The sequence below is a fragment of the Malaclemys terrapin genome, chromosome 14 (genome assembly GCF_027887155.1).
Source record: "Malaclemys terrapin pileata isolate rMalTer1 chromosome 14, rMalTer1.hap1, whole genome shotgun sequence".
NCBI classification, from domain to species: Eukaryota; Metazoa; Chordata; order Testudines; family Emydidae; genus Malaclemys; species Malaclemys terrapin.
This window is the reverse complement of record NC_071518.1, coordinates 24328050-24400138: the sequence shown is the minus strand read 5'-3', so window position 1 is coordinate 24400138 and position 72089 is coordinate 24328050. Positions and strand designations below refer to the sequence as shown.

At 41.8% G+C, this 72089-nt stretch overlaps 1 protein-coding gene across 1 annotated transcript; it reads left to right on the top strand.

Annotated features, from left to right (window-relative positions):
• Positions 1-18414: 18414 nt before the first annotated feature.
• On the top strand, positions 18415-51168 carry SHCBP1 (SHC binding and spindle associated 1). The gene is made up of 13 exons (XM_054049000.1): positions 18415-18566; positions 21061-21234; positions 21981-22096; positions 25763-25971; positions 27292-27384; positions 30379-30612; positions 31930-32098; positions 34128-34248; positions 42168-42299; positions 45860-45978; positions 46748-46834; positions 47208-47349; positions 48739-51168. Exons 1-13 carry the CDS (start codon positions 18428-18430, stop codon positions 49059-49061), a joined length of 2058 nt encoding a protein of 685 aa, XP_053904975.1. The 5' UTR covers positions 18415-18427; the 3' UTR covers positions 49062-51168.
• The last annotated feature ends 20921 nt before the right edge of the window (positions 51169-72089 follow it).

The window sequence follows — 72089 nt, the reverse complement described above, 5'->3', positions numbered from 1 at the left end:
ACTATGAGCCAGGGTGTGATTCCCAGTTTGTGTACACATACTTGTACTAGTGTGATGAGAGTAGTGTGAATATAAACAGTAGTGTAGCCATGGTAGCACACGCAGCAACAGTGGTGACACGGCTTAGCAGCACTGAGTACAAACCCACTGAACCACGTGGGTACTTACTCAGCACAGCTAAGCCATGCTGCCACTGCCTGTCTTGCCCGGCTACACTTATTTATGCTAATGCTACTCTCATTGAGCTAGTGTGAGTATGCATACGTGAGCTGGGAATCATACTCAGAGCTTGTAGTGCAGATGTAGCCTAAATTAAACAGTTCCAATATTTTCAGTTTGCTACGGTACAAAGTCTTTCCAGACCTCAGATCATTTTCACCACCTATCTCTGAATCCCTTTCTGCTATATCTTTTATTGAAACAGAGTGACCAGACTCAAACACAGTTTTCCAGGTCAGAGTGTCTCATCATTTTGTATAATGACCAAATAACATGTTTGATGGTATTTTTATCCCATTTCTTACATACCCTAACATTGTTTGCCTTTGTGCCTGCAGCTGTGCACTGAGGTTTTTATTGAGCTGTGCACAGTGGCATTCAGGTCATTTTTCTGAGTGGCTACAGTTCATTTAGAAATCAAACCAGCAATGCATAGGAATAGATCATTTTTTTCCCCCTTCCAGTGTGCATTTCCTCACATTTGTCAACAATGCATTTAATCTGCCACTGTGCTTGCCATTCACCTAGGGCCTGATCAAAGTTCATTGAATTCAGGGGCAAGATTCTGATTGACCTAGAGCAGGGGTAGGCAACGTTCGGCACGCACATCCCTCGGCCCGTGCCGCTTCCTGCCACCCCCATTGGACCGGGACGGCGAACCGCGGCGAGTGGGGGCCGCGATCGGCCGAACCTGCCGCGTCAGCAGGTAAATAAACTGGACCGGCCCACTAGGGTGCTTACCCTGGCAAGCCGCGTGCCAAACGTTGCCGACCCCTGACCTAGAGCCTGATCATGCACTCACTTTTTATGGTTGTTAATGACCAAAAATGGTGCAACATGGTGAAGAATAAAGCTCCAATCCTCTTTGCTTTAAAGCATTTTTTTCTCACCCCCACCTAAGGAAGTGTAACCCTCCACTAAGGAAGGTTGGTTCAGTGGTTTGGTCACTAGTTTGGTCTTGAAGAGCTGGGTTTGATTCTCTGCTTTGCAATGGATTTCCTGTGTGACCTTGGGCAAGTCACTTACCTCTCTGTGCCTCAGTCCCCATCTGTATAATGGGGATAACAGCACTGCCCTACCTCACTGGGTTGTTGTGAGGCTAAATACATTAATGTTTGGGGGCAGGGCACTGAAATACTATAGTGATGGAAGCCATATAAGTATCTTAGATAGTGTTGGGATTAGCTTGTTCTTGTTTCCATTGTGCTTGTTGACTATAAAGCTGTGAAAAGCCAAGTTTTCAACATAATGAAAAATGCACAGACTTTTAGGAAAACGTGTCTTATGTTTGACTTTAACAAATTTGGCATCATCCCATTTTCCCCCCTGGTTTGGCAGCAGGGAAGATTTTTCATACACGTCTAGCTGCAATGATTGCTTTGTTGATGGCTATTTTGATGAACTATAATTGTAATACGTATGATGAATGTAGTTTTTGTTTTGTTTTGTTTTTTTTTAGTATTCAGAAATAAAGTTAGCGAAGAGGAGACAATTTATTAGCAATTATCTCTCTTGAAGGATAATCTGTGGCTACTTTGTCAACAAGCCAATATTGATGATCTGGAAATAAGAGATTCATGTGTGCTTCTGCTTTTCTGCTCCCTGACTGTACAGAAATAGAAACAATATCTAAGCAAGCACATAGTGTTCTGCATTGCTACAAAATAATGAGCTGTGCCACATAAAAGCTTACAAACAACATGAAGAGTATAGATATTTTAAAAGCTAGACGAGATAAGATTGCATTTGACTAAAATGAAAAACTGTATCTTGCAGGCACTAATATCTAGTGCAAAAAAGGAATAGGAAATGTTACAAAGACACTTGATTTTAGAATTAAAGATATTTTTGAAATTACTGAAGAATAAGTTTTTGGATGGTGAGTTTTTCAGCTACTTTGGTATAAAGGGCCTGGAATAAATTTTTAAAAGCTATGTAGTCATGCAATGACAGATATTTCTGGGTATTAGCAGCTTCCTTGAGGAAGCTTTAAAAGTACAAAGTGAATGAGAAGTACAAGAATGTCCTAGAAATCCAGTGACTGAATAGATTGTCTATTTGCTTTTATAAAATATATAGTAATTTAAACAATGAAGATGAGGAAAACAGTTCATACAGTTGGGGCCCTAGGTGAATGGCAAGTACAGTGGCAAATGAAATACATTGATCTAGAAGGTTAGTAAGTTTAATCTGAATTTTGTATCAATTAATAGATTTTTAAAGTATGTCTACACAGCCAAATAAAAAATAAAGACCCTATGGCAGCAAGGCTCAGAGCCTGAATCAACTGACTCAGGTTCATAGGGCTTAAGCTACAGGGCTAAAAATCGCATTGTAGACGTTCGGGCTCAGGCTGGAGCCCAGGCTCTGATACCCATGGAAAGTCGGAGAGCCTGGGCTCCAACGCTAGTGGAAAAGTCAATACTGCTATTTTTAGTCCCATAGTGAGTCTCTCTCAAGCCCAAGTCAGTTGACCCAGGCTCTGAGACTCGCTGCTGAGTTTTTTTGTTTTTTTTTTCAGTGTAGACGTACCCTAGGTCAATCTAAACCGACCTCCTGAATAATGCTGGCCACAGAATGTAATATAGTTACTCCTGTGCTGAGCCCAATAAATTATGTTTCACTAAAGCATAACTTCCAGATAGGAATTCAGTTTTCATGTGAAGACTTCAATAGATGAAAAATCCACCATTTCTCTTGGTAGTTTGTTGTAATGGTTAATTGCCCTCACTGTTAAAAATGTGTATCTTATTTCTAGTTTGAATGTGTGTGCGTGTGCGTTTTCAAGTATCAGAGTAACAGCCGTGTTAGTCTGTATCCGCAAAAAGAAGAACAGGAGTACTTGTGGCACCTTAGAGACTAACAAATTTATTAGAGCATAAGCTTTTCATGAAGTGGGCTGTAGTCCACGAAAGCTTATGCTCTAATAAATTTGTTAGTCTCTAAGGTGCCACAAGTACTCCTGTTCTTCTGTTTTCAAGTATGTCTTTTTAAATTATGCACAAATTAATCACCAGATTTATAGAGCAAATAAGGATTTTGGTAGATTTTCTTAACCAATTCATCCACAGCAGTGGCATAAAACTATACATTCAGCAAGGGGCAGAGCCTTTTTTGATGTAAATTGGCATAATCTCCCGCCTGGCCCACAATATCCAAAATGAACTGATTACCTGTTACACACCGTTATCAATCCAAGCAACAGAGTTCAGATGCTTCAGACCCATCTCATCATTTACAGTCTGTAAAGATGCTGTGATACACTGTTTTGACAAGTGTTTGTTAGAAATCACTTTGTGCTAATTGATCTTTTTTCTGACAGCCTTTAGCAGCTATGTTTAGGAGTCAGGACTGCAATTTCCACCACTTTGGTCCTCAAGATAACCACACAGCTGACTTTTGAAAAGGAACCTAAAGCATTTGAGCTATCACACAATTATAGGAGGAATCATTTTTAAACAGCATGTCCAAAATTTTAACTGAAACAAAGGGAAACATTTATCAAAGCAACACACACCACCACCAACAGCTGCATTCTTCTGCATCATTAGTAAATTTAATTTTGTTTTGTTTACAGTGTGTGAATAGGTGCCATTATCATTCAAAATCATCAATGCAAGCAATTTTCTTTCTCTCCAAGCACGCCTTCTTCCTCGCATAATGATGTCTAATGAATTGTTGTGTTCTGCATCTGCAGTAATCATGACTTCATCCTTGTCTTTAATCATTGCAAACCAAGCCATTTTTGGTATTCTTTTGAAGGTATGGTCAGCAGCTCCACAGGGACAGGAAGCCATGGTGGCAGCAGATGCAATAACGGCTGCTCCCATCAATAGCAGTGAAAATTCTGAAAGGGGCAAAATGTAATAAGGTGAAACGCAGTGCTCAATATGCGATACAGTGTTACACCTCTGTTAAGTAAACCTTGGTGTTAATCAGGGCCGGCTCCAGCAAAAAGCCGCGATTGGCGGCGGCAGTTCAGCGGCAGGTCCTTCGCTCCTAGAGGAAGTGAGGGACCTGCTGCCCCCGAATTGCCGCAGGTGCCGCCCCTCTCCCGTGGCTGCCCCAAGCACCTGCTTGTTAAGCTGGTGCCTGGAGTCGGCCCTGGTGTTAATTAGAAAGCTGGGTCTGTGCTTATAACTTTAATGTTTACGCAAAGTCTACTTATTCCTATCGGTCTGTGTGGTGTATATTCAATGTAAATTGTAACATCTGTTTGAAAATCCGCCTGTCTGCCATTTTGTCTGTTACACTGCTTCTCTCAACGTAGACAGACCAAAAAGTATGCTCTCATTATATTACTACAATTCCATTGAAGACAATCCGGTTGCCATTTGTAATGTCATGGGTATATTCCCCCCTAGATTACTGACCAGGACTCTGGAGCATCTGAAGCAGAGACTGCCCCCAGATAACCCTTCTGAGGTTTTACCCCAGCTTAGTGATAGTGGTTGGGAGGTGTAGTATTTTGAGAACACTTATGGGGTTCATAGATCTTGTGCATAAGTCCCACTTTAGATCTCAAAATAAGGCTTATGCGGTGCGTAGACCTTGATCAGGTCCTTTGCATGACATTCATTCCTGTGCAGTTATGTACCTCACTGTTGAGTCTTAGTACAGTATATCCTTGATTTAAAGAGTTCCCATTAACCTGAGATAAAACATGGCTGAGGATTTGGCCCAATATATGTATAATAATGAATACATTAAATGAAAAATCCATGTATTGGGCTTGATTCTGCTTCTACTTACACACTGTCTTCACTGGGAAAAGGACAGGGCCTGTTAGGAATCCAAAACATGTCTGGAGAAGTGACTGGAAACAGAATCCTTATGTTAACTTTTGGGAGCACAAAGACTGGAACTTGTCCCAGGTTGATTTACCTTGAGGGCAATCTACAAAGGTTGATAAAATGAAACTTGTACTTTTGAGAATGTAGGGATTTCGCAATACCAGCTGTGTATGTGATGTGTGGGAATTAAATACCCAGCAGGTAAAGGAGTAAGAATCTTTTAAGCTATTTAGGGTGCGGTAAAGATGTGGGAGTTTTAACCAATTCATTTATTTTTTTCATCCATTTATCCTTGTATATGATGTGATGTTATGGTCAATGTATATGCTATTTTATATATAATCAAGGTATGCTAAATGGATTTAAATTGTAGGATTATAGAAGTATAGGATTGATAAATATTTCAGAGTGATGAGTGTAGTAGGTATATAAGTAAAGCATGGCTGAAATGCAAGGCCTACAGTCCGAGACTGAGACCTGTAAGATTTTAGCTTGGCCTAGGACATAGGCTTAAGAATGCTTAGCATGAGCCTAGGCCACGGGGGTGGGAGGGACTCTGACAGAGTTCTTGGCGCTGGCTGGACCTCCGAGCCCGGAGCCTCTTCCCCATTCCACCCCTTCCCCTGCAGCCATGCCCCCTGCTCGCTACCCCCCTCTCTTTCCCCCCCGCTGCAGCCCCAAGAGCAGAAAATCTTTGTGCTCCCGGTGCTCCTCCAGCCCCAGGGCTATGGCTGGGGGAGTTTTTTTCCGGGCCCCCCAAATCCACCACTACCCCCCATCCTGGTGGCATGAGGTTTGGGGAGGCTTAGCCTCCCCCAGCCTCCATTACGTGCTGCCCATGAGTATGACTCCATCTTTGGTATATACGTATGTGTGTACACACACACTTGGATGAGGGGAAACTGGTCTAGAGAAGTCTCAAATGTGAATCTCCACAATGTTTCATTAAAAATAATTGACTTTGACCTTTAGAGAGAATGAAATTATACAGGTTCACAAGGGTTTAATTGTGTTTCTTCACTAAATTCAATTTACTTGGGCTTATGATGACTTAAGTTTTGTACAGCTGCAAAAGACAGATGAAAGGCCAGCCATGAGGAATGTTGGTTATGTTTAACACATTAATTAACCATAATCTGAAGTTATATGAAACCTTTTATTCACAGACCTTAAAGTGCTTTGCAAACAAATTAATGACACCTGTGCAGTAGGTAAGTTTATTATCCCCATTTTAGAGATGGGGAAACTGAGGCAGGAAGCAGTTAAATGACTTGCCCCACGGTCACAAATTAAGTTGGTGGCAGAGCCAGGAATAGAACACTCATGCTTCAGCCCCAAAGTCATTCTCTCTTTAGTTGTTTCTTTGTCATCCCTGCATTTGTATTGTTTCTTCTCCTCCCTGGATAGATACTACATCTCTTCCTGCTTGTCTTGGCTTTCCCTTCAAACATACCTGTTGTAGATAGAGTTCTTCAGCTCACCAAGCCTTATTTTACACTTAGGAGTAAAAGCTGTTAGTTGATAAAACTATTCAGTCTTTTAATCCTTTTTTATGCTTTAAGGTGGTCCCATCACATAAGGAAGGAGAAAGAGAGGACATTGTGTTAGGGCAGCTGTATGCAAAATAGGATATGCTCTCCACTGAGCTGTCTAATAATATATCAGAAAAAAAGCATTAATGTTTGCTGGATTCTCTTCGAATTATAGATAGAATTAAGCAAAACTGGTTTGGTTTGTTCAGGTAGGAACATTTGAGAACCATTTGATTATTTTAGAGGCAGCTTGCAATTCTGTGGTCAGATCCTCACCTGTGGAGCTTGGCGGGCACAGCCCAGCTCAGAGCAGGGAGCTGGATGGGCACAGCCTGCAGCTGCCCGTAGGCTTCTGGCTCCCCACTCCCTGCGGGGAGCCCATCAGTTGCACAGAGGCTCCTGGGAGCTGTCTGAACTCTGTGCATGGAGCTCACAGCCAGGACCCTGGCTGCAGTGAGGACCAGGGAGCCAAGACCCTAGGGGGCAGCTAGGCTCCCAGAGGGGAGCTCCATGTGGAACTGAGAGCCCACGCTCTCAGTCCCGCACACTGCCCCTCTTAAGTCAGTGGAAGCGCTCTTAGGGAGGATGTGCACCACTGACAGAAGGAGGGTAGTGTGGACATGAACCACCACAGTAATTACTGCAGTGGCTATAAGTCAACCTAACATAAGTCAACTTACATTTCTAGTGTACACCTGCACTCATTTACAGGGAGCAGGAGGGAAGTGAACTGTTAATGTGTAACCTCAGAGAGGGGCCAACACTGCTCTTGAGGGAGCCATGGGGAGGGATTATTACTGGCATTAATTCTTTGTCAACAGGAAGCTTGGGAACTAGTTCTCTGTCAACTTTTGGGCTTTTCTGAGGTCTAGAGGCTGCATACCTCCCCCCTTTTATAGGGACATATTTCTCCTCTGAGGAGCACATGGTCCCAAGTCTGCAAGGTGAGCCGTAGTAGTTTTTTGCAGTAGTTTTTGCCTCATGCTTGGTGATTTCTCCATGGCAGGGGAGCATTGTGACACATTTGACAGGCCTGTGAACTACTAGGATGACTAGTATTTCCAGCATCTGAAACACATCATAATTAAGTTCATCATCTTTTACTATGGTGTCAGCTTAATAGACAGTTTAGGAGACAGGTTTCAGCAGATTATATTCTGCAGGGTTTGTTCCTAGAAGAATTTGGCATTGGGCATGTTAGCATTTTGGAAAGCTTTAATGTATTGGTGAGTGGAAGTTCTTACATCGAAGATTAGGTGTGTGTCCTTAGTGGTATGTCTGAAAACCAGATAAGGACTCTCAGCTCTTCACATACCCACACATGAAGACAAACAAGCTTCTGTAGTGCTAGGCAGTGACTAGAACTGGGTAACCACTTTTGGTTGGCAGGGGTTTGTTTACATTTTTTCCTGGTGGTATGTCACATGAGTTTTGCACCTGCTGAATTTTGCCAAGAGCTCCAGGTTAAAAAATAAAAATGAAATGCTATCAAAATAGCTGTGTTTAGTCTGATCTGAAGTGAAAAGTCATGCTGTTTTACATGGTTTCCACACAAATCTATCATTCATCCCATAACTCAGCACAGGTGCAACTGAAACTTGATCCAGCTTTCCGTAAAGATCCTAGTCTGTAATGAAGCTCTGCACCAGACATGATACCTCAGAGTGGCAGAGAGATCAACTGTAGACCCATTTCCCCCACCATTTGTTGCCTACCGGCCCTGACTTCCTTTTCAGAGAGCTCTGCTTCTCCATCTAGACTTGTTAGTGCCACTGACCCTCCACTGGCTTGGAGGCCTAGCTTTCCTTTCGGAGAGTTCAGCCTTCTCACCTCCATTCTTGTCGCAGGGTGGTGGATCTGGCTTTATATTTTGGAGGGAGTTTGACATTACTGAAGCAACGAGACTGGCAACAGATCAATGAGGGCTGCAAACCTGACACCCGCAGACATAGATCAGCTTCATTCCAGGGGTCAGAGATGATTAATTAGAGAATATTAGGAAAATGTGTGTGTTTTTAAATAATGGGACAAATTCTGCTTCCAACTACACTTTAAAAACAAAGCAATTCCAGGGAAATCACTAGATCTTGAATTTGAAATGTTCTGAATTTACATATTGGCTTTAGTGTTATAGCCCTAATCCTGCCAAGGCTTAATTATTTGCAGAATTCTGAGCACTCTGAGTAGCTCCACTGATTTCAGTGCAACTTATTACAGGGTATAATTTTCAAAAGCATCAAATAATTTAGGAGTCTAAGTACCATTGACTTCACAGTGCATAAAGTTATACCCAGGCGAAAGTCTGCAGGATTAGAGCTTATGTGTAATAGTGACCTTTTTGTAAGCAATTATGTAAAATACAATCATTCTATCTATACTTTGTGTTTTTGTTCATTTGCTTCCTTTTCTTTTATATATGGTCCCTCTTTCCCTTTAGTACTCTAGATAAGGTTCTCAACCAGGGGTATGTGTATCCCTGGGGGGTATGCGGAGGTCTTCCAGGGGGTACATCAACTCATCTAGATATTTGCCTAGGTTTGCAACAGGCTACATAAAAAGCATGAGCGAAGTCAGTACAAACTAAAATTTCATACAATGACTTGTTTATACTGCTCTATATACTATACACTGAAATGTAAGTACAATATTTATATTCCAATTGATTACAATTATATGGTAAAAATGAGAAAGGAAGCAATGTTTCAGTAATAGTGTGCTGTGACACTTTATTTTTACTTCTGATTTTGTAACCAAGTAGTTTTTAAGTGCGGTGAAACTTGTGGGTTTGCAAGGCAAATCAGACTCCTGAAAGGGATACAGTAGTCTAAAAAGATTGAGAGCTACTGCTGTAGATCCTGTATTTTTCTGCAGACTAGTTTTTCCTTTAATACAGCCTAAAAAAAAAAGGGGGATTTTCTGAAATTTTTCTTAGTCCAAGCTGGGCTCTTTCCTCTTTCTAAACTTTTTCTTTTTTCAGATTCATGTTGGTTATCTCTTCTCATGCTTGTGAATAAACCTTTCCCATCTCAGTTGAATTCCCCTCTCCCACTTTCATCCTTCCTCAATACTATCCTACTTCCCATATCTATTTTGTAGGATCCTCTCCATCTATGTTCCTCCATTTGTGTATTCCTCCTTCAGTCCATTTCTACTCCCACCTTCATTTGATTCTCCAAGCCCCCTACCTTGTTTTCTCTCTGTCCCTTACTTCACTCCCCTGTCACTCTGCATATAACACATGAATATAGTTTTGCTCAGTATGTACTGTGGAGATTGAGTTAAAAAACCCCATTCAGTCAGTAAAGCTTCCTTCCCATGAGAGACATTATTATTTGTGAAACAGGAGACTAGTGTCTGACACAACATTTCAATGCAGTTGATTTATAGTAAAGAAATTATGTGAATAAATGTCACTTTACTGTTTAAACAAGGGAAATATTGTATCAAATCTCACATCATCTCAGAAATTGTGTTGTCATAAATGGATGGACAAGCTCCCAAATAGTAATTAAGATTTATTGTCACTTCAGACACTCATAATTTGCAAATACAGTTCCTTTTAAAGGCTGATCTTATGAAGAAATGTTTGCCAAAAGTGTGAAATTCTGCCCTTACAGTCACACAGTTGATTTCAGTATAAGTCACTTGTGTATTTGAGGGCAGAATTTAGCCCTATTTGTTTTAAATCCCACCCCACTATGTGTCTGTATACAGGACGCAAGGAAACTAGTGCAGGGACATAAAGTGGTTATGAGGGGAAGAAGCTGCCAGTGGGCAAACGGGGAAAGGGCAGTGTGTAGAGAGAAGGCATTGCATGCGTGTTGCAAGGTCAAGGCCAATATTTTTAGCAATGGCTTTTGTCTAGTAAAGACAAGGCCCGTATAGTTATAGTTTGTTGACTGTGAGCATGACATGGCATAGCTGGGGGCTATTTTCGTACCATAGAGCACAGAACAGTACCTCGCAGCTTTTTGGAGGTGGAGCAGGATTTAACCACTTCTGAGAGCTCCAACATGGAAAAGCCCTAATGGAAACACATAAGTGGAATTTCAGATGTACAGAGCTAAGGCAGCTGAACAATTTTAAATACATTTAAGCAGCTATTTGAAATACACTTTGTTAACCGTGTCTCTCAACTTCCCAGACAGGAGCCCGAAGGGAACAGTGACTGGGGAGTTTTGCCAGCACATCTTGTGTTTCCTTTGCCTCATCTACTCCTTCCTGTAGCATTTTTCAAGTTACATGTGAATTATCTGCCAATATTTATTGAAAAATCCCTGCCTGACCCTTTCATATAGGTAAACTGTCTAAAATGCAAATTCTTCCCCACTCTCCTCTCAAAAAGATTCTGAGATTTAAATTACCATGCATCATCTCTCTCCTACTTCTAAGACAGAAAGGGACAATTGTGGTTATTGTGGCACATTCAGTGATGGTCCTGATATAAATATGAGAGAACTTGACCATGCAGCCTGGTGCCAGTTTCAAAAGGAGGGTTAGGGCTTTGCAACCTCTAGATGGAGCTGCTTCTTCCAGGTAGGTTAAACAATACTGCAGGCTTCTTCAGTCAATTTGATCGTCCAAGTGCAGACTGCCCTGTTAAGTAGCCTGTGTCTGAAATTTGGAGTGAAATCCTGGTCCAAATGAAGTCAATGGGAGTTTTACCATTGACTGTGGAACCAGGGATTTCACTCCTGGACTTCCTGTTTCATATGTCTTCTTTTGAGGACTTAAATATGTTAATTTTAATTTTATAATTGATTGAGAGAGCAAAATTTCATAGTTAAAATCAAGGTGGATATGCACAGAATGTAGTATAAAGGGTTACAGATGATATACTGTAGAAAAGACTCAGAGCCTGAACAGTTGTTTTCTTTCAGTCTTACACTGGAGCAACTCTTGATTTCAGTGGATCTGCTTTAGCATAAAAGTGATGTAACGCAGTGATGAATCAGGTCCTCATTCTGTTCTGAACACGTACATTGCTGGCAAGGTTGTGCTGCTGTTGCACAAATACCTGACATTTTGAAAGTGAATGTGAAAAAACAGACTAGTATCTAAATACATTTTTGAACTACGATTAGAAATGCTAGGTGGCCCCCTTGTGGCCATTTAAATTAAAGCGAACTCTCCTTCCCCAAACAAATCCCTGACTCTGTAAAACCATTTGAAAAGATCCATTGTTTTTGATTATAAGATTTTGATATTTGTGTTGTGTCATTACACTTGTTAAAGATGTCATGTTGGAAAATATTTAAATAAATAATTATTCATTGTAAAAAAGTACTCCTGTATCCTCTTTATACTACAACAATGGCATTATTTTAAAAAGATGTATTTATTGTTAATTTCTAAGGCCCCAATACTACAAAAATTTAAGCACATATGCGTGATTGCAGATCTGATTAGTCCCATTGACATCAGGACTGGGTGTGTAAAATTATTCACATGCTTAAGTCTTTGCAGGATCAGAATCAGATACATTTAGTTCTCATAATATTTATATTTATTTTATTATAGGATTATGGTAGAGATTTACAATAAATAGGCATTGCAGTTTTGGTCTTTTTCTTATTGTGGCGTTGGTCAATTATTGGACTCAATAGGACTACTATGAGGACTACTAGCTTAAAGCTAAGCATGTGTGCAAGTGTTTGTAGGATTGGGGCCAGGGTCTTGGTGATATCAATTAAACAATGAGTTTGAGAAAACACATATATAGGGGGGAGGGATAGCTCAGTGGTTTGAGCATTGGCCTGCTAAACCCAGGGTTGTGAGTTCAATCCTTAAGGGGGCCACTTGGGAATCTGGGGCAAAATCAGTACTTGGTCCTGCTAGTGAAGGCAGGGGGCTGGACTTGATGACCTTTCAAGGTCCCTTCCAGTTCTAGGAGATAGGATATCTCCATTAATTATAAATTATTATAAACATATAGATATCCAGGCCTGATCTATACTATAAATTTACATCAGTATAGAAAAATCCATACCCCTGAGCGATGTAACTGTACTGACCTAATCCCACATGTAGACAACACTAGTTCAATGAAAGAATACTTTCTTGGCTGCCAGGATCCCAGGTGCAGGGCAGCAGCGGAGTTTAATAGTTAACCAAAACTGATAAGACTGATGCTTATCCATTAGCCGGTTAAACTTTTACATCCCTAGTAGGGGAGGCGTGTGGGGTAAAGTGCCTCCCCAGATTGTCCTGCCAGGGGGACGGGAGAGGGGCTCTGTCCTCCTGCTGCGGTTGCCCCCCGGCATGCTCGGTTCCTATTCCTGGCAGCTGGGCCTGGGCGGGGAGCAGAGAGGGTGGGACCAGCTGCTTCTCACGCCGGCTGCTCTGGGTTGCTGCTCCATGCAGCACAGCAACTACCTCCTCTTTTCCAAGCCAAACATGCCCAGTTCCTTCAGCCTTTGCTCATATGGCTTGCATTGCATCCCTTTGTTCATCTTTGTTACTCGCCTTTGGAGCCTTTCCATCCTTTCTATACATAGATGACCAAAATCCAACTGAGGGCAAACCAGAGCCAAGTAGAGCAGTACTATTACCTCCCATGTCTTGCATGCTATGCCTCTGTTAATGCAACCTAAAACCGCATTTGCTTTTTTTGCAACAACATTGCAGTGCTGACTCATGTTCAGGTTGTGAGCCACCACAACTCCCAGATCCTTCTCAGCAGTGCTGCTGCCAGGCAGTTTTCCCCCATTCTGTATTTGTGCATTGGTTTTTCTTCCATAAGTGTAGCACCTTACATTTGTCTTTGTTAAATTTCATTTTGTTGTCCATAGCCCAGTTCTCCAATTTATCACGATCCCATTGAATTTTAGCTTTATCTTCCAAAGTCTTGGCACCCTCCCCCCCATCCAGCTTTGTGTCCTCTGCAATAAAGATGTTAAACAACACTGGACCCAGGACAGATCCCTGTGGAACCCCACTTGAGACCTCCCTCCAATCTGACATCATTCCATTAACACTTACTCTTTGTTTGCAGTTGTTTAACCAATTATGTATCCACTTAAAGGTAGTTCTGTCAAGCCCACATTTCTCCAGCTTACTTATCAGAATGTCATGTGGGACAGCGTCAAAAGCCTTGCTGAAGTCTAAGTATATTATATGTACCGCTTTCCCCCTAATGCTACCTTTTTGATCTGGAAGCATTTCACACCTATTACACTCATTTTGCATTAATGTAAAGGATGACGCAGAGTGCAAGGAAAGGGAAATTTGGGCCCCAGTCTGCAAATAATCTTAAATTGTTATTTAAGGAGGCACTGGCAAAATAGTGTAGTGTAAGTCATATTATATCTCCATTAACCTAAAAATAGCTCCACTCACCTAAACTCGGTTGTTGCTCCAGAGGTTTGTTTTGGGCCCATTGTTATTTACTTTGTATGTAACTGACTTGAGATGCCTTCATTTCCAGAAGTAACTCTTCTAGAACCCAGCCCACATTAGCAAAATGCTACGCTGATTTGGAAAACAGTCCTACAAACACAGCTGTAGCACAGTTACAAAACTATTTTGTAAGCAAAACTGTCCTATCCAGTATTAAACTGTGCTGAGGTACCAATTTTCTGTGTGATCAATGGTTTGCTCCACTGGACATTGATACCCTTATTTTTGTTACCTTTAGTGCTGCATATGATACTATCTGAAAGTATTTTTCTTGGTTGGCTAGCACATTTTCCCACTGTAATAAAACTGGGGCTTTTCAGCTTGGAAAAGAGACGACTAAGGGGGGATACGATGGAGGTCTATAAAATCATGACTGGTCTGGAGAAAGTAAAAAAGGAAGTGATATTTACTCCTTCTCATAACACAAGAACTAGGGGTCACCAAATGAAATTAATAGGCAGCAGGTTAAAACAAACAAAAGGAAATATTTCTTCACACAGTCAATCTGTGGAACTCTTTGCTAGAGACTATACCAGGGTTCAAAAAAGAACTAGATAAATTCATGGAGGATAGGTCCTTCAATGGCTATTAGCCAGGATGAGCAGGGATGGTGTCCGTAGCCTCTGTTTGCCAGTAGCTGGAAATGGGCAACGGGGGATGGATCACTTGGATAATTACTTGTTCTGTTCATTCCTTCTGAAACACCTGGCATTGACCACTGTTGGAAGACAGGATACTGAGCTGGATGGACCTTTGGTATGACCCAGTATGGCCGTTCTTATGTTCTTATCTCAGGTACCTTTTTCTCCACTTTTTGTTTCTACCTGTCCAAAAGGTCTCTTGCTATAACTAGCGCTAGTCTCCTCCTTTTATCCATGGGGTTTGGTAACTGGACTCTGCCTGTCTATCTCCACCTTGTTTTGAATTTAACCTTTGTTAATGTCGGAGATATTCACTCTAGACTCTTGACCAGTCCTCTGGAACAATCAAAGAATCTGCCCCCAAATGATCTTTCCAAGGTTCTACATGGAGCCCACATCAAGAAGGGGCATACAGGGCTTTTGAGTTTGGGGTGAAATTCACTCCTGAGCATGGAAGCCAACTCAAGGTTTATGCACAAGTTAAATTCCACTAAAGCCCTATTTTGAGGATGAATTTGATTCAACCAACAAAATGCATTAATTCCTTTGTGTATCAAATGATTTTTTTTTTTGTGGCAGGTAGAAAGTAACATAATATAGGAAAGAAGAAGACTACCCATTAAAATATTTGAAAGAAGAATGCTGAAACCTAGCGAAGTCAGAGATGGGCTGTAAAAATTGGAACAACTTAGATATCTGGCTAAAACTTATATGAGAAACCCTAACCATGAGGGTCTTTTGTAGCAATAACAAAACTGTTCAATCAGCTGTACATTTAGATTGGAACCATCAGTAAAAATCTCTGGATTTTTTTATTCAGATTGCTCTTGGAACATTATGTTCTGCACATTATAAACGCTTCCCACTTTCACCTAAAAAAGAAAGGCTAGACTGAGGTTGTCTAGCTGTTGGCTGATTCTGATAAATCCGTATGTTTTCTTCTCTTCCAGACTAAAATACTGGAATGCTTTGCTTGTTAATCTGCCAAGCAGACTGATTACATCTTGTGCAAAACTCTGCTGCCTGGATATCATAGAAAGAAGCATGAACATTTTATTGACAGGAATGTGTTGTCTTATGAGTCTGACATTTCTGCACCGAGGGTGAAATTCACCCCAGTGCAGAGGACCAGCACAATGCCCGTGCATCCCTTAAATCCCTGTAACAATCTCAGCATTGGGCGTAAATGGGATTTGTAGGGTACATGGGACCTCTGCACAGGTGTGAATTTCACCATGATTTACTCATTTTTGTCAGTAATCTAACAGCGTAATTTCCCTACAAGAGCCTCATGATCAGGGCTCTTAGTATAAATTTTATCCATGTCTCTCAATTGTCTTGGATTTGCTGAAGATCTGATTTCGGTGGATATTTTGATAGGCATGTGTAGGACCCATGGATCTTGAAATGTGTGTTGTGGGGAGTATTGATCATTGTAGCAATGGAGATGCGTGTGCAGGTTTTGCATCTGTTGTTCTGGCAGAATGTGGTGCCGCTTTGAGTTGGTGAGTCCTGGTCTGTGGGAAGTTTGGCTCTGAGGATGAGCTTGGAGAGGTTGTGAGCTTGTTTGAAGGCTAGAAGGGAGGGGGAGGGTTGTGGTCCCCATCTCCACTGCTACAATGATCAATACCCCACCAGAACATACCTTTCAAGATCCATGGGTCCTACACAAGTGCTCTGTGTAGCTCAAAAGCTTGTCTGTCTCACCAACAGAAGTTGGTCCAATAAAGCAGCGGATCTCAACTGGAGGGCCGCGAGCCCTTTCAAGGAGGCTGTGGGGCCCTGCAGCTGAAACCCAGATCCTGAGCCCTAGCGCCCCCAGCGGGACTCTAGTTGAGAGGCGCAGGGCTGAAGCCCTGATCCCTGCAAGTGCCCTCACGGGGCTGAAGCTGGGAGGGGCAGGGCTGAAGCCCCGATCTCGGGTGCCCGGGAGGTGCAGGACTGAAGCTCCGATCCCTGCTGGTGTAGTGGCACAAACAGTTCCCTGGCAGAATTTCCTCTCTAGGTTCTACTGAGCACTCTCACCAGAACTGAGCAGGCTCAGTAGGTAACTGCTATTGGTGGGGAAATGTGCCTGCTGCTGTTTCTGCCGTTACACGGGGCAGCGTGGGGCAGCTGCTGCTCTCTCTAGTGCCATAGAGCAGGCAGCCGCAGCATTCCCTCCTCTCCTGCTGGTGCCCCGGGTTGATGCTGGTCCTCAGCTCCTGAGTCCCAGCCTCCTTTGCTTCTGCAGAAGCTGCTGGTAAGAGGGGCCTGGGCTCAGCTCCTGGAGCTACCCCCTGTCTGCACACAGCCCCTAGCAACCTCTTCCCTGTAACCTGAGCTACCCCCCCTGCCTGCACTCAGCCCCGGCCCCTAAGCTGTTTTCAAACTTTTTGAGCTAAGCCCCCGACTTTGAGTTATAATTTTTGGTTGCTCCCCCAACCCAGACAGGTGGGTGGCCTGCTGAGGTGAGTCAGGGGGTGGAGGTGGCACTCCCTCCCTGGACCACTGGCCCCTGCCCTAGAGTTACCATATTTCAACACTGGAATAAAAGAGGACACTCCACGGGGGCCCTGCCCCTGCCCCAACTCTGCCCCTTCTCTACCCCCATTCCAACCCCCTCCCCAAAGTCTCCGCCCCCTCCCCTGAGCACCCCGCAATCCCCCTCCTCCCTCCTGCCCCCCGGGCTCTGGTTACTGCTGCGCTGGGGAAGTTGCTTCGGCCCCCGCCGCAGTGGAGAGCGGCGGGAGCCAGGAAAGTTGGAGCCCAGGGAGGAGGTGGCTGTGTGCTCCGACACTGCCCGCCGCCTCTATGCCCCAGCAGATCACGGGAGTTGTAAGTTTTGCTGCAGCCACTCGCACTCGGGGTCCTCTTACCATGCCTCCCTATTGTCCCGGACATGTTCGGCTTTTTGGAAATTCATCCCGGACGGGGATTTGAGGACCAAAAAGCCGGACGTGTCTGGGGAAAACTGGACGTATGGTAACCCTACCCTGCCTAAGGTGACCAGACAGCAAATGTTAAAAATTGGGTTGGGGTAATAGGAGCCAATATAAGAAAAAGACCCCAAAATTGGGACTGTCCCTATAAAATCAGGACATCTGGTCACCCCAACCCTGCCCCTCCTCCCCATGTATAGAAATCAATCTACACCTATGCCCAAGGCCCCTCTCGCTGGGCCCTGGAATTTTTATAGCACATCGAGGGGAGCCTCAGTGAGAAAAGGGTTGCGAACCCCTGCAATAAAGGATATTTTCTCACCCACCACATCTTGAATATATGATTTCATTCCTACCCCGTGAGGCTGGATCACAGCCTGCTGTGCTCCCTTCAGGTTTTGCCCCCACTCCAGAATTGGCTGCCTGGCGTGTGTTTGTGCAACACTTTGGGATGAAAGTTGCTTGATCCAAGTTAATATTTCATTTTTGTTAACTGCCATTAGAACCGGTCTGGTAAACGTGGGGTAACCGCGGAATTAGAAGGAAAGGGAAACAGGCCCCAGAGGCCCCTGTAGTGGGTGCAAACCACGGTACCGCGCTGCCAGCCCCAGCCCACACAGCGTGCGTGACTGCAGCTTCACGCAGTTCACCTCCACCTCGCCCCGTCCCCGAGCAGGCCCCTGGCTGCCCCGGCCATTCGACGCCTTCTGCCTTCCCGGGGATTGGAATCCTACGACACTTTCCACAGGTCAACGTTCCACAGGGGTATCTGCCCGCTGCCGATTGGCTCCCACAACGCCCGCTGCGCCTTGCGACCAATCAGAATCCTCCACCGTGCTTACATCGGGGGCGGGATCGCTGCCGGGAAAGTTTGAAATTTCCGCGACTGGGTGAGGCTAGGGAGCGCGGAGTAGCCGTTTGTCATGGCGCAGGGGGAGCCTGAGCCGGTGCTGGCGGTGCACGGCGAGGAGGAAGAGAAGAAGGAGGGTGGAGAAGGGCCGGAGCTGGCCCCGGCGGCTGGCGGTGTCGGGCTGCAGGAGAACGTGCAGGGCCTGAAGCAAGGTATATCCCCCCGCCCCCGTTTGTACTCCTCGGGAGCATATTCCCCCCGGCTCCCCACACTCGTCCTCCCTTGTACTCCCCCCCCCCCCCCCCCCCCCCGGAATTTGCACCCTGTGCTTCAATAATTCCTCGGACTCCCTCACCCTAGATCTATTTCCCCCCCGACCCCTGGAATGTAGTTTCCCTGTAACCTGCCCTTCAGCCCCTGGTCTGCAATTTACTTTCCAGTCCTAGAGGTTTCCTCTTGCGTTTCTTTTCTGTCCCCGCCCAGCTCTCTAGTTCAGTTACAAACGGTTGTTGTCAACGTAATAAACTGTAGGAAGATTGTTGAAGTTTAAGGGACCGTCTCAATGGGTGTATGCTCTGGTGGTGTAGCTTGTCGGGCCTAGGATATCCGAGAGACAAGGTGGTACGGTAGAACTAACCTCTGTTTGTGAGAGGGACAAGTTTTGAGATTACACATAGCTCTTCTTCAGTATCAGTGGGTGTCTGCCTGAGACATCTTCCCAGGACATTAGCCTCTGTGTCCATTCACTATGCCCATCAAAACCCGGCAGGTGGTGGTAGGACCTTTGCATTTTTGATCCTAGTGGGTAGGGAAAAGGGGGATTCTCATCTCCCGCTTTCCCCCCAAAGGCTATGAAATGTTACTTTCTGCTGTGTCCATAGCACCTGTAATTGCAGGTTGCTCATGTGCTGATGATTTAACCAGGTCTAGCCTATGCTGCTCCTGGCTAGGAAAGACTTGGCGTACAGCTGTGCAGTTTGAGCCTGTCCAAACTGTCATTGTTTGTAGGGCTCTAACATTAACACCTCATTGATGTGGGTGGGGTGCTGAGTGGGGGTAGCATTCTGGAAGGTCCTTAACAGGCTTGAGGCCACCAGTGCAGCTAGGAACCTTTAAAGGTTATTTACATGTGAAGTTGTTCCCCATTAACTCCATGTGTGGATAATTCACGTACAGAAGCTGTTTTTTAAAAAGGGCAATGCCCTTTCTTCTACCTTGTGCTGTATAAAGGCCTGAAAGGCCTTAGTCAGTTTTTTGTGTTTTTTGCATCAGAAGTTCAGATCTTGTCTACGCTATAGCAATTTACTATGAATGTTTGGTCCCCATAGGACACTTGTAAAAGATTTGCGTCCACACACAAGTGATCCGGATGGGTTACATGTGTCAGCATTCTAGAAGTTCGAATAGATCGGGGATCCACTAAGCCAGGCACTGTACTAATACATGGGAAGCTGCAATACCTGCCCTCATAAGTGTACGGTCAAAACAAGGCAGATAGAAAAAGAATGGGAGGAGAAACAGGCACAGAGATGAAGTGATTGCCCAAGGTCACATAGCTGCCAAATTGGGAATGGAACCCTGGGCTCCTGACTCCCAGTCCGGTGCCTTATCCACTGTGCCTCATTGCTTACAGCAGAATGAGCACATGTTCAGTCTGTGCTTGTGTGGATGGTACTAGCATGGTTCAGATAAGCCCGGTCCCACAGATCATGGTAGCTTTTTCGAGTTTCACAGAATCCGCTGTTTGTGGCAGACTTGTGGGGAACTGTGCGATAGCTGGCTAGAAGGCATTGCAGTTGAAATGGCTGAGCAGTGGAACTTGGACAAAACTGCACTGGCTCAGAAGTCAGTATCACTAGTATGGGCACACTGAACTACACCTCTACCCCACTATAACACGAATTTGGATATAACACGGTAAAGCAGTGCTCCGGGGGGTGGGGCTGCACACTCCGGCGGATCAAAGCAAGTTCGATATAATGCGGTTTCACCTGTAACGCGGTAAGATTTTTTTTGGCTCTCGAGGACCGCATTCTCTCCGGGTAGAGGTGTATTTGTGCTTGAATTGGTTTTTAAACCATTCTAGTCTCTAGTGTAGAAAGCCTGGGGTGACAAGTGAACTGGTGAAACTGACATGCACTAGAGACTGAAAACTGAACTATTGAGGGGAAGATACTTTCAGCTAGGTTTGATTTTGTATGTCTTATTAAAGCTTATTCAGTGACTAGTGAACGCTGTGGGGTGGGGTCGACAGTCACGTGTATGTAATTTAACATCTCTGCCTTTCAGTTACGAAGTGGATTGCGCACTCTTCCAAGAGGTGGACCTTGTCCCAAGAGGTCATCCAGGCTTGCCAGTCCTGATATTCGCAACCTAAAAAGTAGTGGGGGAAATCCATTCTATTAGCAAAAGCCTTTCAGACCTTCTCTATACTACACCTACTGGAAAAAAAAGGCATAATCTCAGTTTTAAAAATCCTGTTTGGGTCTGTGTCCAATAGATAGGGAGACCCTGTTTTGGCAAGTGTGTGTATCCCTGAAAAATGGAAAAACTAATTAGCTATTTAACTACCATTCCAATAGTAAATTAACATATCCTCTAGAGAGGAGGCATGTGTGGATTTTGCACTTAGCAGTAGATCCCTGGAATAGGAATGAAAGAGTGAACAGTACTTGAGTTGAGGTTGTGACTTTTTTTTTCCTTCAGAGTTGTTCCAAGATGATGATGATGACAGCTGCAGTGATTATGGGAGTCGTGATAAATCAGGGACCATTTTAGGAAGGATTGTGCCAGACGGGAATGTGCTTTTCCCAGACACGTTCCAAACAAATCACCTTTTGTTTTATGAGCGATTTAAAGCCTATCAGGATTACATCTTAGGTGAGTGACCTTTCTGCTTCTAAAATTCCCTCTTGTCATGATCTCTGTAGTGCTGACTTTTCCTGATGATTCAGTTTTAAATTGTATATTTGTCCTCCTTTTAAATTGCACCATCCTCCATCCATAGCGTGGTAACTACAGAGGATCTAGACTAGTGGCAGAGATACAGGAGAGGTCAATTAATGGTAGAGTTGAGACTCTAAACTTTTACTTTTACATTAAAAATATCATGACATAACAAACGCTTTTAGCTGGAGGACTAGACCTAGTGGATTTTGACATCCCAAGAGACTGAAATCTGAACAATTGAAAGGGGGAGGGATTTTTGATAAGACTAATTAAAACAGTGTCTTCCTCCCCCCCACCACTTATTTAACTCAGTGGCATAATTGAGAGACGTGAGTGGTCAAGTGGGCAGTTGCTCTTTTTGTGAAGCTTTTGGGGGGCTGAGAGAGCACCTTTTGGTAGTTCTCCAGTCCTCTGGTCTAAGCTGTTTGGGGGCAGGGACTGTCTTTTTGTTCGCTGTTTATACAGCACCAAGCACCGGGGGGGATCCCAGGCACTTCAGCAATACAAATAATAAAAAGACTGAGCAGAACAAAGTTGAAGACAACTTCTGACACAATGAAGGAACACTAAAACCCCATTCTGTTCAGCTTCCCTTTAATTGCTCATGTATGAACTTGATTCCTTTTGTCCTTTTATTGCATAAATACATATTGTAAGTGATTTTAATTTAATTTTAGCTGACTGCAAGGCCTCTGAGGTAAAAGAATTCACAGCTGAGTACTTAGAGAAGGTCCTTGAACCATCTGGATGGCAAGCAATCTGGCGCACTAATGTGTTTGAGGTGCTGGTCGAGGTAAATGTAATTCAGTTGCTAGACATTTGTCTCCAATTAACGTCACTTTACTCCACTGTTAACAGGCAAATCACTTCCTTTTAATTAAAGTTTATGAGCTGATAGAAAATAGCATATTTTTCACATCTAATTCTCAGTGTGGAGGATAGAGCATTAGGCGAGAAGCTATTTAACTGCTTGCAGTGACTTCAGTCCTAGTGTCTCTTGGACATGAGAATGCAGGAGAACAACTTGTGACATGTAGAAACTTACCATTGACAGTCAGATGAGATGCAGTTAATTGTTAGCCCTCATGATTGTAACGCATTTTGTGCAGATTGTAAGTTGTTTGGGGCCAGGACTGTCTTATTGTGCGTCCACTGCCTAGCACAATGGGGCACTGATTGGGTCTGCTAGGCTGCTGTACTATAAATAATTATCCACAGGACTGTCTCTCTTGCTTTACAGAGCTGCAGCTGTACGGGCTGCATTTTTATTTTACTGGCTGGGCCTTTGTGAAAACAATTTGCACTCTGGTTCTATCTGTCAGTTTTGCACCTGGTTCTACTGAACAAAAAACTGTTGAACCTATAAAAGCCTGAATTTAAATAGATTTCACCTCCTAGGCACTCTTTGCAGTTTCTAATACCAGAAAAGATGGTGTCAACATGGAATTTTCCTTCTGTTTCCTTGATCTTAGAAATTGCTTATTTTCTGTTTGAATGTTACTTTTTATATTATACTAGTAAGGATGTTATTGAGTTGAATTTTTTTTGAGTATTCTCTTATCTAAACAAATGCATGGCATTGAGGTCTTTTGTAATGAGCTAGATCTGCTTCAGCGATAGTATCAGTCCTTCAAGGATCTGACTTTAGGGCAGGGGTTGGCAACCTTCGGCACATGACCTGTCAGGGTAATCCGCTGGCGTGCCGTGAGAGATTTTGTTTACATTGACCATCCCCAGACATGGCCCGCCGCAGCACCCATTGGCCGCGGTTCACCGTTCCCGGCCAATGGGAGCTGCGGGAAGCAGCGGCCCGCGTATCCCTGTGGCCTGTGCCACTTCCCGCAGCTCCCATTGGCCGGGAGCAGCGAACCGTGACCACTGGGAGCTAAGGGGGGGCCGTGCCTAAGGACAGTCAATGTAAATAAAACATCTCATGATATAGGGACATGCAGACATTTGAACCACTGGAGGTATAAGAACATAACATAAGAAGGGCCGTACCAGATCAGACCAAAGGTCCATCTAGCCCAGTATCCTGTCTACCGACAGTGGCCAATGCCAGGAGCCCCAGAGGGAGTGGACCAACAGGCAATGATCAAGTGATCTCTCTCCTGCCAGCCATCTCTATCCTCTGACAAACAGAGGCTAGGGACACCATTCCTCATCCATCCTGGCTAATAGCCCTTAATGGACTTAACCACCATGAATTTATCCAGTTCTCTTTTAAACGCTGTTATAGTCCTAGCCTTCACAATCTCCTCAGGTAAGGAGTTCCACAAGTTGACTGTGCGCTGCGTGAAGAAGAACTTCCTTGTATTTGTGTTAAACCTGCTGTCTATTAATTTCATTTGGTGACTCCTAGTTCTTGTATTATGGGAATAAGTAAATAACTTTTCCTTAGCCACTTTCTCCACATCACTCATGATTTTATATACTTCTATCATATCCCCCCTTAGTCTCCTCTTTTCCAAGATGAAGCGTCCTAGCCTCTTTAATCTCGCCTCATATGGGACCCATTCCAAACCCCTAATCATTTTAGTGGCCCTTTTCTAGTGCCAGTATATTTTTTTGAGATGAGGAGACAACATCTGTACGCAGTATTTGAGATGTGAGCGTACCATCGATTTATATAAGGGCAATAATATATTGTCAGTCTTATTCTCTATCCCCTTTTTAATGATCCCTAACATCCTGTTTGCTTTTTTGACCGCCTCTGCGCGGACAGTATGCAGAGGACAGTATGCAGAGATATGCAAAACAGGGCTTGAGAGCACAGGCTGCTGTGTGCTGTCCATATGAGACTTTGTCATGGTTTGGGTAGTTCAGGATTTGCTGATGTGGCACTTCACATTTTCTGGTCAGGAAATGGGTTTTCCTGGTGTTAGGGGCAGATGCCTAATGATGTGGTCCTCAGTTGGGTTTCTCCTCAGTGGGTGAAGCAACTACCAGCCTTCCCAAATGACAATGTGGCCTTCTCTACACTGAGATTAACTGGCAAAAATGTCCCATGGTTGCTAACCCCTTTGGAATACCCCAGTGTTTAACAGCGTCTGGGTTACATGGAGGAGGGGATTCGTGCAGAGGCAGGGAACTGAAGGACTGTAACTGGGTGACATGGAGCTGTAGGTTCTGGTCTAAAAATGGGATCTCTTTTGGAGGTCAGAGGAGGAAGTAAATCAAGAGACGATGTGGGACATCTAAGGGCTGACTCATGGACAATGGGTGAAGTCCCAGAAGGTCAAACTAGTAACGGTCTTCAAAAAGAGGAAAAAGGAGGACCCTGGGAATTGGAGACCAGTCACCCAACTTTGATACCCAGAAAAATACTGAAACAAATTAGTATACAATCAGTTTGTTCAAACCCAAAGGATGAGAAATAGCCAACTTTGGTTTGGCGTGATTTGCTCTTGACAAATCCATCTCATTTCCTCCTTTGACAGTGTCACTGGATAGGACGGAAGGAGTAGATATGATGCATCTTGATTTTATTAAGGTTTTTGACGCATTTCCACAAGACGCACTCATAAGCAAACTAGGGAAATTTGGTCTAGATGAAATTGCTGCACAATGGTTAGAAAAACTGTACTCAAAGGGTACGTCTACACAGCAACTAGACACCCGCAGCTAATCCATGCTAGCCGATTTGCGCTCACAGGGCTCAGACTATGGAGCTATTTCATTGCTGTGTAGACTTCCGCTGTGAGATGGGAGGGTCCCAAGGCGCCTGAGCCCTGCGAGCCTGAGTTGGCTGGAATGGGTCAGCCGCAGGGGTAGACATACCCAAAGAGTAGCTATCAATGCCTTGCTGTCAAATTAGGAGGACTTATCAAGACTTGCAGGGATGTGTCTTGGGTCTGGTACTGTTCTCTGTTTTCATTAATGACTTGAATGATGGAGTACAGATTGTCTTATCTGCAAATTTTATGTGAGTAATGCTGGGAGGGGTTGAAAGCACGTTGGAGGACAGGATTAGAATTCAGAATAATTTTGACACATTGGAGAATTGGTCTGAAATCAACCAGACAAATTTTAATAAAGACCAAGTGCAAAGTACTACACCTAAAGAAGGAAAAATCAAATGCACAACTACAAAATGGTGAGAAAACTGGCTAGGCAGCAGTACTGCAGAAAAGTGTCTGGGGGCTACAGTGGATCACAAGTTGAATAGATCAACAGTGAGATGCTGTGGCAAAAAAGGCAAGTGTCATTCTGTGGTATATTAACAGAAGTGTCTGAGACCTGGTCTATGCTTAAAACTTGGGTCGACAGCTGCAGCGCTCAGGGCTGTGAAAAATCTGCACCCCCGAGTGTCGTAGCTCTGCCGACCTAACCCCTGGTGTAGATGCAGTTAGTTGCTGATTGGCTTCTATAATAAGACTGAATGTGTGTTGTTTTGGCTTTTCCGGTTGTACATACTGTTCTGTCTAAAGCACCCTAATAGCTGTGTTGTTCATATTAGGTTGTGGATGTGGAGTACTCCACTCTGAAAGCAGTGGTTCGGCTCAGTGAACCTTTCCTGTGTGACTCCCATGTTAGCACCTTTACTTTGGAGTGCATGCAAGAGCTCTTGGAGCTGAAGAAGCATCAGTTACCAGTGCAGGAGCTGTGGGTTGTGTTTGATGAATCTGGAGAGTTTGACCAGACAGCCCTGGCCATAGAGCATGTCAGGTAGGAAAATGTTCATGAACGGCTAATTGTCTCCTGAACTATTATTTCTTTAATTTTAAAAGAGTCAGATAGTTTAGGCATCACATCTGAGCTACAATAAATAATGTATATGGGTTTCATACATGAACCTATAGTAAAAGATGATGTTAGTGTCCAGTCAGAAAGAGCTTTTGGTATACACCCATCTTTGTGAATTCTTGAGACAATTCCTGGGGCTACCTAGGCTTTAGAAGTAAACCTGATGGCTGCTAGCCCAAGAGCTAAGTTGACTGACCAGAAGAAAAACACCAGTGTTATGTCACAAGGAATCAAACGTGCATGCTGGGTTTCATTGTAGCGCATTACCAAATAACTTTCTACAAAGTTTAAAAGATGTAACTCGCTCTGTTCTTGCTTTTACTAGACCTTCTCACCTCCTCCATTCACTGCACTTTTTCTGCCTTTTTCCCCCCTATAATTCATTGTGGTATATCTTTCCCTGCAGTGTTTTTAGTTTTTCTTTTCTCTCCCTGATCTCATTCTTTCTTTCCCCGCCGTGTGCACACTACATCTCCCTTATTTGCAGTTTCTCTGATGCATCTCTACGCACCCTGCTTATTTTCTAGCTCTTCCTTTAAGATTGCTTTTCCTCTCTTTCTCCTGTACTTCTCCTCTTTCCCCAACCCCCGATACACACACACACACACACACACACACACACACTTCGTAAGGTTTAGAGAAATTGATTAATAATAGCCACAAGGACTGAACTTGGAGACTAAAACTAAGGTGAGAGGCCCCACTCGCCAGGACAATGTCCCAGTGAGAATCCAAGACCCTGGATGCTGCTCCTGGATCCTGCTTTTGTAATGGCTAACAGATGTCTGATAAACTCAAAGCCCAGAAGGAGCATTTGAAGGGTGAGGATGCTAAACTTAATGTGCAAGGTGAGAGGAGGCCAGTGGAAGAATTTGAATTGGAGCGACGGATGGCAAAATTTTCAAAAATGCCTAAGTCACATAGCAATGCAAGTCCTATTTTCAAAAAGTAACTTAGGTGCTTAGCATAAGTTTAGTCGAAATCAATGGGACTTAAGAGCATAAGTCATTCAGGGCATTTTTGAAAACTTTACCCATGGTGTTTGCAGCGGACAAGGAATATCAGGGAATTCTGTGTACTGAATAGCCTGGAGGAGGGTGATATGTGAATTAGAGAGGTGTGATATTTTGAGATGTCTTCCTCAATTTATTGCATTTCTATTTTCAGTCCTAACTTTTGTTAAAGTGACTCTGGATTCATCAATGGACAGTGCACTCTTAACTACTTGCTTTATTTCAAAAGGTTTTTCTACCAGCACATCTGGAGGAGTTGGGATGAAGAGGATGAGGATGACTTCGATTATTTTGTCAGATGTGTTGAACCTCGACTGAGACTGTAAGTGACTTTATTTAACATTTAGTTTAAAAAATGCTGGAAGGAGAAACATGGGAAGAGTGACCGACAAAACAGAATTGATACAAAACTCTTAGTTGGCAAAGCAAGGCCGTTGCAGCTTCAGCGTACGATCAGTCGTTAGAAATCTTGTATTTGGAAAGATCCAGGGGAAACAAGCAACTTCATTGCCAGTTATTTTCTTCTTAGCCTTTTTTTGGCACAACCCTCTTCCTTCCATTAGATGGCGTTCCAAAACCAGGTATAGCCTCTTTCAAACATAAGACTAGTTTGACTTCAAGTGTGTAAGTGTAATCCTAATTAAGACTAGTGTGACACGCTCAGATACCTCTGGGTGTGGAATAAGAACCCAAATAGAACAGAATATAGAGGAAAACTTAAAAAAAGAGAGAACCCCTAGTGACGCTGAAGGAGACGTGTATTCTTTCCCCAGTGGGATTACTTTGTATTAGCTTTTTCTGAATGTGGCTTTTTAATACCATCTAGCCATATGGAACTTCAACAGCGCACAAGGGTACGTTCTGGAAATATATTAGAAACTCATCTTTAAATACCTGACATGAATTGCTGGAAAGTAGCTTTACAAATTCTCTAGGGCTTTTTCCTCATATTTGATGATACGTCCGTCAATTATTTTCATGCCTGTTTTCCTCAATCCCTTTTTTTCTGCATATAATTATTTAGAATAGGAATTCAGGAATGCATGTTGCAGGCCAATTCCGTTTTGATACATTGATGACTCTGAAATGGTGATTCTTTGAAATGGAATTGATTATGACAGTTCAGTTCCATGTTATACCTGGGCCATGTTGAGCTCATACAAACTGGGAGAAAATGTTTTGAGGTCTGGAAATGTTACATGTGGAAATAAATATTTCTTATGTGTTTCTGCATCTACATTGCCAGCAGATGGGGAGGCAGATGGAAGGAGATGCTTTTTTTTCCTTGGAGGAAAAAAACTTTGCATCAAATGAAACTGGAATGTAATCACATGCAATCAGACTTTTTTTAAGGGTAGCTAATGGGCTGAGCTGGGAGTAGAAGCATTTTTAGAGAGGACCCAAAAGGGAACCATAATGTTTCAGCTTTGTATTGCAATGAAGAGTAAATATTTTCCTTTCTCATTCCCAACACCATGCTTGAAGCAAAGCCTGTACTCTGAGCGGAATTGAAATTTATATGCTCTTCTGCTCTGATATAATCACCGATGTGTCAATTAAGTAGCAGTAACATATCCTTCTATCCCTGAAGACAAGCAATTTTTTACATTCTTATTCAGAAGGTTTCCCATGAGCTTAAATTAATTGAAGCAGACAGTCCTCGCACTACAAATTTTATCTATGATTTTATTTCATTTTTAAATATAAGTTCTGGTCTTGTAAAACAGGTAAATACTTCTATGTAAAGTATTTTATTGAAGCTTGGTAAAAATCATTTAGTTTTACAGCAAAACCTCAGTTACAAACACCTCAGGAATTGAGGTTGTTCGTAACTCTGAAATGTTCGTAACAAAATGTTATGTTCTTTCAAAAGTTTACAACTGAACATTGACTTAATACAGTTTTGAAACTTTACTATGGCAGAAGAAAAATGCTGCTTTTAACTTTCCCTTTATTTTTTTTAGTAGTTTATGTTTGACGCAGTATTGTAATGTATTTTCCATTATTTTGGTCTCTGCTGCCTGACTGCATACTTCTGGGTCCCAATGAGGTGTGTGATTGACTAGTCAGTTCGTAAATCTGGTGTTTGTAACTCTGAGGTTCTACTGTATAAATCTACAGAGTGGTCAGTTTTAAAATTGAGAGTACACATTTTAGGGTCAACTTAGGTACAGTTTCCATTGTTTTCTTTAAGTAGTGTACCTTTCTATATTACATTAAAAAATCCACTATCTTTAGTTCCTCACCTACTCTAAAGTATATTCACGTGTTGTCGCCAGGCATACTGCATCTTATAACACTATCACCACACAGTTGTTTTAGCTGTGAGGTTTTTGTACCACTTTACGGTCTGTTGCAATCAAGTTGATATTTATTATTCTGCCTCCAGTTGTTTGTTCTTTATGGCACATTCTAGAGTGCCCTTTAGCGAACATCTGAATGATTGAAACTTTGCTCTAGGGAATTGTCTTGGCCCTTAATTTCCTTGGCTGTTTGCTTCTTCCCAGTAAGACCCCCTCGGTGACTGGGCATGGAGTTATTTACACTGGGTTAACTTCCTTCCCCTTCAACTGTACTGAAGACACAAGAGGATTCTTCTTTGTTTTCAGTATCTTTTCATTGCTGTCTGACCTTTTTCTAGAGTGATCACTGTAGAACCACCACTCTGGAATTTTCAGCAAGCCATCTTCTATCTGGCAGATATGTGACTCTGTCTGACTTAGGCAGAGCCACTTTGCAGGAGTGTTTCCATCTCTTGTGTGTGAGACTCCTTGATGGTACATTTTATTTTCTAGTAAATCTATCATCCAGTTCTAATTGTTGCCTCTCTCTCTTCCCCTGAGTTATGTTTCTTTTTCTCTTGCTTGACAAAGTTCTGCTTTTGCTATTTCAAAGCCAACGTTTTCATGGTGCCTTAAAAGGACACCATCTAGTCAGTATTTAAGTAGTGACTTAAAAATAGCTCTTGGGAAGATACCTGCCTCTGAAGCCTCCTGATAATTCTTGTTTTTTAAAAGTATATCTTTGTATTTTTTTAAACTTATTTCTCTCCCTTTTTCTGTGTGTACTCTTTAAACTCTAATAATCTTGGGTGTGCATTGTAACAAGGGGGGGTGGCATATTTAGACAGATGTGCTTTTCGTCAGCCATGCCCCTTTGAACTGAGGTGTCATAGATGCAGGGAGCTCAGCACTTCTGACTCAAAGCCCATTTAAGTCAGTGGAAAGATTCCCCTGGATTAAAATAGGCTTTGGGTCAGGTTCTCTCTGCTTTGGAAAGGTGAAGATCACTAACTCTTCTACACTTTGAATTGTAGGCATTATGACATACTTGAGGATCGTGTCCCTTCTGGACTCATTGCTGATTATCACAATCTGCTGTCTCAATGTGAGGCACTCTACAGGAAGTTCATAAACCTGAGGAGTGGCATATCAAGCAGTGACTCTGACTCCGAGGCAGAAAATGTCTCCATGGTGGAAGGCTTAAAGCTGTATGATGAGATAGAGCATCTGAAACAAAAGCTAAAGCTCATTGAGAATCCTCTCTTGAGGTACTGTGTGTGTGGAGGGGTGGAGGAGAAGAAACCAGCTAGGAAATGCTCTCCATCAGGACAGAACTGATGGTTTATTTAGGGTTACCATTCGTCCGGATTTACCCGGACATGTCCTCCTTTTTGTGCTAAAAATAGCGTCCGGGGGGAATTTGTAAAGCACTCACAATGTCCGGGATTTCCCCCTCCCCCGGCACAGCAGAGCGAGCGGCTGGGAGGGCTGCAGGAAAGTCCCGGGCTGGACTCCGGAGCAGCTGGAGAGGAGCTCCGCCCTGCATTCTGAGCAAGTGTCTCAGCACAAAGTGCAGCCCTCCCCTTTTGCAACTGGGAGCGGTTTCTGCCATGCAGGGTAGCAAAACGGGAGCGAGAGCACTTTGTGCTGATACAAGGGCAGCTCTCCCCTGCAACCCGGTCCGGACCAGGGACCGGGTTTTGTTGTGCAGGGCCAGGGACCGGGTTTTGTTGTGCTGGGGAGCTCAGCCACGTGTCCGGCTCGGCTCGCACAGAGCCCAACACCCTGTTCTGAGCAGCAGGGTAAGGGGGGGCAGGAGAAGGGGCAGGGAGGTTCTGGAGGGGGCAGTCAAGAAACGGGGGGGGGCTTTTTGGGGGGAGTGGAGAAAGTTTTGGGCAGTCAGGGTACAGGTAGGGGGTAGGGTCCTGGTGGGCAGTTGGGGGGGGGGTCTTAGGAGGGGGCAGTTAGGGGACAAGGAACGGGGAGTCTTAGGTAGGGGGTGGGGTTCTGGAAGGCAGTTAGGAGCAGGGGTCCCAGGAGGGGGCAGTCAGGGGACAAGGAGCGGGGGGGGTAGGGGGCTGGGAGTTCTGGGGGGGAGCTGTCAGGGGGCAGGGGTGGGGAGAGGGATCGGAGCAGTCAGGGGACAGGGAGCAGAGGGGTTTAGATGGGTTGGGAGTTCTGGGGGGGGCTGTCAGGGGGCAGGAGTGCGGAGAGGGATCGGAGCAGTCAGGGGACAGGGAGCAGAGGGGTTTAGATGGGTTGGGAGTTCTGGGGGGGGCTGTCAGGGGGTGGGGAGTGGTTGGATGGGGCGTGGGAGTCCCAGGGGTCTGTCTGGGGGTGGGGGTGTGGATAAAGGTTGGGGCAGTCAGGGGACAAGAGGCAGGGAGGCTTAGATAGTCCTGGGGGGCAGTTAGGGGCAGGGGTCCCAGGAGGGGGTAGTCAGGGGACAAGGAACGGGGGGAGGGTTGGGAGGTCAGGGGGGGTGGGAAGTGGGAGGGGCAGGGGCGGGGCTAGGGCGGGGCTCCTCCCGTCCTCTTTTTTGCTCGCTGAAATATGGTAACCCTAGTTTATTGCTCATGTTTCAGGTATGTATTTGGTTACCAGAAGCACACTGGTCTCCAAGCCAAAGGCTCCCGTCCAATGGGTACGAAGATCACTCATGTTGTATCTTCTACTATAATGGCAAGTCTGTTGCAGTCTCTGCTCAGGGAGAAGCTTTGTCCTGAGACCTGTGATGAAGAACTAGAAATACAGGTAAAATAGTAGTCGTCTTCATTCTCTGTCCTCCATTTTCTATCTTGCCTCAATAGATTAATTTCTTCTTTCACAGTATTCACTTCTGTATGTACAGAGCTTACCATGAGGGGACCTTAATCCCACAACTGTAATATAAATAGCGAGTAATAAGGTTGGAAGAAACAGTAAATGTATCTAACTTGTAACTGCTAAATACTCCTTTACAAGCACTTTCCCCTCTGCACTCCTTTAACAATTTCATAATGAAGTATTCTAAGTAAGGCATGATATTTACTTTGAGTTTTAATGTACCTGGATGCACGCTTTTTAAAGGTATTTCTTTTAAATTTTGAGCAGGTCTGGTTCTACTGATAAATAATCAAGGGGAGGCAGGAGGAAGGAACCTGTCTCAACACATCTGTTCCTTTTGAGTTTGAGTCCTGCCTTAATTCAGTGACAGATATGATTTTACTGCTTTGGCTCTCCACGACTTTTAAAGCCAGTTAGGAGTTGTCATCTGCATTCTGTTCCTTGTGAATAAACTGAATTATTGACATAATTCCAGTTACAGCTGTGTAAAAATAGATAGATAAAACTATCTCCTTCTATATACACCGCTACCTCAATATAACGCGACCCGATATAACACGAGTTCGGATATAACGCAGTAAAGCAGTGCTCCAGGGGGGCGGGGCTGCACACTCTGGTGGATCAAAACAAGTTCAGTATAACGCGGTTTCACCTATAACGCAGTAAGATTTTTTTGGCTCCCGAGGACAGCATTATATCGAGGTAGAGGTGTAGTTATATATATGTCATTTAATTGCCCAGATACCTGAGAGCTTAATTTGGCCTTCAGAACAGCTATGACTGGTGTTGTGCAAAAAGGAAAGAACTGGGTTTAACTCGCAGATCCTGGGTTGAGTGTGCAGGGTGAGCAGTTGGAAGAGGATCTTAATACTTGTAAACTGAGCATGCTTAATCTGGAAGTCACTGAGGCAATAACCGTGGAACTCCATTATGCCATTTTCAGTCACAGTTCAGAGTAGAATCCTGTTGTCATGCTTGTGATAGGTGCCAGCCTGCCCAGTTTGGAGACTAACACAAAATGTCTGCCAGACAGATCCCACACTGCAACAGCAGTGTTCTTGAATTCTTTTTTGGAGGGATCAAAAAAGGGATCTCCAGGAGTGAGAGGATAGTGTCAAGACTAGCTCCTACCTAGTCCCCTTGGCTGTTACTGTCTCTGCCTCATATTTCCTTTGTGACCTAGGTGGTGGCTCTCAACCTTTCCAGACGACACTACCCCTTTCAAGAGTCTGATTTGTCTTGCATACCCCCAAGTTTCATCTTACTTAAAAACTACTTACCTTTGTATTCTTGTTTGATTTTGTAAGCATCACAGCACACTCACTGAAAAATTGCTTACTGCCTCATTTTTACCATATAATTCTAAAATAAATAAATTGAAATATAAATATTGTATTTACATTTCTGTGTGTGTGTGTGTGTGTGTGTGTATAAGCAAGTTGTATGAAATTTTAATTTGTACTGACTTTGCTAGGGCTTTTTATGTAGTCTGTTGTAAAAGTATGCAAATATCTAGATGAATTGATGTACCCCTGGAAGACCTCTGAGTATCCCCAGGAGTACACGTACCCCTGGTTGAGAACCACTGACCTAGGGTAAATCACTTAGGGCAGAACTTCCAACACTGCATTTACAGGCAAATTGGGATTTGCATTTAGGCTCTTTAAAACTTGGCACTAATCTTTACCTGCCTCAGTTTCCCATCTGTTCTCTCAGGGATATCTTGAGGCTGATTCACCGTTCTAAAAGTACATGGAGATACTTGCATGCAAAGCACTATTTGAACACAAAGAACTGTGTTCTATAGATGCCACTAAAATTGTTTTCCTTTAAGCGGAAGCAGTAGCATTTCAACTCTGTAGCAACATTCAAATGAAAAGGGAATTCTGTTGGCATAAACTCAAGCTAGTCTCTTGCATTTTCTGAAGCTGATTAAGTGTTTATTTCTCTTTTACAGTTCCACAGTGATCCACTGACAGCTGTCAGTGCCTGCTATGAAGGAGATACTGTTATCATCTGTCCTGGCCATTATGTTGTAGATGGCATGTTCTGCATTGCTGACTCAATTGAACTAGAAGGTACATAAGACCAGCTAGATGGGTTCAGACCAATGGTCCATCTACCCGATCTTCTGACACTGATCTGTGCCTGTTGCTTTAGAGGAAATGAACAGAACAGGACAACTTTGAGTGAGTCCAGTCCAAGCTTCTGGCAGTTGGAGGTTTAGGGTAGAGCCCTATGCGGAACGATTTCTTTAATCCCGCTCCTGTTCTGCACCACAATACCACTCCCACCCATTCCCACATTGTTTCTTGCACAATACCCCCTCCCACTCACAAAAACTTAGATCCTGCAAGAGAGACAGATTTCCCCCCCAGACTATTTAAAAAAAAAAAAAAAAAAAATCTGGTTAATAAAATATATCTTGCTTAAACCACATAAAGTACTTTAACTCCTGTTATAATAGGCATTACATCTTTCTATCCCTCGCTTAAATGTAAGTATTTAAACTTTTATTTAAAAATAAAAGATAGTGTTTTCCTACAAATTACAGCAGTCAGTTCACCCCCACCATCCAATTCCTCCTGCAACATAGCAGGACCAGGTCAAATGCACTGTTATGGCAATGGGTCCTGCAGGACCCGCAGGATCCCAGTTACTCTGCAGGGCTCTAGTTTAGGGACATCTGGATCATGGCAATGCATCCCTGACCATCTTGGCTAATAGCAATTGATGGACATCCTTCATAAACGTATCTAATTCAGTAATACTTTTGGCCTTCTAAACAACCCATTGCAACGATTTCCACATGTTGATCATGCATTGTGTGAAGTATTTTCTTTCGGGGTGGACTGATTTAAATCAGCGATTTAAATCAATGTGGAAAGCCTTGATTTAAATAATTGATTTTAATCAACTTTTCCATTTGTACGTCAGTTACTTTCTAAAGACAGGTGTATTCTTATTGGCTGATATAACCATTAAAACATGTTGATTTACAGCTAATTAGAGCCTTTACATTAGATTTGGTACATCTCTTTGCTACCTAGGGCGGTACACTATAACTATTTACATTTATTTAAACAATTATATAGCTTAATATTTTCAGATTCTTATTAATTGTACGTTTTTCGTAGGTTGAATGGTGAATATTTGTGTTACTCTGCATAAGGATGGTAACTGGAATTAAATTAAACACCCAAAATAGCATATTACATTTATTTTTTTTATTAAGGAAAACAAGCCCTTAGTACATGATGTATTGTGTCATATTTATAAAGCTTGAACTCAAAAGTTAGATGTTTGCCCTATATTCTTTCTGTATTTAGAAAAGCAGCCTTTAACTCAGTTTTTTGATTAGAGGCTCGTGTATTCATCATATTTATTTTTTATTTAAATGTTTTAAAAAATTATAATTTTGATCCTTAAAGTATTTTGTAGTAAATTCAAATTTCCTTATAAACAGGGTTATTTTTAAAAGAAAAAACTTATAATTTAAATAAAAAATCTGATATTTTAGATTTAAAAAGAAAGTATTGATTTATATCCACTCTGCTTTCGTTTGTCTTAAACCTGCTGCCTGTTTACTTCATAGGGTGACCACTAGTTCTTGTGTTATGTGAAGGGGTAAATAACAATTCCTTATTCACTTTCTCCATATCATTCATGATTTTATAGACTTCTAAGTCCCCCCGCCCTTAGTTGTCTCTTGTCTGAGCTGAAGGATCCTTCTTTTTTTAAGCTCTTCTCATATGGAAGCTGTTCCATACCCTTAATCATTTTTGTTGCTCTTCTGTGCATCTTTTCCAATTCTAATATATATTTTTTTGAGATGGGGGTGACCAGAATGGCACACGGTATTCAAGGTGTTAGGGTACTACAGATGTTTGATATTTTCTGTTTTATTATCTCTCCCTTTCCTAATAGTTCCTAACATTCTGTTACCTTTGTTGACTGCTGCCACATATTGAGCAAATGTTTTCAGAGAACTATGCAGTGTCTCCAAGATCTTTTTTTTTTTTTTTTTCCGAATGGTAACAGTTAATTCAGACCCTATCATTTTGTAAGTCGAGCTGTGGTTATTGTTTCCAATGTGCATTAATTTGCACTCATCAAAATTGAATTTCAACTGCCATTTTGTTGCCCCATCACCCAGTTTAGTGAGATCCCTTTGTAACTGTTTGCTGTCTGCTTGGGACTTAACTGTCTTGAGTAACTTGGTATCATCTGCAAATTTTGTTACCTCACTATTTTTGTCACCTTGAGGGACCCTGCTATTTACTCTCTCTCCATTGTGAAAACTGATCATTTATTCCTATCCTTTGTTCCCCATCTTGTAATCAATTACTGATCCATGAGAAGACCTTCCCTCTTATCCCATGACTCCTTACTTTGCTCAAGAGCCTTTGGTGAGGGACCTTGTCAAAGGCTTTTTGAAAGTACAAGTACACTATATCATCCTTTGTCCATATGCTTCTTGACACCCTCAAAACATTCTAGTAGATTGGTGAGGCATGATTTCCCATGCTGACTCTTCCTCAACATATCGTGTTTGTGTCTGTTAATTGTTAACTATCGTTTCAGTCAGTTTACCTGGTATTGAAGTTAGACTCACTGTCCTGTAATTGCTAGGATTGCCTCTGCAGCCTTTTTAAAAAATTGGCATTACATTAGCTACCCTTCTGGTACGGAGGCTGATTTAAGTGATAGGTTACATACCACAGTTAGTTGTTCTGCAGTTTCATATCTGAGTTCCTTCAGAATTCTTGGGTGAACAACATCTGGTCCTGGTGACTTATTGCTGTTGAATCCATCAATTTGTTCCAAAACCTCCTCTGCACCTCAGCCTGGGACAGTTCCTCAGATTTTATCACGTAAAAAGAATAGCTTGGATGTGGGGATCTCCCCCACATCTGTTGTGCAGTGAAGATTGATGCAAATAATTCATTTAGTTTCTCTGCAATAGCCTTGTCTTCCATGAATCCCTTTTTAGTACCTTGATTGTTCAGTGGCTCCACTGTTTGGTAGACTTATTGCTTCAGATGTACTTAATTTTTTTTGCTGTTGTTTTTATCTTTAGCTAGGGGCTCTTCAAATTCTTTCTTGGCCTACCATAAACTTTTATAGTTGCCAGAGTTTATGCTCCTTTATATTTCTCTTGCTAGGATTTGACTTCCAATTTTTAAAGGATGCCTTTTTGCCTCTAACTGCCTCTTTTACTCTGCTGTTTAGCCATTATGGCGTTTTTTTGTATCCTCTTACTGTTTTTTTCCCTTAAATTTGAAGTATACGTTTAGATTGGGCCTCTCTAAACTAAACTATTTAAAATAGACTCCATGCATTTTACAGGCATTTTGCCTTTGTGATTGTTCCTTTTAATTTCTATTTAACCAGCTTCTTCATTTTTGTGTAGTTCCCCTTTTCAAAGTTAAATGCTAAGGCAGTATGTTTCTTTGGTATTCCACCCCTGCCTCCCCAGGCTGTTAAATTAAACTCTATTATAGTCCTATTGCCGAGCAGTTCAGCTATATTCCCCTCTTGGACTAGATCCTGTGCTCCACTTAGGACTAGATCAAGAATTGCCCTTCCCTTGTGGGTACCAGTACAAGCTGCTCTCAGCAACAGTCATTTATGATGTCTAGAAATGTTTTCTTTGCATCCCTTCCTGAGGTGACCTGTATCCAGTCAATATGAGAATAGCTGAAATCCTCTATTATTGCATTTTCTACCTTTGTCGCCTCTCTAATCTTGCTGAGTATTTCACAATCACAGGGATCATCCTGGTCAGCGGGTTGATAATCTCTTTCCACTTCTGTGCTCTTATTGTGTAAGCATGGAATTTCTATCCATAGCGATTCTCTGGTACAATTTAATTCAGTTAAGATTTAAGATAAGGTAGAAGGTTCTTGTAAGTGTGGAAGAGCCTAAAATTAATGTTAACTGGTCCATTTTCTTAAAGTAAACTGAACTGTGCAAAGGGACTTGTTAACTTCAGGAGGGATCTGTTGACTGGGAGTTTATTAACTTTTCTCTTTTCTTAAATGCCTTCACATTTCTGCAGAGGCCCTGCTGCTAGAGCCAGGAGTATGTTTCAAACATATTGAGTGGTGTGTGCAGCTGTCTGTGCCCATGAAGGATGTGAGTGCTACAGCTGCAAATGGGCCAGGATAGGACTTCAGAGGAATACATTTATCCCCAATTTTAGTATGTTCTCATGCTATTTATTTGGATGAAATCATTCAGTCACTGCCTGATTGTTTAGCTAGCGGACAGACTCTGGCAGGAGTATGTAAGGAAGGATTGACTTAATTTAATAAGCACAAAGGTCACTTGAGGTAACTTCTGTATTTAAATTGCAGAGCATTGGTTCTAAAATATAAAGAGTATACAGTATACCTAAGCCTTTGGTTCTTTATCCTCACAGTAGAACCTTATTTAATTATACTCACCGGGAAGACTCACTGTGTGTTAGTTGAATTTTGTGAATCATCAAGGAAGCTAGTTTTCCCTCGTCATTGCCAGGAGAAAGCACTGCAAAATGTACTTGGTCCATGTGATTTAACATGGTATGATCCTTGATCCTATGCTAGTAAATATTCTGCATTTTATATTTATAGCTCTTGTTAATAAGTGGTAATTCGGTCTAGTGGACTAAATTGGTGGCTACGAAGACCTCAATTCTATTCTTGTCTCTGCCAGTTGTGTGCCCTTTGGCAAGGCACTTCACTTCTATGCCTCATTTTCCCTCTTTATAAAATAGTGGTTATTAGTCTGCTTGAGAAGGGTATTCTGAAGATTGTGTACAGCACAGGTTGTATGTAACCTTATTGAAGTAAGGGACAAGTCAAGACCTTATAGCATGTTGCATTCAAATATTTGTTGAGAAGTGTGAAGCTTAATGTGTGTAGTGCACAAATTAGCAGTGTGAATGGTGATGCTATACCATATAGACCAGAACAGAGAAGAGTCACTGGCTATGGGTTCAGAGCTCTGTTTATTTTGAGGAACCAAATAGGCAATGTATACATGTTCATGATATTTTCTCAACAAATGTTTCTGTGCTTTTGAGAATGGCTTTAAAATTAAATGCTCCTGCCTTGTCTAGGATACATTGCATCCTTGTACCTCTCCCAGTAATTCCTGAGCTACAGGCATGTACACCTGTTAGCAGTTTACCAAACAACTTTAGGAATACAGTTTGTTATATAATAACCGATACATCATTGTGGGCTATTCAGAAACTGCTTAAGCTGCATTCTTTATCTTTATCTTGTCAAAACTTCTTAATGGAAAAAAGGCTGGGAGTTTAATTTCCTGCTGTTGCCTACTATATTTTCTTGCCTCTTTTTGTTTTATGACTATAATTTTCTTTTTCTCTTGTATATGTTTGATTTATATAGATCTACATGCCCATATGCAATACATCTGCAGGATAAAGGGCCTCAATAAATTGCTTTATCAGTGAGAATAGTATTGTTCTGAAATCCTGGTGGGTGGTATTTATGACAGATGTTGTCCTGTCTTTGAGGAAAATGGTAATACAAGGGGTGAAGTAGCAGGCCTACTAGAGTCATAGAATAGAAATAGCCATTATGCTTTACGGAACAAAATATATGTCAGTTTTCTTTAATAGGGACTACTCCTTGAATGAGCAAGTGTCAGGATGAGTAATCTTTGTATATGGACTTGTGTTGGGGGAAAGTTTAGTAGTAGGTGTTGCTGAAAATGTCCTAAAGAGGGGCATCAAGTAAAATCTCACTGGCTCTAATCTGAGTAGTTAATACTGTTTTGGTAGCTTCCTTGGCATGAGGGGATGGGAAAATTTGTCAAAGGAATAACACGACTTAATTGTGTAGGTACCTTCGTTTATTTATTCCAAGACACAATGAGAGTGAAGATCAGTGATTTATGGGTAAATAAAAGCTTTCAAGAATGTATAGTTATCAGTAAAGTAAGCACTAGGGAATTGAGATTAGACTAAATTTAGAAGAAACCCTACCATTTATGATGAAGCTCCTAGTTCGAGCACCCAGATAACTTTGCCTTTGCTGCAATGATAGTCTTTACCCTTCGATAATTCCATCAGAGATACTAAATGTTTAATTCTTCATTGTACAGTGGTTGAGTAACTCCAGCTGTTGTACAGTCCACAGGCAGACCTACTTTACAGAATCTTGACTAGACAAACAGCATACTGAAGAATAGTAGAATAGGAGGCAGCCAATTAGCTCCATTAGGAGCTCTCTAATGACATGAAAATCAAAAAGCAATCCTACAAAAAGTGGAAACATGGATCAATTGCCAAGGAAGAGTACAAAAGAATAGCACAAGCCTGTAGAGAAAAATCAGAATGGCTGAGGCACAAAATGAGGTACAGCTAGCAAGGGAAATAAAAGGAATAAGAAAAGAGGTTCTATAAATAAACTAGGAACAAAAGATGAAGGAAAGTGTTAGGTCCCCTATTTACCAAGGAAGGAGAGCAAATAATTGGCATTGAGAAGGCTGAGGTGTTTCATGCCTATTTTACTTCAGACTTCACTGAAAAGGTTAAAGGTGACCAGCTACTTGAGATAAATTAATATTAACAACAAGGGGGAAGGAGGGAAATGGGTAAAGAACTGGTTAAAGCATATTTAGATAAATTCAGTGTATTTGAGTTGGCAGGGCCTGATAAAATTCATCAGAGGGTGCTTAAGGAATTAGCTGAAGCAATTATCTTTGATAACTCATGGAGGATGGGTAAGGTTCCAGAGGACTGGAGAAGAGCAAATATTTAAAAAGAGGAACAGAGAAGACCCAGGGTATTATAGACCAGACTCTCGAACTTTGGAAAGATACTGGGATAAAATATTAGACAATCAGTTTGAGTGCCTAGGAGTACCCAGCATGAATTTGTCAAGAAAAAATCAGGCCAAGCCACCCTAATTTTCTTCTTTGATAAGATTATTGGCCTAGTGGATAGGGTGGAAGTTGTAGATGTAGCTTCATTTTAGTAAGGCTTTTGACACAGTCCTGCCTATCATTATCTTAAGCATACTAGGGAAATGTTGTTTAGATGACATTACTATAAGGTGGTGCAAAATTGGTTAAAAGACAGTATTCAAAGAGTAGTTATCAATGGTTCGCTATCAAACTGTGTAGATGTATCTAGTGGGGTCAAGCAAGGGTCTGTCCTGGGGCTGGTGACCTGACTGGTCATTAGAGATCTCTAGGCCACTTCTAGGCATGTTAACCATGATATCCTTGCATTTGGGTAATAATTCTCCTTTCAGTTTCTGTAGTGTTGTATGTTTCAGCTGGATACAGTGTTCATTTTCTGTGCCAAATTGTGTATTCTTGCCATGCACTGTGAATCAGCTGGCACCTCGGAGGGGTCTGTACACCAGTGGTGGGGGAAGTGATTCCATATTTCTCATCTACCCTCAGAGGTGCTGAGACCTAATTAGTTTATATCTGACTTCTTTAAAACTTAGTGCAAACTTTTTCAATATGCTTTATCTTTTTATTATGCAAGTAATAAAGGCTTTACATGCTGATACATCAGTAGATGGTTTAGCTAAAGCAGATGAGAATACTGATTCAAGTTTGTGGTTTTACTTGTATTCTCCTGGAAACGACAGCAATCAAGGGTTTTGACCCGCTTCATTTAAATACACAAGTCAGTAGAGCAATGAATGAAATTCATTGTTTTTGTGTGGCCCTCAACCTCAAAACCTTTGCAGTGAGGCAGTTGTGGTTTGAGTGAAGCAGCCATTTGGGGACTTTAACCTTGCTTGTATGCTTCAGGGGTGCAATTCCTGCCAGTTTAGAGAAGGCTGATGTAGCAGGGAGTGATGTCTGGAAAACTAAAACCTGTTAGCATGATAGAACTCAAGTTGCAGTCCTTTAACTCTAATTTTGATACCTTGTGATGTGTACGGAGCATCTGTGTCCACCTGTGAACCACAGTAACACTAAGATTTTTTTTTTTTTCCCTTATCTAAACTTTTCCTTTCAGGGTATGGCCTGCCAGATGATGTTGTGATAGAAAAGAGGGGCAAAGGAGACAACTTTGTTGACTGTACAGGGGCGAATATAAGAATCTCCAGTTTGAAACTGGTTCAGCATGATGCAGTAGAGGGGATCTTAAGTAAGTAATAGTGTTTGTCCATTTTTATGGACAATAATTACTGGTGGAATTAAACCTTTGCTACTCTGTACATTTGCATTCAATATTACACTCACCTTCATGTTGGTGCACATGACAAAATTCATAATGTGGGGTTGGGGCCAAGGGGTTTGGTGAGTGGGAGAGGGCTCAGGGCTGGGGCAGAGGGTTGAGGTGTGGGCTCTGGCGTGGGGCTGGGGATGAGAGGTTTGGGGTGCAGGCTGCCCTGGGGCTGCAGTGGAGAGAGGGGACTGCCCCCAACCCTCTCTTGCCGCAGCAGCTCGGAGCCAAGGGAGGGGCTCCTCTCCCCTGGCCACGGCAAGTCCAGGGCAGGTCCATGCTGGGGCCGGCGGGGAGGGGTGCGGCCATGCAGTTTAGAGGGAATTTAGCTGCCAAGTCTACCTGCCTCTAAAAATTGCTACATAGCCTACTCCAGTTTGGCTGGAGAACGAAACCTGCTTGCCTTACTGGCAAAGAGAACTGTCTGGGAAATAGCTGACTATTGCTGAACCAACCTTTCCTCTCCTTAGTCACCACAAACCCCTCTGCTTGCTGACAGCACATTCAAATTGAGGCTCAGCCGGATACTTCTTTTGTCCCTTCCCTCAAACAATATTTATGTGGCTATCAAGTAGGCCCATCACTCACTCTTCGTGCTGGCAGGTCAGTTCTATAGCTCTAAGCAGTCTACCTTTTCCTTTTGTTTCCTACCCTCTGACTGCCAGCTTTGTGCTATTGTGCCTGACATCACTTGGCCTCTCCTGTTCTTGTCCAGCAATCAAGAACCTGATCCCTTTGCTTCCCCAGAAAGCACTGCTGCCTGCCCTGGACTCAGGTTAATAAGCTTTTTCTCATGCTGTAAACCCTTCAGTTGAGAATCTGCATTTTTTGTAAGCAAAACCAAGCTACGTTACATGCTGTTATTTTCATCAGTCCTTGGAATATAGTATCACTCAGACAATTCTTTTGATCATCTAAGGAAAAATTAGTTCCATCTGAAGGTAAACTTATTGGGGCCTGCCCTTCTGCCTTTGGGGAAGATGCTAATTAACACTTCACGAAATAGAGGTGGATTGGAATAAATATCACTTTAAAGTGTTTAGCACCTTCATGTAGGTATTTCATATTTTATCAACTTAGGTAAAACATCTTCACAAATAAAAGGAATCAACGTTGACATGGAGAGGTTACTGCTGTCATTAAAAAAAAATCATAACTCGTAAGGGTAGATCTGAGGCTAATGTTCCTTTAATGGTTCCTTTGCAACAAAGGGCCTGGATTATGTTTGAAAGCTTGCACTGGTGTAACTATATTTGTTTTTAGTTATACCAGTGCAAACCACTACTGTAGGCAAATTTAAACTGATTTAGCTTAATTCAGAAATTTATGAAATTAAGCAACTGGTATAAGCAGAGTTTGCATTAGTTCAAGTGCCTCTACATTAGGTTTTTGCATCAGTGTAACTGAATTGATTTAGTTACAAAAATAAGTGTGTAATCCAGATCACATCCACAGGGTTACAACATGTACACTGGCATGTGAGAACATCCATGTGTGTAATTGCTTTGGTCTCAAATATACGATAAGATTTATTTTTATTGCAAAAGAACTTGTATTTATCCTGTTTTGCTGTGTTACATGCATCCCTGACTCTCTCTGTGGGATTAAGCCAAGGCAGTGCGTTACTCTGAATTATTATTCTCTTATAAAAACCATGCAATTAATGAGAGAAATCCAGCAAAGCTAGACAGTTGCCCTCTTTTCCAAGTTAGCCACTGAACAAAATCAGTTTACGAGATGACAGTTTTCCCTGGGCCAATGCCGGCAAACGTATGAAAGTGTTCGTTGACGAAGCTCTGCTTGGGTGGCAGCAGATGAAGACTTTAAAAGGTGGTAACACATGAAGAAATAAGAGAGGGGCCAGTCCTCCTTTTGTTGCAGAGCTGGATATTAAAGGCACAGGACTAGAAGAAATGACTATTCCTGTATTTTACCACAATTTTTCCAACAGGTGTCTAGTTTTGTCAGCTGTGGGCAGTAATATTGGGCGCTCCTCCTATGGACTGAGAATGTGCCCAAGCCAAATTTATAAATCACTTTATCAGATAACTGTTGTTCCCAAGTATTGGCCTATTTGTAAATGTTCACAATAATTGTATTAACATGACCATCCCACATGCTCATTATCACACATGCTTGGAGTTATTTGGCAACAGTTATGCAGAAAGTGAACTCTTTGGCTTTAAGCCCCCTGTAGATCAAAACATTTATGACTTTATTGCATTGTTTCCTTTAAATTTAGGTTAGTTCTAATTCTATTTAAATTTGCTTTAATCTTCTGAAAGTCAAAACCTGCAAATTATCCACTAAGGTGTAAAGGCAAAAGTTTAACACATTTTTGCTTGTCTGATAATTTGGATCATGTAGCATGTCTAGGGGTATGTGTGCGCATATACCGGGGTGGCCAAACTTACTGACCCTCCGAGCCACATATGATGGTCTTCAGAAGTTCAGTAGCCAGGGCGCACCTGCCAGGGCTTGAGGCTTCAGCCCCACTCCTGCTGAAGCCCCGAGACCCCCCCCTCTGCTGAGCAGAACCCCCTACCCCATCACCCTACTGCAAGGCAGAAGTCCTGAGCTCTCCCCACCTCCCCAGTCTCTCCGTGAACCACACTTTAATGAAAAGAGTCACATGTGGCTCATGAGCCATGGTTTGGCCATCTGGGCATATACTCGGCCACTTTCTGACATACTTCAGAAAGTCTGAAATAAGGAGGACAGTTGATCTTGCAGGCTAGGTATACAGCAGACATGCTTGTGGTCCCAATCACAGTATATGTGCGCCAGACTGTCACTATCCATTGTCAGACTCAAGAGTGTTAACTTTAAAGCTGTTTCGCACACTTCTGATCCTGCTGCAGCTCTGTGTGGGGCTGGTCCTGGTCCCTATGTCCCCCGACTGAGCAGCCTGATGAGTACTCAGATTTTTGGTTGGGCTGCACTGGCCATGGGGCAAGGGCTGAAAACACAACTGAGAATCTGTAGGGTCCTCGCTGTGCCCCATTTGCTTTGGCTGTCCACCTTTCCCCAGTGGAAACAAGCAGTGGGGTGGGGGTGTGTATAAGGCAGAAGAGCCTTTTCCTTGAATATCTGCCACTGGAGGATCATTCATACATTGCCTTGATCCTCCCTGGTTTTGGACTCAGATTATGCTGCTGATGTGCTGGAAAGTACTGCACTGCAACAGTGTGTCCCAGAATGTGTATGGAAATTGTTTCCATTTAACTTTTGGTGGTTTGTTACCCAGAAAATAAATACTTTCAAGAGCATGCTCGTTAAAAAGGATGAATGGTAGTGTCTACCTCGGGCTCCACTGAAATCTTAAGGAAAAAAATGTTTCCTTAACAGATATTAATCTAATATGGCCTCATTACTGTATCTATCTGGCCTGATGAACAGAAAATTCCTCTCGTTATAGATCATCCATTATACTCTCTTTTAGAATGATTTCTAATGTCGACACTGGGTATCTTTGATTGCAGGTGTTCACCAGGGGAAAACCACACTGGAGAACTGTGTGCTACAGTGTGAAACTACAGGTGTTACAGTGCGGACATCAGCCGAGCTATTAATGAAGAACTCTGATCTGTATGGTGCTAAGGTGTGAACTACCTTTTAAATATTTTTTTTGAAACAAAACTACAACTTGAATAAAAAAGCTCCCTGCAGGCAAATAGGGAATCATAATCAGGAAAGAGGATGACTTCCTTGATCCTTTAGAAAACCACCAGTATTTTCCATTAGATGGCTAAATATAATTGATGTTTAAGAAATCAGAGAATTATCTTAATCTCTTATGTAGTATGTCTCTATCGGGGGGGGGGGGGAGGACTCATGTTGACTTGCATGTGACACCGTGAAAATCAAACAATAACAAGAGTCTGTTATGAAATAACTCCAGGTGCATTCTTGGAGCTGATTCATGGAATAAGGCTGTTCTTAAAATGAGCCTCTGTTTTGTGCCCTTTAAATGTTCTTGTCTCTCATTAAACTAATATTCTTTCTCCAGCTGAACTGCCTTTTTTTTTTAACATGTTACCTATTGATTCTTACAAAGAGATGATCAAAATCTAACACTTACATCACAAAAAAACCCACTGGGTTTCCTAGGGCTGGGTGTAGTGTATTAAAGATCAACTACATTTCTGTGCATGGGTCGTGCAATCTCTTCCCAGCAGAACTTTTGTGGTCTGATGATAGCAGCATTGCCAGTGAACCATGAGCATCTGCTACCTGACTAAGCCCTATAACAGGAGGAAATAGAAGACTCTTATCATGTAGCCACTAGCTAGAGACAAGACCCACTTTGGGGTAATGGGTTACACTGGGAACTTGCTGACTCATTTATTATATGTCTCTTTAATTTACAGGGTGCTGGTGTTGAAATATATCCAGGTAGCACATGTACCCTGCTGGGCAATGGCATACACCACTGCAAGGAGGGAATCCTCATAAAAGTGAGTTCCAGATGGAATGTGCTCTGATCAGTTATCAAGATCATACCTGTTCAGATTGGTACCTGCCAGTAACTATTCTAGTTAGTTATCTCCTGATGTCACTACTTTTTGATTTTAACTTGTTTGAAAGACAAGGTATGATAACACTGATAGCAGTGGACTTAAATTCTTGTCTATTACAGCAAAATATTCCTTCTATTTCATGGCTGCAGCAAGGAAAATGGTGACTGTATTTAATTATGTCCCTTAAATACACAAATAGTTCTAGTTCTTTTGTATTTTTGTTTTTAGAGAAGACACTGTAGCTGGGTTGAAATTACCTTTCTGAGAATTTGCTACATAAATCATTTTTTACATTTGTCTTCTGCTATAGGATTTCTTGGATGAGCATTATGACAGTCCCAAGATAACCATGGTGAACAATGTGATCCATAATAATGAAGGGTATGGAGTCGTCCTGGTTAAACCTACAGTTTCCTCTGATGTAAAAGACATTGCTGCCAAAAATTCAAAAGGTATTTTTTTAACTCTAGTGACTTAATAGGAGTCTAAATGTAGTGGTGAATCTACTGTTTCTCTACAATATTTAGAAAATTCACATCATATAACTTGACAGAAAGAAAGTCTTAAACATTCTAATAAGGAGAAAAATGAGTCTAGGTCTGACTTCCCTGTAATTATCAGAGGACTGAGATTTCCCAGATCACAGCTACTGCAAAGGAATGTTTAGGAGTAGCTGCAGGTTGCATGTGTGTAATTACTTGCACTTCAATTTCACTTTTTTATCCAATGATATCAAAGCACTTGTAAAAATTTATTCTGGGCACTGGAAGCCCGTATCAGGCAGCTGGCATGATGGTCTTTCAGAACATCCTGATTACTTAGCCATTTAAAATAGGACACTTTCTGCAATAAAAAGAGTTTTAATCTCTGTTCCATCTAGTTGTGCTTGAGGCTTTTTCCATCTGGCTCCCCTCTAAACGAGTGGCTGGGTCAGTGTGTCTGAGTTGATCTTAAATGGTGTGTAGCTATTCAGTGAGGAAAAGGCACTTTCCAGTTGAGTCTTGTCTACTGAACCCATCTGCTCCACTATGCAGATCCTGCAGGACTGGAACTAACTACTTGGTCACACAGACAAAATGACATGTCAGGGAGAAAGTGGGCATATTTCTCCCACAACCCTTTCCTACCCATATTAATCCTCTGCTCTCCTGTTCCACCATGCAGCAGAAATGAGACTTGTTGGATCTAGCTTATTCCTCCCAGAGTAGTTGTTCTCCACCATAAGTATCACTTGACAACTGTACTTTCCATCTTTTATTTCAAAGAAAGATACTTGCTCTCCGTTGCAATGTCTAATCCCCACTCAGCTGCCTCTCTAAAATACTTGATTGTCTCTGAGTAATTTATTTAAGTCTCTAGATTCTTTCTTAAGCATCACACTCGTATACTTGGAATATATGGGGCGATCATTAAAAATGCATCCGGAAGGGGTGATAAGAGGAAGCTGACGAATTTTCCCCCTGAATCTTTCATAAAATATTCACGGCCGCTTTTCTGTTTCCAGTGGCAATCCTCTTGAAAGCTTATTCTTGCATTTTAACTCTTCGTGCTGGATTGTCATTGGATATCCCAGTTGCCCCTTGACTTTGTTCTTTGTGCTATATGTACTGAACCTTTGTGTTTGCACTGGAAGAATTAGCTCTTATTGGCAATAGCCGATGTAGCTGAACTATGTAATGCTTGAAACAGTTATTGCAATATGGGGAATATTTTCATTGTTTAATAAGACTTAAAGAAAACCCCTAAATTTCAAAGTATTCCAAGTCTGACACTTTAATTACTTCAGCTCCTCCAGGCATCTGCACAGTCTGTAATAACCTCATCACTGTTTTCGGATTTAGGAAATATACAGACTATCCAGTCAAATGGCGAGACAGACAATGTAGAAGATTTGGGACATGAAGAGCTACATGAATGTGCAACAGATGACTTGGAGCTCCATGAGAGAGCTGAGATTTCTGAACAAACTGAAGGCAATTATGAAATTGCAAATGAACTTGTTGCTACCTCTGTAAAGAAGAGCCAGATGCACAAGAAAAGGCTGAGTGAACTGGGAATCACGGAGGCTGATGACAACTTAATGTCTCAGGAAATGTTTGTTTCTATCGTGGGCAATCAGTTCAAACGAAATGGGAAAGGAAGTTTTGGCACGTTCCTCTTTTGACTGTCCTGACTTGCAGTGCCATTCATGTAGCTGATTTGCACAAGCTGTTATGTTCACTGCTACTTTCAGAGAAGTTAATCGGACTCATCTGCTTTCCATTATGTTGCTAGAATGTGATGAAATTCAAGAATATTTATTCTTTTTAACAGAGTGCATGTTGCACGTGTGAAGTTGCTTCCTTGCAGCAAATGTAGAAAACAGAACTCCAGCGTGGACATTGCTGATCCACAAGCTCTTCCTTTACCAGCCATGTACTTCACTTTTATTATAGTATTTATTTAACTACTAAATGTAAAACACTTTTTAAAAAAAACCTAGGCACCAGAGCGGAAGGTGGACAACAGCTGCAGCGATATAGCTCCCTCCATGCTATTTTTTAACCATGCCCAAAGTGGTTGACTTCCATTTAATACTGGCATGGTACTTCATTAGTATGTTAATAAAGGCTTTTTTATAATTAGGGTATTACTCAATCACTTATTTATCGTTAAGAAATTGGGGGTTACCAGTATTCTAGTTACAGGATTTATTAGGAAACCTATTGAACATCTGAAATTGTATTGCTCAAAACAATGTGTGTGTGCGTGTAACTTGTACTGCCTCGTGCTAAAAATCAGTGTACCCTTTTCTTTAGTGTTCTGAATTGCAACAATTTCTAAATGAAAAGGAAATAAAGTAACATGTTTGTGTTTGTTATATTTTTAGATGTGTAACACAATGCTTTTTAAGTAATAAAACATGTTACTTGTGGCATCAGACCACACTCTTAGAAAGGAATGGAGTATTATCACAAATGTAGTTTTCAACTGGAATTTTTTCTCCAGCCCATGGAAATTTTTATCAATAAAACAAAGGCAAAGCATATCAGATCTAATCCTGACCAGTCACCTCTGTGCTCCACAAGGTTAATGGAAGACAGAGGGTCAGCTCCCAAGTTCTTACTTGGTCCTAACTTGAAGAAAAACTTGCATTGACTGCCTGAGTGAGAATTTAGTCCCATAACTGCTATAGCATCTTTCTGGTGTAACTTCTTAACATTCTTTATCCTGTTGTCCTTTAAGATCTACAGATTTGCTTTTTTGTAATTTAGAATGCATGTAATGGAATACTAGCAAGGAGACCGAGGACCTGGAAGTCCCGTAAGGTGTAAAATAACACAGCTGGCTGATAAAGGGATCATCAAGTATTCTCAATGTTAGGCTCCTGAAAACTTCAGAAGATAGCTTAACACAATGTAAAACAAGAAATGAAATGCATAGCTTGTTGAAAAAGTGATGTGGGTTTGACTATTTAACACTCTTCGCTCCAACCTCAATCAAGTAGTGATTGAATACCTGAATCTGTTTTCTGCAATTAGTCGTTGGTGCCAAGGAAAAAGGAAAACTTTATAGATTTTCGGTCAGCATTCTGTTTCGCTTACTGTAATTTGCACTGTTAATAGAACTGTAGAAAACTTATTGCTGTTTCCTGCTTTCCCATCCCACCTTTTGCATGCTTTTCCACTTAAGACACACAAATTAATATTTAATTTCCATTGATTGTTACTGAGAATTGAATTGCACTCCAGTTATCTTAATTCATTAGGCACAGAGCCTTGCATTTCTGCTAGTCAACAAATATATGGAGATTTTGTCATGGTTTAAGATTATATATCTGGTTTGATTATTTTAACTCTGAGACTCAGTCGTCTATCTCTAAATAATACATGTCACACAAACCATTTTACTCTTCATGGAGGTTTATGCACATAGCAGGTGTGGTTTTATATCTAACTTTTAATCTGTATTCCTAATTAAAGAATTGGTGCAAAAAGGCTGCAGTTCTGTGGTTCTCTCCCCCCTCACCCCCCATCTCTCTTCAAATTTGCTGGTTTAGAGATGGTATTTCTCTCTTCTATTGTTCACTTTAAAGCTATCTAATGTCTGACATGTTGCCTCTTTTTTTACTTTTTTTTAAATGGGAAAATTTATGGCGGTAAACTAAGACAATATTCTCTTAACATGCTTGCTTTACTACTCAGTTGCTTTTTGTATGCCAGAGACTAGAGTTGATGCCAATGGAGGTCCATATGTGTAGTGAGAGCAAATGGGAAAGTGGAGTACTGCCATTTGAGTCAGAAGAACTTTGTTCTTTTTGCCTGTTACAGAAAATAAATTGTTAAATGGTGGGTTACTATTTGGCATCTGCGTAGTACTTTTAAACCTCAAAACACTACATAGTCCACGGATACAGGCTGTCTGACAGACAGAACTTGGTTTGCTCATCACAGTTCAATTGTCTCTTATCAGTTCATGCATGTGTCTGCCCAAGAAACATGAAAGCCTCTTTATTTTACCTTTTGGTAGCCCTCCATTCACAGCTTGCTTTCTGAGAGGTAGGTATGCTTAAACAGCAGGAAGCAAGAACTCTTCACTGGGGCCAGAACAATTGCTTGTGTACGTGTTGACTCACCAAGCTGTGCAGTTTTCCACTGGATTCTAAATTCATCTCTCTAAATGAGGTCCCTATAAGATGGGGAAGGGGAGAGAGCGAGACCTATGTGGTATAGGAACATATTCTCACAGCTTTATAGTGTGACTTACTTTCTTTGCATCCCAATTTAGAATCTGCCTCCCCAGTACTCTTGCTTACACTGCTGAACAGCAGCGGGATGGCATCTTGTTGCCAAAACTTTGGTTTCAAGAACTCTTCACAGGGTTGCTCTTTTGTTTGGTGCAGGCACAAGATGTTTTATGGTGGCATTTTTAAAAGCTCAGTGTTGGCCTTACCCAAACGCCCATTGATTTCAAAGGGAGCAGAATTTTGAAAGGGTGAACCTAACCCCCTTGAAAACTAGCTCACTCTTAGTAAAGAGGTAGCAACATTTAACGTAAGCCTAGGAACCTCTGCCATGGCCTCCAGCCTTTGGCTTGTTGACGGTGGTTGATGTGGCCATCCCCCCAGAGACTGTGCCTTTCCTCCTTCCTTGATTCTATCCCTTCTTACACAAGGGTCAGTTAGTTGTGTGCTCAGGGTGGGGTACAGGATCGGCTCTAGCCATTTTGCCAGCCAGGGAGGAAAACATTTTCAGTAACCCTCCCTCTGCCCTGCCCCTATTCATTGCAATCATTTAAAGGGGTTGAGCAAGAGCAGGTGCACAATACTGCACAATACTACACAACAAGCTTTTGTGGACTATATTTAAACATAAATCCTGTTAGGCCTGGGCCTTTGTAGACAGGGACTGATTGTGCAATAAACAGTCTCCAAGCTTTGACTGGTCAAAGTGTGGTTTTGTACAGGGGTATTTGGCATGGTTAGGCCGTATGTACACAAACTAAAGACACTAGCACTCTTAATAAGCACTGTTCTCTAGACTTTCCCTGGCCCATGTAGAAATCACTTACCTAGAGCCCCTCCCCTCTCTTGGGCAATGTTCTGTACATAAATTTGGTGGGAGATAGTCACTGCCCTGATGAACTTAAAATCAAAAGACCTACGGGCTGGGACAACTGAAGTATCCTATACAGCTGGGAAACCAAGGCAGAGACACATTAAATGACTGTCTGAGGTTGCTTGTCAAAATTCTTGTGAGAGTCAGGAATTGAGCCCAGATCTCCTGATTGTGTTTCAGTTCCCCACCTGTAAAGGGAGATAATGCATTTCCTTACCTCAGAGGGGTGTTGAGGATAAATACATTAAAGATTGTGGGGCTCCAACAGTATGGTATAGGGGCCATATGAGAGAGTTTCCTACTGCCCATCTAAAGGCCTAAGCTGCTCCTGTAAAGGAAATTGTATGGAGGACATGTCAGTAAGCCACTTCCTTCTATTGAACCTGGATTTCATTTCCATGAGCAGCGTGCAGATGGGTGAAAATGGTGTGAGTAGATTCAATTTTGAAAGGAGAAAATGAGAGAGTACAGAGTGGCAAGAAACTTGAATGCATACAGAATTCCTGCTCAGCCACAGTAGAAAAACAAGGTGCTGCTCAAAACCTCTGCATCTTAGTCCGGGCCAATTCTTATTTACATTTAAGGAGAATCTTTGTATACCTAGCCCTTGATAAATGCTTAGTCAGGCAACTCAGTATTCAGATGAACTTTTATTTGAGTATAAAGAATGTGCTGAATTTCAGAACTATTTTTTTAAAAAAGTGAATCCAATCGGAGACTAATAAATTATAACAGTGCAAATTGGAATCCTACCTCACTTTTTATGGTACACATAAAACACTGCAGGTGTAAGTAAATGATTCTGTTAAAAGTCAAGTGTAGTTAATAAAATACTGTTAGCTGGCCTTTAATTCACAGTCAGCTTTGTACGTGATATTGGCTTGTAGGTGATGTTTTGTCTGCAAAAATTTCTTGGCACCAACCTGCTTAACTTTATCACCCAGGACTATTGTAGGGCTCCACATATATGTAAACTACAGTCTCAGTAAATCTGAGAGTCTATTTTGTGTCTAGTAACCTTGTGGGATACTCAGTTAGTTGCAAGCTTGGGAAATCGATTCTAGTCACTAACTGTTTCTGAAATAAGGTTTTAATTTTTGCAGCACTAACCATCTCATTATTTTTGTGTCAACACAGCTAGGTAACATTGAAATTAATTATTCCTGGTTTTGTGCTTGTGTCTTAACACTATTGTCAGTGAAACAAATCCTGTTTTGAGATGCAAAAGGTAAATGAGCATTTTGGCTTTTCATCATAGCATCTGTATTAAATGTGCAGCAAAAATGTCCCTTAGCTCTTCCCCACGAATGGGTTTACAAAGGTTAACAAAGAATTGCCTCCTCAATCTGTGTGCCCAGGCTAATGTGCGTTTCAAAAGAGTTTGTCCTTCTAAACCCATTTCTCACTTGTCCTTTTGAATACCCGCTTTGTTTAAAATGGACATCATAATTCCATATTACAGAGAGGTTTTTCCTAATTTAAAACATTGGGTCAATGTTTGTAACTGTTTTAATGGATGTAAAATGTATGTGTCCAAAACTGTGACCGTATTTTGCAGTGGATCGGGGAAGATCCTGCTCCACCATACTTTAAGCCAGGAAAGAAAAGATTGTGCTCTAGTGAGTGCTATATCCTAAAAGGCTCCCCTGAGAGCAAGCTGATATGACTTAATGTGATATCAGCTTTCAAGCCAGGTAATTAACCATTACAAGGAAATGTAAAGAGGAATGGAGTCATTTGGGAGAGGCCAGGGACTTACACTAGCCAAGGAACCAGCACACTCTCCTTATTTAGCTGTATTTTTAAGTTGTATTCTCACTGGATGCCTCACTTGCCCAGAAAATGAAACACAGGCTCTTTTTAAAAGAATCACATCCTCTGCCTCCCAGTTTAGAAGATATCACCTAGAACCACAGTTGTTTTTTTTTTTTTTTTTTTTTTTTTTAAGGGACAAATCCTTCAAAAAGGAGGAGCCTCTGTTGAACTGGTGGTGGGCTGAGACCACTGCCTTTCCTGCTATCCCATAGCATCTGCTTGTTTCTTTGTGCTTCCCCATCTATCTACAGCCACCTGTTGTCTTACACTTCGACAGCTCTTTGGGGCAGGGATTTCCTTTTTGCTCGGGTTGGGTACAATGCCTAGTACAGTGGGGGTTTTGGGTCATGATGTGGGCTCATAGGCACTACCACAGTATAAATAACAATAAAACCTCTTAGATGACTGGAACCAAGCAGTGTTACTGACTATTCTCTCCAACACTGTGTCCCTCATTTCAGACTGGGGACAAAAGCAGTCAGGAATCTGAATATTTATATTACAGTAGCATCTATCAGGGCCCTGCTGGGCTACGCACACCAGAGGTAGCCTCAGTCCCTGACTAAAGAGCTTGTAATCTAAGGCACCAGTCTTGCAAGCTACTCAGTGTGGACCCTGCACCAGCTGAAGTCAATTGCACTGACTTGATACACGTAGAAGTCAGTGGGGCTCCATACAGGTGCAGGGGTGGGCACCAAGCTGCTTGTGGAATCGAGGCCTCAGGGATGATTTTCACTGTGGTTATCTGATATGCGCAGTGTCTCTTCATTGAATAGCGAGAATATCGTCATGCTGGGATTTCCATAAGGGGATAAAGTGCAAAAATGTAGCTTGCACATCCACCTTTCCTCATGCTCAATCGTCCTGAACCATAGCCATTACTGCATGATGAATTATATTAATTTCTCATTCCTGACAGCAGTTGGATCTATATTCTTGTTTTCTGTAAGTCCTTTCTTCCCAAACGATCCCTCGCCAGTACAGCCACTCATAACTAACTATTGATATTTACGTGTCTTCATCTAGGTCAATAAAAATGACATGTAAAATATCTTCTGTCTGGAACAACCCTAGCTGGGTGCCTAAGGCTTATGAACAGCCTTTGGAGTCAAATCAATAGTGCCGGAGCTTCTGTTTTAAAACTCAGTAAATGATTAACAAGGTAAGTTAAGAGAAATCAATAACTGGGTATATATCACTTCACAGTTTAGGCAATTAAAAAAATTCACTTAGCTTTTCCTTGTAACAAAAAAAAACCAGATGGCAAGCGAAGAGAAATTGATCTAGGTTTTGTTATAACCAATAGCTCAACACCCACCTCCTTTTTTCATAAAACATTCATTGGCTGTCTTGAAGGCCAAAGTGAGAGGGGAGAGCTGATATTGTCTAAATGAGTGTTCTATAACAGCAAAAACCCTATGATTTTAGGAGAAAATGGGCCGATTCTAGAGCTTTGCCAGCTTATACCATCTGAGGATCAGGTACAAAATGTCTCTTAAATGGGAAAAAATATTGTCTAGGAACAGAACAGCTTTACTTGGTTTTATCCCAGGCTTTACCTTGGTGTTGCTGTGTGACCTTGAGGACAATACTCATCTACTTCAGAGGTGTGACAGTAATAAGAATTAGGTATTATCATTACTGTGTTGCATGAGCATTTAGGAGTGGAGGCTGTTGGCAAAGAAATCCACAGCATACTAAAGAAACTTCTTTCTTACCTGTTACTCTCATTTCCATTTAGCAGCAATGGTGGCACTTCTATAGCTACTTTCATCTGCGGATGTCAGACAGTGATGTTAATTTGCACTTTCATATATTACCTTTCATGCGAGGATCTCAAAGTACAATTATAGATGTCTCAGAGATAGATGAGTATTATCTCCATTTCACAAATGGGAATTAGGGCATGGAACAGTTACATGACTTGCCCAAGGTGAAAGAGCAAAACCATGGTGAAGTCTGGGATAAAACCAAGGAATGCTGGCTGTCTCCTGCTCTAAATTATCAGACAATATTTTCTCCTTTCAAGAGATAATTTGGATCTGATCAGATTGCATGAGATATGGCATTCAAAGCCCCAAATTGTAAATAATGATTTTCCGCAAAAGGAATAAGGGTATCACCTCAAAGATTTTGTGGAGGTTGCACATCTTCTTTCTCATGTTTTTTTTATCTTGTCTGCTTTCTAACCACAACTGCAGAAATGTGTTAACATGGAGGCTATTCTGTCCAGGTTCTCACTCCTCCCCAATAATATAACAGACTTATTTTTGTCATACCTCCAGGTTGACCTGAAGGAACAAGTAATAGAAAACTTGCAAGATCTCTACCCCTTTTTTCTAGTCTCCAAGAGCTTTTTGCACAAGGTCACCAATTACTACTATTGCTAATAAATTGAATGTCACCTCTAGTGATAAAGATTCAGCAGACCGAATAGTGCCCTGGATGAGAACTGTGCAACTCCACTGATTATGGATTGTACTTTTCATGACACTGGTGCCAACAACCATTGCTGTCAGAATCTGAACAGGTATAATTATTTAGCTCTGTAATTAGAGCTTAGTGACTGCTTCGGCCGATACACCAGAAGGAATAGAAACCCACTCACTCTGTTAACTGCAGGGCTAACAGGAGTAAAAAGTAGTAAACTCTTATTTTTGTCACTGAACTAAAGAGACATAGAATCACAGGGTTAGAAGGGACCACAAGGGTCCTCTAGTCTAACCTCCTGCCAAGATGCAGGATTTGTTCTGTCTAAACCATCCCAGACAGATGACTATCCAGCCTCCTTTTGAAAGCTTCCAGTGAAGGAGCTTCCACAACCTCCCTAGCCAGTCTGTTCCATTGTCCTACTGTTCTTACAGTTAGGAAGTTTTTCCTGAGACTTAATCTAAACCTGCTATGCTGTAGTTTGAACCCGTTGCCTCTTGTCCTGCTCTGTTGGAAAAGAGAACAACTTTTCCCCATCTTTTTATGTCAGGCTTTAAAGTATTTGAAGCCCTATCATATCCCTCCTTAATCTCTTATTTTCCAAACTAAACATGTCCAGTTCCTTCAGCCTTCGCTCATATGCCCTGCATTCGTCCCTTTGACAGGGTTGAGTTCACCCAAGGAAAGCATCCCTATTCAGGACAGCACTTAAGAGCTTTCCTAAATCACAGCCCTGATGAGTAAGAAGATAACATAGTCACTTTTCAGAGTAGAAACATGCTTTAAATTTGACATTTCCCACTTCACTTCCAACTCACTAGCACCTGCCCAACTACAGCATGTTTAAAGCCCAGACTTTGCTTCCCATTTACTCACATTTAATAATACCTTACTTGGCGAACAGTTCTACTGAAGCCAGTGGGGATGTTTGTGGAGTAAGATATGATTCACTATCAATGAGAAGGGAAGAGTCAGTCCCTAAATCATTAGTCTGTGTCCTTTATAGAAGCGTTTCATTTGTTACATTCCAGACTAGTAAGCCAGTTGTTGCTGGCACATTTCCAGTTCCATGTTCCCTGGAGGTAATCAAGCTGTTCCATCCCACACTGAGAATTCTAATTAAAACCAGCTCTTGTATGCAGTGCTACATGTTTTGACTTGTGATTTTTGTTACTTAGGACTTATAAAGCCACCCACTGTATAGTACATTTTATAATACTGCTTGGACTGCCAGAGTACTCTGACTACAACTGAACTGGGGAGCTTTGGACTCAGTGTGGGTGCTTGGGGTGAGGGAGAGAAAATAACGTTTTTTTTTTTTTTTTTTTAAATAAAGAATCCTTGAGTCTTCCTATTTTTCCTCTTCACTGCAAGATTTTTGTCAGGTTTCTCTTTGTTACAGTTAAGTTTTCCTGCGGATAATGTGGTGTTACAATCATAAGCACGTAATTTCATATAATAATAAACTAAAATTGTAAAATCAAAGACAGGCAGTTGTCCAGTTACATTTAGGAGAAAAGGTTAAAAGTTTAATAACTAAGTTGGTCTTAAAAGGCAGTGTCTTTGGAACTTGTCAGGGTGGGGGGAAGTGTAGAGAAGATGAGGAGGAAGGCAAAACAAATAATCTTAGTTCCTAAATTTAAGACCAACAAAATACTGTTATTTTAGGGTTGATCTCCCTGTTTTTTATTGATGAATAAAATGCCTTCCTATGACTTTGGCTTGAAATGAACAGTTGGTATTGTTATACGTAGGAACCCCACATTATCTATCAGCCTGCTCAGCAGTGGTAGTGCTCTTCAGTTAGAATAGCCAAGATTTTCAATAGTGACTAGTGACGTTGACTCAAGCCGATCTCAAGATACTTTAAAAGTGGCCTTATATTCAGAAAGTGTTGCGTGCCAGCTCTTTGACATTCAGGCCACTTTAAAGTGACTCAACCTAGACATCCAGAAATGGAAGCACCCCACCTCCGTGGTCCCTTTTGAAGATTCTGGTCTCATCGTGTGTTTGTAACACAACTTTTCACTTGCGTCCAATTTTCAGATGGGAGCACCAGGGACTTCAGTTGGCATTGCAAGTGCTTTGCAAAATCAGGTCCATAGTCCCTTGTTGTCATGGGGTTTCTCAGCATCCATTTCTATGCTGTTCAGAGCTTTGCCTTTCTCTAGTTAAATGGAAACTTTCTGACACCACAGAGATCTGATTTTTTCAGATGTGTTGGGCACTCCCTAATCCCGTAGGAGACAGAGAGAATTAGAGGTGCTCAGCACCTTTGAAAATCAACCCATAAATGAATAACCCATCTAAAACAATCCAAATGCAGGCTGAAAGTTGTTTTTAATATGACCTGAGTTTTGGCTCTAATTATCCATCAACTGAATTAAGTAGACATCCCTGTGATGGTTTTTTGAGTAGTCTTTGTAACTATCCTGAACGTTTCTGTCATGTTATTTTCAGAATTATGACTAATCTCAGACTATTTACTAATGCTAAAGGAAGGAACTACACGGGAATTGCCATAGTGGATCAAACTCTTGGTATATCTAGTCCCATGTCCTGTCACTGAAAATGCAAGCTAGATTTTCTGATGGTAACTAAGCTGAACTGGATTGACTGCTTGGTCACAGAAACATAGTACCACAAGAATGCAAGCTGATCCAAGACCTAATTAGAGGAGGATCCACACTTTTCATGATGCCCTTTGTTTTAGTTCTTCCCTTCCCTTTATGTCCTTTAATATGTGACGTTAAATAACGTGTTGTCTATGTACTTTGTCAAAAATGTTAATTAAGTATTCTACTGCAGTGGGTTTGCCAGAAGCAGTATGTTGTGTCAGAAAACCTTTTTTCCAGTGCAAAGGAGTTCTGCCAGATAGCTGTTTTTGTTTTATTTTGATTTTTTAATGGAACATATCAGCTCATATGCTGTTCGGAACTCATTAGTGTGGTTTTGTTTATTGTGAATACAAAGTTTGTTTGTAATATGCAGAAGGCTGAGGGTTAAAACATAGCAATTCAACTAAAACTGACAGATTTTCATTTTTTATACACCAAGTCTGGGTTTTTTACTTTTCTGTGGTGTGATTTCAGGGAATGGTTTGCAGATATTGGGTACATTGAAAGCACCGTTTTCAAATCTTTTGGGAATTAGAAATTGTGAAAATCGATAGGATATTTCAAAACCCAATAAAAGGCTCTTTTAATCAACAATACACTTAAGATATTACATTATGTAAAAAGAAATAAAATTGAGGACTCAGCTAAAAAGCCTATATCATTCAATGCATTTCAGCAACGCTGCTTTCTGATTCACTAGTTATAATCTCCATTGCTTATGAAAACGGGAGGAACCCAGTAGGTGGTAGTTGTGTGGAGCCCTCCTTCCAATCCACATACCGACACTGTGAAAAGATGAGCCCTCTGCCCTCACAATCCTGGTTATGGGCAAGAAATCCCAACACTACTTCCTGCTGTCAGCTCTTCTCTGACTGAAGGATGAGGTAGTGAGCAAAATTAGGCCCTGGAAAATACTAAAAAAATATTTTGTTTCGATTACTTTTGAGTACTGTGTAGTTGGGAGTTGCACTTGAACCAATGCCCTTCTGATTTCAGCTTTCCCTTTTTATTAAAAATCCTTCCCAGGGTGGATAACTGTTTTCCCCATTTCTGATATTGTAATAAAAGGCTAATGTTTCAGCTGGAGCTGCAGATAAAATGTGATTTAAAGATGTGTTTGTACTGACCCAATTCATGACAAAGAATTAGATTAAATTGTCTGAGTGAACAATTGCATTTTAGATGCTACCTGTCTGACTTAAAGTTTTACTTTTTTATTAAAAATAAAAGTGAGCTATAGAAAGTTTGTAATTCTTATGGTTTAGAGTTTTTTAATAAGTGTCAGAGCTAATATATGACATAAATTAACCACTGCACCAACCCGTGAGTGAACAAAGTCCAGGGGGAATGGAGAAAAGAAATGTAATTAAAATGAATATATACCGTCTCTAGATTGATATATCTGATATATCAGCTCATCTCCTAACATCATCATCTGAGTATATTTTATATTACAGGCACTTAGGGTAGAGAGCTCACACATATTAGAAACACATAGTTCGGGCTTGATCCTATCAGATGGTGACTTGAGAGGTGAGGGTGCTGAGTGCCTTGCATTGAATCCTGATGCCTTTCGATATGGGTTGAAGGAATATGGGTGATGCTCATACCTGTGAGGTATCTCAGTGCACAGTGATGGATGATTAACTTTCTGAAAGTTTGCTCCATAATTGAGAGTACAGACTTCCTCACTTTAGGCTTGGATAAAGAAGTAGATTTGTTAATGTATTGAGTGATTTGATCATCCAAGCTAATTAGCTGTCTGCTATCTGGCACAGGGGTCCTCTCCTCCCATTTGAGATCAGACAGATCCTCCCCTCCCCTTCATAATTGCATACAGCCCTATGGCTCACATAGTTTGACCACTTTGTTGATATTATTTTCTATCTTCAGCTTCTTAGTTTGCCTTATTTTTAGCTGCTATCAGCATGTGAATAACCACCTGGCTGCAGACCACTATCATGTGTTTCATGGTCCAGGGACTACGGTTTGTGAGCCATTAATCCAGCATGATACCTTCATGTAATTCTAGGTGAACAACTGGAAGGTCTAACCAGCTGTTGCTGGCCTTAATTTGCCAACAGAAAATTAAAATTTGAAAGGAATGAATAGAACTGAGGTGTCAGATTATTTGAGAATTCTCAGTGTTTTTCAGATCTTCTTTTCAAAAGAGCATTTTACAACATGCCCTTTTATGCAAACACTGCTCCACATTTTGGTGTGCTTGTTAGATACCATTATGCATCTTTGTCACAAGTATTTATCACTAGCACAGTCTCTAGTCCTGCAGTTGTTTTTAAATAAATACTAGTCTCTAATGTGCACGCATGTTGGGTGCAGCTCATTTTCTGCAAGTTTGGGAGAGAGTTATTAGTGCTTTCAGGCTTATGTATGGCTGGCAGGATGTCTTCTCCCTGAGATGGACTCAGGAAAAATTCATTACTGCGCTAACTTGAACAGCTTCCGTCTCTATTTTTTATTTTCTGTGACAGAGGTAAGACCATGTCTCCATCAACATGACCTATGTTAATAGATTAATAGTGGTCTCAAAAGATGATACATTCTCTTCACATTGCTCTGTGAAAACAGCATATTTCCAGTACTTGTAGCCATTTGTCTGTATGTTGATTTAAACAGGCTATCTGCTAACTTAATGCCCTTCTCCACAGGCTGAAATACATCCCTTCACAGCTCCATGATGCTTTGTACCTGGTTAGTTTGAATAGTTTAATTTTACTTGTCATTTCAAAGCTGGTGCTTTTCAATTGACGTTAGTGTCTGTTACGTAACTGTAAACAATTACTTTTATTTTCATTGGTAACATGGACAAGCACGACATGTTAGTCATGGGATGTATATTTGAAAATGAAACAAGTTACTTTAAAAGGAAGCTTTTACTCTACTGTTGTTTCTGGATGTGTTTGAAGGATCACAGGGCTGGAATTTCCCCCCCCTTTCCAAATGATTAATATTTGAGATTAGTCTGAGCTCTAAGCTTGAAGTCATTTGGACTTGGTTGTTCTGTGCCAGGCCCATCTTGAGATAATCCCAAGCATGACATTTTGATTAGATCGTCCTCAGAGTTCAAGGAGGTTCAGATCTACTCTTTCAATTTGGGCCTATCACTAGTTAATTTGTCCTCCTGTACGTTTACCAAGCAGTGCATATTCTACCGTGGGGCAGAGATAGAGGGGACAAAATACATCTTCATGGTTCACCTGAATTCATGGCATGCTTATGGGCAGAGGAAGATAACATGAAAACGTGGGAGGCTTACCTAAAGGTATGATGGTGACATATGATTTGCTTCTTTTTAAAGATCTCTGAGGGGCCGTAGCAGTGTCTGTGTAAATCTTTCCGATTATTCCTTTAAAGCTGTTCTGTGGTTTTGATGTTGGTTTACAAACTTGTGTTCATGCATCATTGGGTTTCATGACTTCCTGACAGCTGCAGCTTTTTTACTGTATTCAGAGTTACTGAAATTGAGAAGTCAGTGCTTCATGCTAACACTTAAACAATACAGGAAAATTAAAAGGAAGGAAATCTAGCCTTGCATTCTGACCTGAAAAATCACAACACAATACAAATGATAGAAAAACAGTGAGATTGTACAGTGACATGAAAGAAGCCTCCTACGTATCTCATACATAAATATGACAACTGTCTTGATATTTATATTTAAAGGGGAAGGCCTATGTGGAAAGGGTTGGGGAAAAAAAACTTGGTATTTTCATCCCCAAATACAAATTCAGAGAATATGAACAGAAGTGGGACTGTCTTCTGAATTGAGACACATTTGATAAAATCTGTTAAGAATGAAATGGAAAGAATCTGCAATCTTCTTTAGATGCAGGTAAGTGGGGAGGTGTCAAATCCACTTTTATTTTTTTGGAAGCAGCACAAATCAAATACTATCTTTCCCCTTTGTGTCTCCCTCTCCCCTGCAACCTCCATGGGATATTGGGTACAGATCTCAACAGCTAGTGACATTATAATATCATGTTAGCTAACTTTGCTTCATGCTAACATTATACAGTGAGCACAGGGTTGTCTTCCTGCAATAAACAGGGAAATGAGAAAATGATACTTGACAGCTCTGTCCTTTTTCTTATTACTTGGCATAGACTCCACCAAATAGGTGAAATACTTTATGCAGATATTAAGGGCATGTCTATGCATACAGCACTGCAGCAGCGTAGTTGTATCGATACAGCTGTGCTGCTGCAGCGTGTCTGGTGAAGACGCTCTATGCTGATGGGAGAGAGCTCTCCCTTCAGCCTAAACAAACCACCTCTGCAAGCGGCATAAGCTATATTGGTGGGAGAAGCTCTCCTGCCGACATAGTGCTGTGCACACGAAAGCTTATGTCGGTGTAACTATGCTGCTCAAGGGGGTGTAATATTCACACCCTGGAGTGATGTGAAATTTGCCAGCATAGGCTGTAGTGTAGATATAGCCTTTGTCTGTATTTGGTGTATTATCTCACACACAACTCCCATTGACTTTGATCTGAGTTAGAATTGTGTAACTCAATGGAAGTTCAACATGCAAAAGGTTGACAACAGTGAATAGCCAGGGCACTTGATGAAATTATCCAGCCCCCATGATAGGTTCCGATTGTGCAGAATGCACACTTTTGTAACCCTCATGATTGCAAAGAAAACCTTTCAGATGTACCCTGATCTAGTTCTGTCTTAGCACTCAGAACATTTCTGGATATGAGCTGCCCCCCTGCATTTATCTAAATGGGGTGTTAATGCTTAAGCTTAATGTTGCCATGTTAGGGGGCAGTTTATTATACGGTTGGCTGTATTTTCCTTGACAGGATCAGAGAGTGGTGAGACTGGAAAGATTGACAGTCTGAATAGTTTGCAATCAGACTCTCCAGCAGAACCCTTCACAGTTTGGAATGGCTGTATTGACTACAGTGTTTTGCATTTTATATCAGCAGCTGGCAAATTTAAATCCTTACAGTTAGAGGCAGTTTATGTAAGGTTTGACGGTGAACTGAGGGAAGTGGTTGTATCCCATGTTAATGCGCTGCTGTGAGAAGCCAAACAATATCCCAGCTGCTTTCTGTGCAAAAGTGACACCACTTATTTTAGCCACTAACCACATGTGCATGAATATGTGATTATTACAGAATTTCCAGCACATAGAGATGCTCACAATGAAATCTGTCTCCTGGTAGATAATTAAGTGAAATAACTGCACTGCTGCAGGTGTTTGGATGTGATGGTGGATGTGTGCATGATCTAGTATCCTCTCTCTGCAGGTACGACAAATAGCTGACAGATATCTCTGATATCTACCACTTTGCCTGCCTTACCTTGGCTCAGGTGTCATTGCAGCAGTGTAAGCCAGGCCTATGTGAGATGAGCCCAAGCACGAAATTCAGATTTGATCTTCCTCTGAGTTCAAGAGGGTTCAGATCTACTTTCAGTTTGGGCCTATCTCTAGATAATTTGTCCTCCTGTATGTTTACTCAGCAGTGCATATTCCACTGTAGGCAGAGATAGAGGGGCCATAATACATCATCACGGTTCACCTGAATTCATGGCATGCTTATGGGCTGGAGGATCAGTGGTTCCTGATCTGAAAACATTTGATGCTATTGGGAGTGGATTGTTCTATCCAGGTCCAGATGTGGTGTTAAGATCAGCAGAGAGAGAAACTTGTCTAACGTATAAGTATATTACCCTTACCAGTTTGCACTTGCCAAGCATGAAAAGTCTAATACGATATCCTTATGTAGTACTGTTCATCCATGGATCTCAATGCACCTCACAAAGATGTGTACATATCCCCATTTTACAGACAGAGTGACACAGAGAGGTTAAGTAACTTGTCCAAGGTCACCTGGTGAATCACTGGCAGAATTGGCAATAGAATGCCTGCTAGTCTCTTGTTCTAAGTAGTGCTGTCCAATGGATGACAATTCTGTTTCACAACAACTTTTGAGGCTTCGAAATTTGTTTTTGTTCCTTATTTGAACAAAACCAAAATCTTCTGTTTGAAAACCAAAAAGGATTTCTTTCAAAACAACAGCTGTTTTAGGATTCAACAGCTCCAGTTTTTTATTTGTTTTTTTTCTTCTCTCTCTCAACCGGAGAGATCTGAACCTAAAAACTTTTCAGACAAAAACATCATCAAAACCTTTACCTGTCTGCGAAACACTAGCACTTTGATGAAACAGCATTTTTTGTTGAAAATACTCAAACCAGCTCTAATTCTAACTACTAGGTTATGCTGCCTCCTCCTCTTTTGTTCTACTCTCCTTTTGCGCTTCTTTCTGCACTCTTCTCCAGTTCTTTCCCTTCCCTTTGCTTTACTCCTCTTCCTTCTGTGCAGTTTCTTTGCATTTCTGTCTCTGCTCTTTTGTCAATTCTTGCCAGCTGCTCAACAGTCATAACTGCAAGGGGATAAATATTTAATTGAAAATCTGGTGGAAGCAGCTGTTATCTCTCTCTCTCTCTCTCTCTCTCTCTGTGTGTGTGTGTGTGTGTGTGTGTGTGTAAACAAGCATGGCAGAAAAGAACATTCTTGCAGCATACAAATACCTCTTCAGTTTAATTCTCCTGCATCTCTTACTCTCTCCCTCTCTCTTAAATAACTATGGTCCCTGCTTCACAACAGTCCTGTGAGGAAGGGAAGTGCTGTTATCCCTATTTTACAGACTGCCTCAGTGGATCTGGGCCTTAGAGAACTAAGACATTGAGATGTTCAGCATTGAAACGCTTAACTTTTAGGTGCCTTGAATATCACTGGGTTCCACAAAGCCTGGGTTAGGTACATAGGCTCCCTAGTCATTGCACGGGGGAAGAGATGGACCTGAGAATGGGATTCATAAAAGTTGATACTCTAGGCAGGGATTTGTCAAGGAGAGGGGTGTCTTAAACCCACCCACTCTCAGAGTTTGGTGCCTTAGTCCAGGATTGGTGAAGGTGCCTATCTCTGACTGTGATCCACAGCTGGAAACCCCTCTCCTGAGGTCAGGCGACTAAGGTGCCAGTGATGAGGCATATACCCCACACTGGCCCACAAGGGGTTAATAGAACCCTAGGGAGGCTGTTCAGCAGGCAGCCAATTAGACAGGGCCCTAGGGAGGCTGTGTGGGAGACAGACAATTAGAAAAGGGCTGCGAGGAGCAGCCAATCAGGCCCATATAAGAATCGCTGCAGGGCAGAGCAGAGTTAGTAGCTGCCTGGAGCTCGAGGAAGGAAGTTCAGGCTCCTAGGAGGAGGAGGGAGCACCAGCACCTTGGACAGAGCAGTGCTGCTAGCAGTGAGGGGAGCTAAAGGTGACTCCTGGGTGGCTGCAGGGCTTTGCACACTGAGGCCCTGAGGCAAGGGCGAAGAGAGTGCTGAGGCGCCGTGGGGAAGTGGCCCAGAACAATGAACTGAGGAGTGGGAGGGAATGCATCAAGTGGTGGCCATCTTACAGAATCTTTGGGCTGGGACCCGGAATAGTAGGTGAGCCTTGGTTCCCTCCCCCTCGCCACTGAGGAAGTGGCCAGACAATTGGCTGCAGTTGCCCGTGAGGGAAGTGGCTGGACAGCGGATTGCAGTTCCCCCAGAACAGGGGAGAACAGAGCATGACTCGGCCAGAGGCCTGTGTCATGAAGAGGACGCCACAGTCTTGGGAGTGATAAGGGTTCTGGAGCAGAAATGACGGTGGCGAGAAACCAGCAGAAGAGGGCGCACTGGCTAGCAGAGCTAATCCCCAGGACAGCCAGCAGGAGGTGCTGCTGTGGTGAGTGAACCTGGTCACAGCGCCTAAGCTGTTTTTTGTTAGAATGGCTTAGGTGCCTGCCTAACTCCACACACAATGTTTGGGGAGGGAGGAGGCCTCCCTTATAACCTTTAGCCCAGAGGTTAGGGCACTCATCAAGGATGTGGGGGCCCTGGTTCAAATCCCCCATTTACCTGATGAGGAGAAAGGATTTGAACAGTGGTGTCCCACCTCTCAGGTGAATGCCCTGACCGCTGGACTACAATGTTGTTCTCACCCTTTCCCGGGCCCAATTAATTTGTAATTATTTAATAGAAGATGGAAGGGCCAAGACAGACTGAGAGAGCCCCACAACAGACTATCCCATAGCCCAGTGATTAGAGCACTCACCAATGATAATGCAGGAAGTCTCTGGGGAAACAGAAAAGAATTCGAGTCTCTCAAATCTTAGGCTAATAGTCTAATCACTGGACCATCCTCTTCTCTACTCTTTGTTAATTAGAATTTATTTGCATTAATTTTTATGGATGAGATTTTTTTTTTTTACCTAAGAGATCCCTTTAAACTGCACATTTGTGGGCCTGGCAGCATTCTTACTGGGTGAAATTTTATGGTTTCTACTTTGCAGGACGTCAAACTAAAGGATCATAATGGTCCATTCTGGCTATAAAATCTATGTAATGTTATCTACCTCATTTGCCCACTTCCACTGGGTCTAAAAATTCATATGAGTGGCCAAGGAAAAATTCTGCAGGGAACCCTTTTCTGCAGTCCTCTTTCCCTTGGCTCAGATGCCATTCCTCTTGTTGTTCTGTCACCCTGTAGTCCAGGGGAGGCGTATGCACACAACAAAATGGGGAGTTTGAGTTTAAATAGGAATAAGGAAACTGAAAAGTACAGTTCCAAGACAGACATCAACACCAATAAGCAGAGCATGAAGTAAACATGCTTTTTAAAAACATTCTTAAGGGTGTAATATAAGAAAAATGAAGGAGGATTATATTTAGAGAAGGAATAGTCAATGTGCCTAAACATCAACCAGTCTGCATGATGTGTCTTTCCCATTCATACAAGCAGGCTGCTGATGCTGTGGGAAAACATCCAAAGGTGATTACTGCTGGGTTATTGAATAATGACCCATGTACATTTTAGCTGTGAACATGATCGGTTCTTCCATGTGTAAAGGAAGCCATTCAACAGGCTCATGCTTGATTTCTGCACGTAAGCACACACTTTGTCGGCTGGATTGTATGCCTAAATTTTTCATTTTGAATCAGATGTGGAGTATGAACCCTGATTCGGGGTTAAGGGACTCATGGCACACACTTTTAATGTCCCTATAAGCACTTTTTCTAGGAATGCAGCTGGCAATCTTAACCAGTTGATTAGAGAGGAAATTTGATTTGGGGTGTATTTAACATAGTTTATCAGGAGAACAAGTGATCTGTACAATTAAGTCTATAACTGCAATTTGAAGGAGAGGTGGAAGAACATTTTTCATGCTAAAGTGATTGTATAAAAGCTATGTAAAGTATGGGATAACTGGCCAAGATCTCCTTCATAATTTTCCAGCCTCCTAGGAGGATTTGGTTTGCATGGTTCCAAGTGCAGTCTAACCAAGCATCCTTAAACAGTCAAATCAGTTAACATTTCCCTGTGGTTGGGTTAGGCAGAACGTCAGACATTAGCAATCACACTGACCCGCGTTAAAAATGATATGTTCAAAACGTGGGGGATTTGTTCCCAATTTGGGATTTTTCAATGGAGGAGTGTGTCATATTTATATTACCTTGCATAGGACTGGCTTACTCTGCTGCAATGACACAGGAGGCATGGTAAGGCAGGTAAAGGGGTAGTAAGCATTCAGGATTGGGCCCTGAATTACCAAGAGGTAGGGAGTGGGTCCGTCTGTTCTCAGTTTTCTGTGCTGATATTAAGCAGTCCAAATAATGGAAGAACATTTACTGTAGATTAGTTTGTCAGTTTCTTTTCACTAAACACAAATACAGCATTTCATTTTTAGACCTGCTTTGAAATATATAAATAGAGAACATAAGAATGTCCATACTGGATCAAGCCAAAGGTCCATCTAGCCCACTATCCTGTCTTCTGACAGTGGCCAATGCCAGGTGCCCCAGAGGGAATGAACAGAACAAGTAATCAAGTGCTCCATCCCCTGTCGCCCATTCCCAGCTTCTGGCAAACAGAGGTTAGGGACACCATCCCTGCGCATCCTGTCTAATAGTCATTGCTGGACCTGTCCTCCATGAATTTATCTAGTTCTTTTTTGAACTCTGTTATAGTCTTGGCTTTCACAATATCCTCTAGCAAGGAGTTCTACAGGTTGACTGTGCGTTGTGTAAAAAAACCCACAAAACTTCCTTTTGTTTGTTTTAAACCTGTTGCCTATTAAATTCATTTGGTGACCCCTAGCTCTTGTGTTACGAGAATGAGTAAATAATGCTTCCTTATTTACTTTCTCCACACCAGTCATGATTTTATAGACCTCTATCATATCCCCCTTAGTCGTCTCTTTTCCAAGCTGAAAAGTCCCAGACTTATTATTCTCTCCTCATATGGCAGATACGCTATACCCCAATAATTTTTGTTGCTCTTTTCTGAACCTTTTCCAATTCCAATATATCTTTTTTGAGATCGGGCAACCACATCTTCACGCAGTATTCAAGATGTGGGCATTCCATGAATTTATATAGAGGCAACATGATATTTTCTGTCTTATTATCTATCCCTTTCTGAATGATTCCCAACATTTTGTTGGCTTTTTTGACTGCCATTGCACCTTGAGTGGATGCTTTCAGAGAACTATCCACAATGACTCCAAGATCTTTCTTGAGTGGTAACAACTAATTTTATATGTAAAGTTGGGATTATGTTTTCCAATGTGCATTACTTTGCATTTATCAACATTGAATTTCATCTGCCATTTTGTTGCCCAGTCACCCAGTTTTGAGAAATCCTTTCGTAGCTCTTCACAGTCTGCCTGGGACTTAACTATCTAGTCCCCGTACAAACTCCCGGGGGACACCACTATTTACCTCTTTCCATTCTGAAAACTGACCGTTTATTCCTACCCTTTGTTTCCTATCTTTTAACCAGTTACCAATCCATGAAAGGCCCTTCCCTCTTATCCCATGACAGCTTACTTTGTTTAATAGCCTTTGGTGAGGGACCTTGTCAAAGGCTTTCTAAAAATCTAAATACACTACATCCACTGGATCCCTCTTGTCCACATGCTTGTTGACCCCCACCCCAAAGAATTCTAGTAGATTGGTGAGGCATGATTTCCCTTTACAAAAACCAGAGAGAACTTTTTGCCTTATAGTATATAGTTACCTGCAGCATCCATTCATTTTTTTTTACCTGCATTCCTGTTCATTTTTCTGTTCTGCTAGGTACTTTCTCTCGATCAGCTTAATTCAAGTTTTAAACTATTGAAATAGTGTGACACACATTGCAGTACCTATTACCATCTCAAACATATAGCATCCTTCATCTGTCAAGCGCTTTATTCACATTCATAGGATGTTTTCTTAGAAAACTGCATTTTCATTCTTTGCAAAGGACACAGTGCTTTTAAATTCATCCTTACATTTGTGCATATTGGATATAAAGAAACAATTTAATAATTGACTCATGCAGTATTAATCCTAGATTATTTTAATTAGAATACTTAAATTCAGAGGGAGCAGTTAAACAAGCTAGATTTCAATTGTGATTTCAGTGTTTCTACTTGCATGTTGTCATTCCTGGATTTCATTTCTTGAGTTAATTTTTGTTCTGCTGCTTTGATTATATACATGGGTTTACACATGCTGTTAGTTAACAGTAGTTAAGTGATGCAGTAAATGAAACTGTTTTGACTTTTTTTACATTGTGCTTTCTTCCAAATCAATAAAGGACTTGGCAAAAAAAAAAAATCATGGTTGAGCATTGATTTTTTTCCCCATTAGGTATATAAAGTACCTGTATTTTAATGATAAATCAATTTAAACATTTTAATGCAAGGTGTTTTGGATGGCTGCTACAGTTTGAGGATTTTGCTTTCCTGTTCCCAAATCAAGTACATTTACTTATTTCTGTGACTGCTTCCTTTTGAATTCAAGTACAATTTTCAAATGTGTCTAAGGCCCAGATCCACAAAGGGACTTTGGTGCCTAGAAGATCACAGGAAGAACACCCTGATTCACAAAGCCTAACTCATGTTCGGCAACTAGGCTCCTTATACAATGAATAGGATGAGAGGCATCTTAGAATACAATCCATGAAGCCAACATGCTAGGTAGGGAGCTGCCTGAATTAGCCAATGGGAGATGCTGGTGAGAGGAGTATGTCCAAAGCCTTGCCCCCTCACACAGTTTGGCACCTATCTCTGCTGGCAATCCATGAACTGGGGGGAAGATAAATGCTCCTTTGCCTAACTCAGGTGTGGGGCCTGATCTGGTAGGTGTGCTCAGAGGCCACCTAGATCTACAAAAACAGCTTATAGTGGGGGAGGTGAGCCTCTCTTACATTACTTTAGCCCAGTGGTTAGAGTACCCCATCTCTGTCTGCTGAAGGGAAGAGATTTTAACAGGGATGGTCCACCTCTCCTGTGAATGCCCTTACCACTATACGGGATAGTCTGTGATGGGACTCCCTCAGTCTCTAACTGAAATATTTCTATTAGATTAAATATTAGCTGGCCCAGAGAGTCTCTGTAGTCCAGTATGCTAACCTGAGAGATGAGAAACCCCTCTTCAAATCTCTTCTCAGGCAAAGTAGGGATTTGAACTACAGTCTCCTATATCCTTGGTGAGTACCTTAATCGCTGGGCTAAGGGGACCACCACTACCATGCTACAGCTCATAGGGGAGACCCTTCCCGAGCTGTCTTGTGTAGAACTTGGCAGTTTCTGATCATGCCTACCAGATTGGGCTCCGCGTGTGAGTTAGGAGGAAAAGTACCTAGCGTCCCCCGGTTCATGGAGTGGCCTGGGACTTA

Excerpts from the sequence above, each read along its gene's own strand:
- SHCBP1 (XM_054049000.1), top strand. The coding sequence starts at position 18,428 with ATGGCGCAGGGGGAGCCTGAGCCGGTGCTGGCGGTGCACGGCGAGGAG. Across the intron at positions 25,972-27,291 it reads CTGGCCATAGAGCATGTCAG|GTTTTTCTACCAGCACATCT; the intron begins GTAGGAAAATGT and ends TTATTTCAAAAG. Across the intron at positions 32,099-34,127 it reads ATGAAGAACTAGAAATACAG|TTCCACAGTGATCCACTGAC; the intron begins GTAAAATAGTAG and ends TCTCTTTTACAG.